Source organism: Rosa chinensis, chromosome 6 (genome assembly GCF_002994745.2).
Source record: "Rosa chinensis cultivar Old Blush chromosome 6, RchiOBHm-V2, whole genome shotgun sequence".
NCBI lineage: Eukaryota > Viridiplantae > Streptophyta > Magnoliopsida > Rosales > Rosaceae > Rosa > Rosa chinensis.
The window spans coordinates 58,497,045-58,548,269 of NC_037093.1; the positions used below are offsets into that span (position 1 = coordinate 58,497,045).

The following is a 51,225-nucleotide window of genomic DNA, read 5'->3' on the forward strand; positions in this document are numbered from 1 at the left end:
AGTAGATAGTAATTGAGCTGTTTTTTTGACTAAAAAGCTTGCACACGTTTTTTGTTTACAAAGAAAATGATCAATCAGTCTCATCGGGTGATGGTTCCCTTAGGCCAATGATCAGACAGTATTCGTCACATGCAATAAAATACTATTTCCTATTCTTAGAATACGTACGCCATCAGTATCATCTTATAAAGAAACACAAACAGCAGCCCTCGATAAACAAATTTCTCGGCCATTTGAAACATGTTCATGAATATGATCAACCTTTTTATACAGTTATACTATTTAAATACTGGAGAAACTGTTTGCTACTTTTACACGTATTTAGAAATTGGCTCAGACTTACTGTACTCCACAAGAAAATGAGCCGTGAAAGTTTACATGTTAATTACTTGAACTGTTCGAAAAGATGAAATAGTTAAATTAGCATAGCTTCATCATACGCGACCCAAAACGAAAAACAGAGAGCAAACAGATGATTATATATACAATCCAACCAAAGGCCAAAAGGAATATTAAAAAGTGATTTAGTACCCTCCAATACCATCACATTCACTGATTTCACTCTACAATAAGTCAATTACCTTATGCTTACGGCCCTACCAATATTAGAGATGCTGCCCCATACGATATATTTATTTTTCTCACGCTTGCCCATGTCACTCACATTTGCATCCCATGTTCATTAACAAACCCATAAATTATCTTTGTAAGGTAGTGTGCTTATAAGTTTTGGAAACATGTATAGATTTTATTTTATATTTTATTTCCTTTCCCTGCACTGGAAGGTATATATTGCCTTTCCCATGAACATCCAAAGCTCAAAATCATGAAAATTTGCATTCTCAAATGAAGGAAGAGGTGCCGCCCCATTCCAATGTGTCCCAGTTTCAACTTTCGCGGCTAACGATTGACAACTTTTGTATCTTAAATATTCACGAAAATTTGAAAAAAAAAAACACAAAATAACTTCATAAACATAATGCCATAACATTGATAATTGTATGTGATAACAATATCAACAACCAATTATATGTTATTTCATAGCAGCAAGTTTATACGAATCAATGCTTATGAAAAGTACAATTCATTAGTTCCTAACCATATACTGATCACAAAAAATGCGACTTTGGAATGAAGTCTTGATCCTGAAGACAAATACGAGCACACAGAACATGATTTTTGAATTAAAGAGTACATACCATTTGTATGCCCCTGTTTTATAGATAAGAATAGTACAAATATGACTATTTTGTTTCAACAATCGTAGCTCAGAGTAGTCTATGCTAACAAAAATACCTTGCCTCGTAGGCAATTTAGACTACTTAACTTCATACGCCAAGCACGCAATTATGATATGATAAAGCCAAACAGTTCTACGTGCAAAGGCTCATACAGACACCCTTACTAGCATAGACATTTATTCAATTCTAAATAAAGCAAAAAAAAAAAAGGATTAATTTCAGTTTACCCCCCTGAGGTTTGGGGGTGTCATCATTTCACCCCCTCTACTTTCAATTTTGAATTTTTACCCCCTAAACTTTTCAATTTCAATCAGTCTTGTCCAATTTTTACTGTTCCGTCCAAATTGGACGTTAAGTTTGACTTTTGAGGGCTAAAATGGTCATTTCAACATAAAAAATTAAAAAAAATAATTTTTTTTTTTCTTTTCTGTTTTTAAGTTTTTTAGATTTTTATTTTATTTTATTTATTTTTTTTTTGTCTTCAACCTATACACCACAAATTATAATAGGTTTATAAAAACAAAAAAATATTCTAGGTGGTTGAAAGCCGCTAACTGGTCTACGATATTTGTAATATATCTCCGATAAAGTGAAGAATTTTAGAATATATCCCCAATAAAGTGAAGAAATATCTGTAAAAAATAATTTTACACTTATCTGTAAATAAATATCTGTATATCCCCAATAAAGTGAAGAAATATCTGTGTAAAATCATTTTTGGTCTGCGATATTTGTGATATATATCCAATATGTGATGCCCCGGAAATTCACAATTATTTTCCGAGGATTTTCCGGAATTAATTTTATAACTATTGGACAGTTTCGTGGCTCGTGGATGGAGCGGAAGTGTTTCGGGCGAATAATTAATTGAAGAATATGGTTTTAGGGGGTTGCCAAAGGTTGACTTTTTATTCGTAGGGATTCTCCGAAAACTTCCTTCACGAAAGTTGTAGAGCGTGTCGATACGAGTTCGTGGATATGTGGAACGCGAGAATCGGAGTTCGTATGAGGAAGTTATGGCTATTGGAAAAAGTTTCCGTTTTAGTATATAAAGGAAAAATCAGATTTTTTTTCATTATTCCTCATTTCCTTTTCCAGAAACCGCATTCCCTCTCTCTCTTCTCTCTCGTCCGCTCCCTCAGTATCGAAGAAAACCGCCTGACCCGACCCGAACCCGGCCGATCCGACCCGGCTTTTCCGGCCAACTGCGGCGGTCTCCGGCCGTGAAACTTGGCCAGCAGGGTCGTCTCCTCCGTCTGGTCGTCCCTCTGGTGTTCTCTTACGGCGATTCTCCGTCTCGGTGGCAGTTCAAGGCGGTGCAGCCTTGTGTTTTCGGACCCGGCCGGAAAACACAACTCCGGCGACCTCATGACTTCAGGCTTCTAGGGTTGAGTTCAGAACAAGCTCGCTGATCGATCCATGGTGTTTGTTTTGATTGGTTGACGTGGAAATCGGTTCAACTCAGTTGGGATTACTGTTCACGGCTTGTGAGGTAGTTTTCGATCCCTTAAGCTTGTTTTCTGACTTCGAGCTAGTTATGAGAATTCACAAGCATGCTTAGATGAAGAACTTTGATGTTGGGAGTTTTGTGAAATAATGTGTTTTGGCCGGCGGCGGTGCACCACCGTCTGTGGTGGCGTTCCGGCGGTGTTCCGGCCACTTAAGGAACTGTTTTTGGTATTATATATGTTCTACTCGTTGATACGAGCGTTTCGATATATAATATGCAAATTTTGGAGTTCGTATGGAATTGTTATGATTTTTGCAATTTCATACCGATCGATTATTCTATCCGTGAGGATTTGAGCGTCCGATCGACTTGTGGTTTGGTCACATCGATCGTGGACGTATTCCAGAGACTTCGGGAGGTCTCGGATGTGGTTTTGCCTCGATTGGCGCCACTTTGGGGGATTTTAGTTCAAAACAGGGGTTTCGGACTTAAAATTGGTTATGAATCGTTACTGATTTGAGATCATTGGTGAATAGGTGCTTCTAGAAGGTGAATTGGACGAGTTGTTGGTGATAGTGTACTAGTTCGGTTCTGTATAGAAGACGCAGCGGGATTCTGAGGTGAGTAATCTCACGAAGTTCATATCACGAACGGGTTCACCATACTGTTTTGAGAGTTATTTAGTTAACTGCAAACTATAGATGGTATTAGTGGCTTTTCTGAGTAGATGATTACGTGTGTATATATGTATATTATGGGATGTATATATATACATACGTATTCATGTATTAGTAGATATATGTTTACGTGAAATATATATGTTTTGGGTGGTTTGTGGATTTGTGAAAACAATACGCATGAAATGATGCTTTTTATTGTTTTGGGGTGTGGCTTTTGGAAAACAAATGATTTGTGGAAATGATTGATTTCGATTTGTTTTGAAAAGCGTTGAGATTTGAGAAAAGTGTTGAGATTTGGGTATGAAAACAATGGGCATGAATTGATGCTTTTTATTGTTTTGTGTTATGGCTTTTTCGGAAAACAATGATTATGGAAATGTTGATTTCGATTGTTTTCAAAAGCGTTGCGATTTGTGTAACATTTTGGGTCAGATGCGACTCCTTTAATGTTTTGCTCCAAGGGACATTGCGGCCCGAGGATCGAAGGTCTAAGACCTTGGGCAGAATCTCAGGTGACCACGTCTTTGGCCGGACGAGTGGTTACGTTTTTCAGTTAGAGCTCTAATCTGTCTGCCATATAGGTAATTCATGGGGTAACGGGAATTGGTTATTTACAACTCATGACATTACGTATTTTTAGGGAACAAGGTGTGAGTTGCTTCCTTATTAATGGTTTTTAAGGGGACAAAGTGTGAGTTGTTTTCCTTATTAACGTTTTGATAGAAATCAAGGTGTGAGTTGCTTTCTATGGTACGATTATGGTACATTTGATAAGAAACAAGGTGTGAGTTGTTTTCTATGTTTTACTGATAGAAATCAAGGTGTGAGTTGCTTTCTATGGTACGATTATGGTACATTTGATAGGAAACAAGGTGTGAGTTGTTTTCTATGTTTTACTGATAGAAATCAAGGAGTGAGTTGTTTTCTATGTTTTACTGATAGAAATCAAGGAGTGAGTTGCTTTCTATGTTTTACTGATAGAAATCAAGGGGTGAGTTGCTTTCTATGTTTTACTGATAGAAATCAAGGAGTGAGTTGCTTTCTATGTTTTATTGATAGAATTCAAGTGTGGGTTGTTTTCTATGTTTCGATTTAAAAGGAAACAAGGTGTGAGTTGCTTTCTTTTATTTCGATTTGAAAGGAAATTAAAGTGTGAGTTATTCTCCTTTATTTCGTGTTTTAAGGAATCAAAGCGTGAGTTGTTTTCCTTATTTTTGGCGTGAGTTGTGTGTGGTTTGAGTTACTCATACGGGCTTGCAAAAGCTTACCGGGGTGTTGTGTGGCAACCCAGTGCACCATTCCAACGGTGTAGGGGTTAATCCTGCAGGTTAGGATAATCGAGGTTGAGGCAGCAAGCTAGCAGCTTTACGGTAGGAAGCCAATTTTGTGACTTTACCGTTATTTGGACTTCCGTTGTAGTGAGCTCTGAGGAGCATTACGTTTATCTTGTTGTTGACAATTTAATTCGTAAGCTTGTGTAATATATAACTCTTTGGAGTGAGTGTATATTAACTTTGAGGGTTCAGGGCATCAATAAGTGTGTAAGTTTAAGGGAAAAAGATTTCAGGTATTTTGTATTGATGACTGGACGTTCACGCATATATAATTATGGGGTTATATATATCGATTTTCATGTGTGTAAAATCAGGGGCGTGACACAATATTTATCTATAAAAAATGATTTTACACAGATATTTCTTCACTTTATTGGGGATATACAGATATTTACTGGATAAAGTGTAAAATCATTTTTTACAGATATTTCTTCACTTTATTGGGGATATATCCTAAAATTCTTCAATTTATTGGATATATATCACAAATATCGTAGACCAAAAATAATTTTACACAGATATTTCTTTACTTTATTGGGGATATACAGATATTTATTTACAGATAAAGTATAAAATTATTTTTTACAAATATTTGGGATATATCCTAAATTCTTCACTTTATCGGAGATATGTCACAAATATCGTAGACCAGCGAGCGTCTTTCAACTACCTAGAGTATTTTTTTGTTTTTATAAACCTATTATAACTTGTGGTGTATAGGTTGGAGACAAAAAAAAAAATTAAAAAAAAAATGAAGAAACGGAACAAAAAAAAAAAACAAAGAAACAGAAAAAAATTAAAATTAAAATTAAAATAAAAAACAGAATTTTTTTTTTTTAATTTTAATTTTTTAATTTTTTATGTTGAAATGACCATTTTAGCCCTCAAAAGTCAAACTTAACGTCCAATTTGGACGGAACAGTAAAAATTGCACAAGACTGATTGAAATTGAAAAGTTTAGGGGGTAAAAATTCAAAATTGAAAGTAGAGGGGGTGAAATTTCACCCCCAAACTTCAGGGGGGTAAACTGAAATTAATCCAAAAAAAAAAAAAAGAGGCAACTATGAGCTCTTTTCCCTTAGAAGGGTTAGAGCTATCCACAACAGCAGATAAAGTAAATTCCGGTAACCCATAAATCAGCTTTTCCATTTTTCTTGGAGCTTTGACTTGCTTCCCCGGTAAGCACTTCATTGGCGATGTTTGAATAGCTTTAACCTCTGTCTTACTCTTATTCTTTGCGCCTTTTGGCCTACCCTCTTTCTGGGATCCTCATATACTAGCTTCACAGCAAACAAACCCATAGACACATCATAAAGATTGGTCATACCAACAGCAAGGCTAAGCCTCAGCTTATTCGGTGACACCCCATCCTCCTCTGTTATGTTCCTGCGTACCTCACAGCTCTGCATAACTGTCGGGGCCGCCACTGCCTTCTCCACTTGTCCACCAGCCTCATCCACCACGATTAGACCAGTTGTAGTCTCCATCTTTCTCAACTGGCTCATTTCCATCCTTAACCTCCATCGCCATTGGTCCATTCCCACTGGCCTTACGTCCTGCCTCATTCCTCACCGTCGTTGTCGGTTGGAGATTTATCTCCATCTGGTGTTTAGGTTTTGCAGTAGGCAAAACCCTATCCAAACCAGTCGCCACTGATGAAGACGACTGTTCCCCAAAAACCAGGGATGCACATGCAGTTGGTGTCGCATCTACCCTGGTCAAAACACGCTCCAAATTCCTTCACACATGGATCATCTCAACTCTCAGAACTTCTGACAATTGTGGCCTAAAGCACGGCATACCGACATGGGTTAGGAGGCCATAATCCCTACACCTTCCATAGAGATTTTCAAAGAACAAGTCCAGGTCCACATCACTACTGTCTTCCATCGTGAAGCTTTGGTGAAATATCACCGGTTGCATCAAATCCACTTCAACCCGGATTCAGATTCGACCTGCGTCGAACTCCATCTTATCCTTTTGAATGTAATGTCCCATCGCACTCCTCACTCGCCGTATGCACTGATCTAGTGTGGGAATCAGGTGGAAGTCCACGTACCTTGATCCAGAAAGCTAAAGAAGATAGGGGAACACCATTGATAGGTCCGACTCCATCATAGGGTGCGAGCACTACAGGGGCACGATTCGAAGGATCCGGTTACTATTTGATGGGTCTTACAAGGTAAACAAAAGCCGATCATCATGTTCCTGCACAGTATAGCGACCATTGAGTCACCAGGCCTACCGAAACATTACCATGAACGAGTGCTTGTTAAAAGCTCGAGCAGTCAACAACTTTCCTACCAAATACGTATATGACCTTCATAGCCCCTTATCCTCCGATGGTTGAAGATCCACTAGCTTCCCTGCATCTGCCAGTCCAAGTGATGCGGCCAGACGCATTACCATCTCATCTACATATTCCATCTCTATCATACTCACAAGAAAAATTAGAGTTTTGTAAGCTAGAATTTTCCTCTCTCACAATTGTTCTGTCTACGCTCTCGCAGCTAGGGCTTCGATGTTATTATATCACACAAAACATGATGTTAAAGATTAGAACAATATATTAAATATCAAAGAACAATATATTATACCTGAAGCCTTAAATATTATTTCTATCCTGAAGTCTTTCATTAGCATAATGTTCGACGTCTCAATATATTAAGGGTTCTTGACCCAAAGCACCAAAATAAGCCAAAATTATCCCACTCACCCCAGTAACAGATTTTTGTTCCCACCTACCCAATTTAATAGTAAATGACCATTTTGCCCTTAACTTAATCAAGAAATTAAATCATGCCACACACACTCTCTCTCTCTCTCTCTCTCTCTCTCTCTCTCTCTCTCTCTCTCTCTCTCTCTCTCTCTCTCTCTCTCTCTCTCTCTCTCTCTCATCCCTCTGGCAGATCGATCCCTCTATTGTCGTCGTCCTCGAGAAGCCGGAGTGGAGGAGGTCGGGGTATGTTGCTTTCTCACTGTGAGGGGAAGGCCGAGACCTGTTTTGGAGTGACGAAAGACTCGACCAATCTCCCATATTTGGATGCGGAGTGGCGATTGACCACCGGCGTTGGAACCGGCTCGACGTCATCGACGTCTCTGTGGTGTTGGTTTTCCATGAAAAGCTACGGTGATGGAGAATCGAAGGAGAGAAGGTGACGACTCTTCGGCTTTTCCGATTCATGCCGTTTCCCGGCATTTCACCGGTAGCCGAAGCTTCCTTTTGACGTCGTGGACCTCCCTGTGCTCTTCTTTTGTTCAAACAACGACCGACGACGTAGGAATGAAGCTCGAACGCTGCAATGGTTTTCCGACAATTTCTGGGTAATTTCCGGCTACGTTTAGTTTCAATCGTATAATAGTTGCTCTATTTGTTGAGTTGCATATGATGATATACATGAATTCGAGTTTTAGTCAAGATTGAAGAACTGAAATTTTAGGGTCTGCTGACTATTTCAGGTTGGTTCTGCTTGGCTGCAATTTTGAGGGCAATGGTAGGATTATTGGAATTTACATGCAAACAAAGATGAAACGCAAACCTCTGCTTTTGGGTTTTTTTTTTTTTTTTTTTTTTTTTTTTTTTTTTTCCGATGGCAAACATTAGCTTTTGGTTGGATATTGATTTGGACATTTTGGACTACCGACATAGAGAAAATGGGGCTTTAGTCAACATTTTGGTTGAATGCTGTTACAACTTACAAATTTATCTTTTTGTAACAAAAAGAAGAAGAAAAGAAAATGAGGGCAGAAGGCTAGAAAGAAAGAAAAAATAAAAAAAATTTGTTCTATTGGGGGGCAATAGACGTTTTGAATTGATGTAATTTTTTTTTCTTTCTTTAATCAAATTTTTTTTTGTCTAATTTTAGGAAGATTAGTTCCTATTCCTGTGACCGAAAGTTCTATTGGGGGGCAATAAACATTTCCGGCGACCTATAAGATCTCCGAAAACTTCTTTGGGGACCTCCGGTGAGGTTTTCAGAAAAGTCCGTGGGCGGCGGCCGATGACTGGAATCTTGCGGCAGATGACTGGATTCGGGCGAAAGTTGGTCGGAATCCGACGATCGATGATCAGAATCCGGCGGCAGGTGACAGAGCTCCGGCGAAGTCTCCTCTGGTTTCTCTCTCTCTCTCTCTCTCTAAATAACAAAGGGGTGAGGGTAAAATTCTTAATGGGGTATTAGGAAGTCTGTTTTGGGTAAGGGATAATTAAAAAAACCAAATGGAGTAAGTGAGAAAAAAATCCCTAGAAATTGGATAAATGGATAAAAACCCATATATTAAAGAAGAATATTGTATGTACCAAACTTATTAATTACATAGCAAATTAAATCTCTCATTAAGATTAAATCCCAATTATTTCGGTGAGACTCATGAATGAAGTTCTTCTACCTATATGAAACTATAACTTCTTCTAAAAAAAAAAAAAAAAAAAAAACTATAACTTTATATCACGCATACAATACATGTGCGTTCATAGGATTAAGTTAGGTATAGTGGGACTCAGACAGAGAAAAAGAAATTTGTGTTCATGCAATTACTAATTTATCAAATGCCGTATGGAAAGAGTAAAGAATCTTAAGATACGAATACTAGTCTGCATACGTAAAACTCATCGATCCCATTCCCATCCATGTGCGTTGCAGGGTGGGCCAACTCTCCAATCTCCAAACCTCACCTTAAATCCTGAATCACTTGTTTAAAAAGCCACTTATAACTACTACTTTGGCTGCCAGTTGAAACAGCTCGATCACCAAAAAGTGAGGTAAAATAAATGTGCGGAGCTTGAGTTGTATACTTGTATTGCGGTTAAAAGTAGGACCAACTCTCTGCGAGTCTTTAACTTAAATTGCTACGCTTTCCCTTTCTTGCACTGGTATTACTGGTGTGCGATCAACTCTCTGCAAACCAAAGCAAACCCAACAAAACGAACCCAGATAAATACCGGAGTGTCCCTTGTAAGCTTTCCTTACATGGGAAATTTGAAACCGACGCGGAGAAGCCATTAGACCCGGCCTGTAAAAAGCACAATGCTTCAAGTTGGGTGTGGTGGGGGAGAAGCTGAGATGGATAAGGGACGTTCTGTTGTCGTGGGAGTCAAGCTGGACTCCAAGAGCAGAGAGCTGCTGACGTGGGCTCTCGTCAAGGTGGCTGAGCCCGGTGACTCTGTTATTGCTATTCACGTTCTTGGTAAAAATGGTGAGTGAAGTTTTGGCCTTTTGTTTACATTTGTGTTTTTTTTTTTCTGGGTTTAAGTAGGAACTGACTGGTTTTGGTGAGATGGGTTTTGTGTGTAGAAATTGTGGATCGAGATGGGAAGTCGTCGCTTCTATCACTCGTCAAAGCTTTTGACTCTGTTCTTGCTGTGTATGAAGGCTTCTGTAATTTGAAGCAGGTTCGTTTTCCATCAGATTCTTGTTGTGGAAATTTGGGATTTAGCTGTCATTTTATGGTGTTTTGTCATATTCTCTGGTTCTTTGCTGAAAAAATGAACGGTTCAACCAGAGCTAAGTTTTTTTTTTTTTTTTTTTTTTTAAAACTTATTTTGTTTTTTTTCACAAATTGATAAGTTGAGACCTTTTAAGGCCTGTTCTTGACATTTAGTATTGGTCTCATTGCATTGGAGAGTTTGATGGTCAAGCTTAATTGTTTCAAAAGTTTTAGTCTTTCCTAAGTTTTGTTTCTAGTCTTTCCTAAGTTATGTTCATGTTATACAGGTGGATCTCAAGCTTAAAATTTGCAGAGGAACATCAATAAAGAAGATTCTAGTCCGGGAAGCGAAATCTTATAATGCATGCAAATTTATAGTGGGAACTGCTCAGAGCCACCATAAAATCCGGTCATCCACCACCGTGGCCAAGTACTGTGCTAAGAAACTGTCAAAGGATTGTGGGATACTTGCTGTAAATAATGGGAAAGTTGTGTTTAACAGGGAGGGCTCTCAATCAAGTTGTGACTCTCAAGGTAATTTAATTTCTCCAATTGATTTTTGGTTTTTTTTTTTTTTTTTTTGAAACGGATTTTTGGTGCTTTCTTTAATTCTTCTTGATTTTTAGTTATGGTGTGATCTTAATGTAGTATTTGTTTGCAGGAAGTGGAGAGCATCACCGAAATAGTATGCTCAGTGCATTTCACAGATCACTGCATAAGTCTTCGAAAGTACTAAATGAAGGCAGTGACAATCTGGCCTCAAAGAATGCAAATGATCAGGTCAATTGTAAGAAAATGGAGCAGACATTAGCTAAAATCTTTTTCGAATGTACAGACACGGTTGAGAAACAGAAATGCTCGGCTTGTTCACGGCCCTCTGTGGATAATTCTAGTCACCAATCTGCTGAAGACTCTTCTGCTGAGGATGGTGAAGATAAATCCATGGCTATAGTGCCTGTACAAAGAGAAGAGGCAAAAAAAGCAGGTTCACTTACTATGTTGATCAAAGAATTACCTGAAGCAAGACCTGGTTGGCCACTGCTTCGTCGTGCTGTGTTACCAGACCATTCGGAGAGGTCTATGGTTCGGAAGATCTCGGTGGTTCAGTGGGCAATGCAATTGCCTAGTCGGCGTCATAGACAAAATAGTTGTGATCCAGGGGAAGATCAACCTTCTAGTTTGGATGGAGAAACTGGTGCAATTGTTCCAGTGGATAGTGAGGCAATGACTGCCCCATCTTCACCTGATCACTATTCGAAAGGCTTGCCTAGAGAATTGGAGGGTCTGCATGAGAAGTACTCATCTACTTGCAGATTGTTCAATTACCAGGAACTTCAGTCAGCAACATCATATTTCTTGGCTGGTATGTTGTCCACACAATTTTATATCTCTAAAGTCAAACGTCCTATTTTTTTTTCTTCATGTTTTGTTTACTGAAAAAATATTTTCTTCTTCAATACCAGAAAATCTGATTGGGAGAGGCGGCAGTAGTCAAGTTTATAAAGGCTGCCTTCCTGATGCCAAGGAACTTGCTGTTAAAATCTTAAAACCATCTGAAGATGTATTGAAGGAGTTTGTTCTGGAAATAGAGATTATCGCTACCTTAAATCACAAGAACATTATTTCCCTTCTGGGGTTCTGTTTTGAGGATAACAATCTTCTCTTGGTTTATGATTTCTTATCAAGAGGAAGCCTCGAGGAGAATCTCCATGGTACGTAACTATATCTTTTTCTGGTTGAGGAGTTGTGTTTATGTCTGAACTCTAGCCTAATTTTGATTTTTTTTTAACACCTTTTTAGGAAGTAAGAAAGATCCAAATGCATTTGGTTGGAATGAGAGATATAAGGTGGCTGTGGGTGTAGCTGAGGCCTTGGATTATCTGCACAGTGGCAGTGCTCAACCAGTAATCCACAGGGATGTTAAATCATCCAATATACTGTTATCTGATGATTTTGAGCCACAGGTAGCATGCTAATTAACTTTTGTTGTTTTGAAGTAGCTTTGTTTTTTTACTTTGAAGTTGTCAGTGTTCATGCTAATTCTACATGGCTTTTTCAGCTCTCTGATTTTGGACTGGCTAAGTGGGCACCAACCTCCTCATCACATATAACATGCACTGATGTTGCAGGCACATTTGGGTTTGTACCTTTCAAAGCTGTAGCTTTTATCATCTCATATCCATAGCTTGTTGGTTTTTAACAAAGTGAACAGTGATTATGATATACTGATAACTAATAGCATTGCTTGTTGCTGCAGATACTTGGCTCCTGAGTACTTTATGTATGGCAAAGTAAACGAGAAGATTGACGTGTATGCATTTGGTGTTGTACTCCTTGAACTTCTTTCAGGAAGAAAACCTATAAGCAGTGACTATCTGAAGGGCCATGAGAGCCTAGTCATGTGGGTATGTCTTCTTTTTCCCTAAGGTTTTACTTCATTTACCTCTTCATGTCGTCTCATGAAGGAAGATTAATTGAATAATTGGAACTTGCATCTTGTCCAGGCTAAGCCAATTTTAAATGGTGGGAAGGTGGCCCAACTATTAGATCCGAGCTTGGGAAAGTACGATCAAGTCCAAGTGGAGAGAATGGTTTTAGCAGCTACTCTTTGTATCAGACATGCCCCAAGAGCAAGGCCCCAAATGAGTTCTGTAAGTTGGATGTTATCTTTTAAGTAGCTTCCCTCAGTATATAGCATACAACTTCCAATTCTTGATAGCATAAAATCCCACATCTGTAACTAACTTGAACAAAACTGTTTGTCATTCTATTGAACACAGGTTGTGAAGCTCCTTCAAGGTGATGCAGAAATGATTAAGTGGGCAAGGCTACAAGTCCATGCTTGGGAGGAATCTGATATCCATGACGATGAGCCTTGTCCACGTTCGAATCTGCAGTCTCACCTTAACCTTGCACTGCTTGATGTGGAGGATGACTCGCTCTCCGTGAGCAGCATTGAGCAAACCGTCTCCTTAGAGGACTACCTCAAAGGCCGGTGGAGCCGCTCATCAAGCTTTGACTAACAATTTCACCCGCATAATGCTATTATGCTAGCGATGGCACTTCCTTGTTGTGTGATTAATCTGTATAGTAAACCCCTCCAAGAAAAAGAAAAAAAGAAAAACAGTGGCTTTCTTTCACATATCGCATTAGAGGTTGGCGTATAGAAGGGTTTAGGATGAGAGGTTGTTTTGTGTGTGCCCTCCTCCTTCTCTCAGTCATAAACTGGTCCTTACTTATTGGGCTGGTTTTCTTCCACCCCTCTTTTTGTTCTGTCTAATTGGTGTCAGTTTTCTTCTTGGTCTCAATTAGACCAAGAGCTCGATTGTAATGTTGAAAAGAAGAATGTGTTGTAATTCTTGACGGTTTTACCAGAGTGATTCTTGATGGTTTTACCAGAGTGAGCACAAGTTTAATTATAAAACTAATAAGAGAAACTCCAGTCGTTCAATTGTTTTGGATTCAAAGTTTGACGACATAATTCTACCGGTGGCTGAAATGGTTTTGCAAGAACATGTCAATTCACAATGCAAAGTCATTATTCTCCATCCAATGGGTTGTTCTATAATGTTCCGGAGCTGAGCTATTGGATTAGCTTAATGTATGTGGCGCACTGAAAACAACGACTCGTTTAACAGTTCTGAAACTCTACATAATTTTCACTACCCAACAACTCAAGAACTCTAAAATATTGGCCATTCAACTAGCTAATAAACAAATCCCGTGGAAATTTGCTTTATAAGTTTGGTTTATCCCCCAAATCTTTTGTTTGGTTAGATTCTTTTCCTGAATGGCCATCAACATCTTTGAACGGACTACTCACATGGTGCTAAGTACCTTTGTGTCTCTAAAAGTCTAAAGTCATGAGGGTACCGGTGGACCACCTCAAAAGCTAAGGTACCGCCCAGCGGCCACCACCATCTACAAAGACTCAAAAAATAGTGGTCAATATTAATTGCAAGTCATTACTCAGCCGGTCTAATTCACCGACACTAAACACCCACTTTGGTCATTTTCATTGCCATCTCAAAAATATCACAGCCATGTCTCCCATGCTCACAGGAGGCTCAGAGAGTCACAGGCCAACTACGTCAGATATTCAGATCTCGTGGACCTCTTTGAGATTTTGTGACTGAAATTAATGTAGACTTGCCCCAAGGTTGTTCATTTAAGGACAGAGGTCATTTGGCCCGTTTCTAATTTCACTCTCAAAATAAAAACAAGTCTTCTCCTCTTCCCTGACGAACTGGATCGAATTGAACCAAACCGAATCATTTTTAATTGAGGCAATTCGGCCAGATTCGTAAGTTTACGAGGTAGAGTCCTCAGATTAGGGGAAATAAATCTAAAAGTAAGGCCATGTTTGGTTGGTGGAAACTTGGGGAAAGTGTTTCCGGAGGGAGGGGGGAGGGAACCAATTTCCTCCACATTTTCCTTTCTTTTGGGAAAGTGTTTCCCTTCCTTGGCTGTCCCAAACACAGGAAAGGAAAGTATTTTCTTTCCCAATGCTCACTTTCCGGGAAACAAACATGGCCTAAGTGATCATCATTGTTCAAAGGTATTCAAAAAGCGAATAAACAAATTTTTTTTTACTGGAAAAAAAGAAGCCTGAGATATTGTTTCATTAGGAAAATTACACGTGATGGTCCGAGTATATAACATGTATTTATCCGTGATTGCAAGGATTCCACCAAATTTCAGTAAATATTATTAACCCAAATCATTGTCTAATTTTCCGAGACCATAGAATAATCACTGATTTCGTTAAGGTTTTATTCTCTGAATTATTAAACGTTACCAAAACAAATAATAAATGGTGGTTGAAATTGACCTTTCCTTTCTTGATCATGAAAAATTGACAGTCTACCCTGTACACCACGGTTACTTTTTTTTTTACGCCAAATAGAACGGCATGTCGTCTCTTGTCGGACACCGTAAACCAAACTAGGGTCTCCGCTGGGAAAGTGAAACTGCCGGCCAAGATAAAACCAAACTTCGCAAGCTTCGCACAAAAACGAAGAAGAAGATTAGAAGAAGAAGAAGAAGGAAGAAGACGAAGAAGAGCAGAGAGCCCAACCAACCAGAGATTCCAGATCTCTCTCTCTCTTCATGGACCTCCCTCAGTACCTTCACCACCATCCAAGGTACGCTCCTTCCTCCTCCTCCTCTGACCCTAATTTCCCAAACTACCCTCACCGCACCACCAACCACTACCACCACCGCCACACTCCGCCTCCTCCTCCCCCAACCCAGCCCCCACAGCTCCGCCCACAATCCCCCTCCTCCTTCAAATCCCTACCCCCTCCTCCGCCGCCACCACATCCCCAAAGGACCACCTTCTCCCCCACCCCATCGATTCCGATCATTCCAGAACCTTCTCCCTCGCACCACTCACCGCCCGCTGCCTCTCGATTCCGACCGGCCACGTCATCGCCTCTACCTCGAGTCCGGTCCGGATTACCGGGACCGGTCCAGGAACTATTCGCCGCGCGATTACGACCGCGAATTGCATAAACCCTATAGGCGCGATCCGGACGGCGGCGGCGCTAGGTTTAGATCGGAGTACGAAGAACAACGGGATCGTCGAGTTGATGACGGTTATCGGCGTCGCTCGAGCAATCACGAAACGACGACGTTTCGCGAAGTAGAGCTCCAGGATTCGGGTTCGGGTTGCTACGACGAGAGCGCGTATGAGGAGCTGTTGAAGAGTGGGAGGAGATATGAGGCGTATGAGATTCAAAGGTGGGGTCTTGAGAGGGCCCAATCGGAGGAGGATTTGTACGATCCTTTCGAATTGGATGAGCACGATGAGGAGGATCGGATTGTTTCGGACAAGAGGGATTATTATGGTTCCGAATCAGGAAGAAATAGTAGTACTAGTAGATGGAAGCAGATACAAAAGAAGAGTGCTTTGCTTAGGCTTCAAACGCCGAAGGCCCGGGACCGGAATTACTCTGCTTATTATGATAGTTCCGGCTCCGGTGGATCTTTCAGAGGGAAAGAACAGTATGAGTATGAGTATTCAGGTCATGGGAGGAAGGATGCAGTAGAAGAAGAGAGGCGTGGTGGTGGAGGAGAAGAGAGAGGCCAACAACAGAGAGGTGGGAGTAGTCCTCTGGACCTTGATGTTTCGTTTAAGTCGAATTCGCTGGTAGCCAAGCCGGTTAGAACTAGGGATGAGAAGAGAGGTTCAGTTTCGGATATGGATTGTTCAGAGTCACCACCTGCTAAGCCTTTTTGTGCGGATGTTGTAAATTTGGATAGTTTGGCACTTGTTTCGAATAAGACATCGAGTCCTGGCAAGGAGGCCATGAAGTTGAAAGGACAAGTTACTACTTCTGGCATGAATTCACAGCCTTGTTCTGTTGTGACTGATGATGCGTTTGTAAAGAGTGAAGTGGAAACAGCACCCAAGGGCAAGATTTTACATAAAGATGGCAAGGATGTTGGTTCCAGTCAGAAGTCTTCTCCCAACGTTTCTAAGAAGACAAAAGTAGTGAAGAAAATAGTGGCCAAGAAGACAGTGAAAAAGGTCACAAACCCCCCCACTTCACAGCCAGAAAGTAAGATTGATGAGCCGGGGACGAGTACTGTTCACAGTCTATTTGCAGGCACTGGCAAAGGTGAAACCTCTTCCATTTCTGATCCTTGTCCAAATGATTTGCATGTGTTGCCTGTAGATAAGGAAGTAGAAGGTTCTCAGCCAAATGTTCTATCAGATGAATATGGCACTGTTCTCAACTCTTGTAGTAAGAATATTGGGAACAACTCAAGTGCAAATTTGGGCTCTTTGAGTCCTGCAGAGATTAATACTGATCAGAAGCACCCTCTGAATGTAGATACTCCGGTCAAGGGCTTGCTTACCATTTCAAATTTTAACAGCAATGCAACTGACTCAATCAAGGTGGCTTCTTGTCCTGAAACTGGCGGTGTTGTGGATGTCAGCAAATCGATCTGTCAGAGTGGAAACATTTTATTGGTTGATAAAGTTGTACAAAAAGAATCATCACAGGCCATGTTGGCTGTAGAAGGCAATTTGAGCTCTGGTTTTTTAAATTCAGATAAGATGCATGAACTCACGAATGTAAAGGGTTCTGAACATGGGGCTGAAACCTTGGAGAAACTGTCACATCAGGAAATCATTGTTCCTGATGTTGGCACTGTGGATGCAGTTAGCGAACAACCTTGTAGATATCAGCTCCCCACATCACTTCAAAATGGTGGTGTTGTGGAAGAACTTCCTAAGGCTATATCTTCAGCAGAAAATAATATGGCGGTTGGTTTATCGAGTTCAGGGGAGACCAAAGCTGTCCGCTCCAAGATTGGTAGACGTACAAGGTGGGATTCTGATGAAGTTTATGTTAAGAAAGATAAGAGCATTACAGTTTCCAATGGTGGGAATACTAATTCTTTTGGCAAGCAGTCATCACCTGATTGTGACTCTAGATCTTTTGAAATTTGTGCCACAGAAAGATCTCCAAATATACCAAAATCAGGTGGAGATACTCATAGTGTTACACCTATGATTCAAAAGAAGAGAAAAGTTAAAACGCAGTTAGACTTCTCAAGGATATCCGACACTTGTGTAGACCCTGTAAATGTTTCTCCCCGCAAAGATGCACCGGATACAACAGTAAGTTCTTTCCTGAAGGATCCTAGTCATGCAGAAGTTTCTGTTTCTGGTGTTCAAAAGTTAGATATGGGATCACAGCCTGGTAATGATTGGGTCAGCGTTCTGAATGGGAAAAGTTCAGTAAATGGGTTTTCTGACACTAAGCTTTCAGCTACAATTGATGCTAACTATGATACAAATGAGACTTCACCCGAGTATTTAAAGAGGAGAAAAGTGTCTGGCACTCATCTGGTATTGACTTCAGCTCAAACCAATGGAGGACCTGCAAATAAATCTACATCTTATATACAGGAATCTTCAACTCATAATGATGTTCCAACATATCAAGCGGACAAAGGTGCTTCTTCTAGCATAGGTTCTCAGTGTGCTACTTCTAATTTAATTCCATCTCCTGAGGAAATCAATGTCTATCTTGAGGACATTATGGCTGCAGTATCATCTGATACTGTAGCTGCAGCTAGGGACTCCTTTACTAATGATGATATGAAGATTAAGCACCAAGGTATTGACTCTTCTTCAGTTTCTGAAGGGTCAGGTATTCCACATATGCAAATCCTTTGTCCTTTACAATCACAGAATGAGGATAAAGAGGATGGTACTGAAGTTATGGTTGTAAATAATCATCACCTTGACATTTTGGATATAGATGGTAGTCATGAAAAAGACTTTGATGTTTGTGCAACAAATGAGCACATTATGGTTCAAGGTGAGACTGCTCCATGTACAATTCATTCAGAGCTTCAGCCTGCTGATTTGGGTATTAATTCTTTCAGTACAAATATACAATCAGATTACCTCTGTGTTAAGGATAAACTGCCTTTTGTGCCAAGTTGTCTGCTTTCAATTGCTAATGGCAATGAAGTAACTTCTACCAACTCTATTGATGAAGGCATGAAGTCTGTGTCTGATACGCTGTCAGATACAGGTACTCCAGAAACTTCAACTAGTATCACTGACGTGCATATGCTGATTTGTAATCCTTCGGTTATTAAAAGTTTTGACGAAAAAGTTTGTGCGGATGACCAGAAATTTGAGGTGAAGTCTGAGGTTGCATCCGCTGGGAATTTATTCTCAGAGACCAAAACTAATTTAACATTAGATAATGCAACTGAAGGTCACCAATCAGTCACAGAGAAGGCAGTACCTTTGAAATTGCAGGATTCCAAAAAGACATCTCATGGTCTGCATCTCATAAGTGCTGAATCTGCATTGAAGAACCAGCTGGGTCAAGCTACTCATAGGATTGTTCCAGGTCGTCCATTTTCTGCCTTTACTACCTCACAGAAGGCTACCTCTTCAACACATATATCAAAGCCTCGGACTTGGCATCGAAATGCTAATTCATCTGTATCTCCTCTTCCTGTGAGTACTCTTCCACCTCAAAGGCAGTTGCCACAAAGAAATGGAAAACTTGAAAGTAATTCTTATGTTCGTAAAGGTAACACCCTTGTTAGAAGACGTGCTACAATTGCTGCTGTACCACAAATCTCTCAAGGTCTCAGTTCATCTGTTCATCAGTTGAACTTTTCAGGTATAGATGGATTGAAGAAGAATGCAGGATCCGACAGTAGGGTTGACATTAAAAACCCTCCAAGAACAGGAGGACTCAATGCTTCTTCAGATAGGCCCCCAGCCCCACTACCCAGTGGAGTCAAAATGTCTGCATCTGCTGCCGTCTCTTCCGGGATTCCTACATCATCCCCACTAGCTGAGCCTCTTCTTAGTGATATCTCTGGAACTAAATCAGATCCTATGAATTGTTCGGAGACGAAAGATGCAGAAGGATCAGTCAAGGACTCGCTGGCAACTTCTGATACTCAGGAATACCATAGTGGTCCAGTCAACAATCTACATGATGGGAATCTGGCATCTTCAAATATGAAGAAGGTTATATATGTAAAGCGAAAATTAAATCAGTTGGTTGCATCATCTTCAAATCCGTCAGACCTTTCTGTCCACAATGCTGATAAGAACCAACCCTCAGATGGCTACTACAAGAGGCGCAAACATCAGCTAATTAGGTCTTCTTTGGAATGTAATGGCAAAGATACTGTTCTCCTGCCCACTGACAATATAAACTCAGGGGAGCAAAAGGCTCGTAAGGTTATCCCCAGTAGAACATTTAACAAGAAGCGATCACTTAAGGGTATGCTATTTGAACTTGTCCAATTAGTCGTTGGTAAGCAATATTATCTTTTATATAGATGAAAGATGCAATCAACAAAAGTTCTGACATGCATTTGCTGCATCAGGGAATAAGTTTCTTGAATCAATTTCATTTGTTGATTTCTGCTAAAATGTTAAGCATCAGAGTGTTTCTCTTTCTTCTTTATTGTCATTTCTGCCATTGTTAAATGTATGTAGCTCCTATCTGCAACTTTTCCAACTGAATTTTGTTCTTGGAGAAGTTCATCATGTTCATTTCATATTTCATGTTTAAGGAGGGATGGTGGAGTTTTACAAGTTTATAACCTCTTATGGGGCAGTCCTCTGTGCCAGAATGTGTTATTATTTTTTGGAGTCTGTAATTGTTGATGTACTGGTATTTCTTCGTCTTTCTTTGGCATGACAAAATTAAGTAATATTTCTATTTGCAGCTGTTGCGAGGATGAGTAAAAAGAATTCCTTGGTCTGGACACCAAGTGGTTCACAGTCATCAAATAATAATGGTAGTTCATATGACCATCAGAAGGTTCTGCCTCAGCTGTTTCCGTGGAAAAGAGCAAGATACTGGAGAACTGTCATGCAAAGTCAGGCTTCCAATTTCAATTATAGTTCCTCATCAACAATCAGGTAACTGATTTTCTTGCTTCTGGAATTATATTTAACAAGTCAGTTTTGGTTGTTGCCTAAACAAATCAATGTTCATCTCATCTTTCAGTAAAAAGTTGCTGCTCTCAAGGATGAGGGATACTGTATACACTAGGTCAACCCATGGATTTTCACTTAGAAAGTACAAGGTATTAAGTGTTGGTGGATCTAGTTTAAAATGGTCAAAATCCATTGAAAGTCGCTCAAAGAAAGTTAATGAGGTTAGTTGGCTGTAGCATACAGGCAGGCCATTATTTTTCCCTTGAAAATCATTCATGTTATCTAAGTGAAGTAATGATTTTCAAGTCAAGATTAGCCATTTCTTTGTCCACCTTATCTTTTTTATACACTTCGTGCAGGAAGCTACACGGGCTGTTGCTGAAGTAGAGAAGAAGAAAAGAGAACACAATGGTGCTGCCTGCACTAGTTCTGGTTCTAAAATCAGAAACTCACCGGGTAAGTCAATTCATAGTACTGTTGAGAACATGTAGACCCATATAATAGTTCTGGTGTCTCCGATGCATGAGCAGTTTTTGCTTGCATGTATTGCATAGAGTGCACCTTGAACATGTGGTGTTACAAAATGGCAGGAAAATGAATATCCTGTGTGATCTTTTACTTTTATGGCAGGAAAACGAATATTCCGCATTGGCTCTGTTCGTTACAAAATGGATCCTTCAAGGCGGACACTTAAGAGGATTTCAGGTGGTCTGCTCTTTTCAATTTTTCTGCATATTTGATGTATTCTTGTCAATGAGCTCTAGTATATTCTACATTTATATATATATATATATATATATATATATTTTTTTTTTTTTTCTACATAGGAGCAGATGGGTCAGATATAGTTTCAGAATGTACCACTGCTTTCTCATTGATTTTTTTTTCTTTTCACAATTTCTGAACATGTTCTTACACTCTATGCAGTATTTCTTATTCTTGTTGGAATTGTGTTTCTCCTTGTATGTTTGTTTTGGAGAAATGTGTCCAATGTGATTGATGACCTTTAAGTGTTTCTCTTTTGAGCCTCCCCCTAGTTTGGCGTATTCTGATTTATTTTGTTTACTTGGTAATAAATATTTACTCAATCTCAGTGAATATAATTTTCCCATCTTGTTTTGTGTAGATGACGAATCCTCAAAGTCTGTTGTGCTGAATCCAGAAACGAATGCCAAGAGATCATATGTTCCAAGGAGGTTGGTGATTGGGAATGACGAGTAAGATTCTTTATGTTATGCCTTAAAACCCCAAACATTAATGTTGTCCATTGAGGGTGATAACAAAGTAGATCTCCAAGTTATAGTTTATTCTCAACTTTATAAGTTGTTAGATATAAATGCATTCCCATATTGGCAGATATGTGCGGATTGGAAATGGTAATCAGCTTATTAGAGATCCAAAGAAACGAACTCGCATATTGGCAAGTGAAAGAGTTAGATGGAGTTTGCACACTGCCAGACAGCGGTTGGCAAAAAAACGGAAATACTGCCAGTTTTTCACACGATTTGGGAAGTGTAACAAGGATGATGGAAAATGTCCCTATATTCATGACTCCTCCAAAATTGCAGTCTGCACAAAGTATCTGAACGGTTTATGTTCCAACCCCAACTGCAGATTAACCCACAAGGTTTACCATGTGATGGAACTTCACGTGATCTACAACAGAACTTTGTACTCGTTTCCAGACATTCTTTCCTTTCTTGTCTCTTCCTTTATCAAACTTTTTTTGTCATGCAGGTCATTCCAGAAAGAATGCCAGACTGTTCTTTCTTTCTGCAAGGTACTTTCTGCTAATATATTTCTAATTCAAGGTATTAGTGAATATATAGAACTCTGACACGTTTCCTGCAGGTTTATGCACCAATAAAAATTGTTCTTACAGACATGTAAATGTAAATCCGAAGGCATCTACTTGTGAAGGATTTCTTAAAGGTTATTGTGCGGACGGAAATGAGGTACTGTCTTCTCATATAGAACCAAGTCTTCTTTCCCCGCTTTTCTTTTTTCATTTTTTACTTCATTCATTTCTTGTTCGTCTTGCTACATACTGAAGCCAATATGTTAGTTTATATTATGTATGCGCATGCATTTGGATTTTGAAGGAAAGGGGTTTTCAAACATTCATTTGGACGTACCATACATGGGGAGGGCTGACCTGCCAGGTGAGCTATGTGGTACTAGTTAGGGTGAGATTACAGAGGCTTGGGTGTATGGGAAGATAGTGGGGTGGTTGACAGATGAAAGATGAGAGAAATCCTATTGGGCTTTAACAAAAGTACCGGAAGTAGCATCTGATAATTTTATTATCTGGTGGGTAATTGGGCATTTCATAGATGATTTATTTTTCTAATCGTATAGATTATTATCAGGAAACTAAGCATGACACCTTTAAGGACTCATTATCAAAAAAAAAATCCGAAACCCTTGACCCCTACCATAATAACTCTCAACAATTTAAGAGATAATTTTGCGATGTTTTGGGAATATGCTAGGGTGCATAGAGTATAGATTCTCATTATTGTTTTAGTTTTCTATTTTTCTTGGTGTACATTTTAGATTTCTGTTTAACACTTGATAATCTCCTGCTTGTCAACAAACAACATACACTAATGTTGGAGCAAGTAAATTCGAATGTATATATCTTCCTCACAGTGCCGGAAGAAGCACAGCTATGTCTGCCAGACTTTTGAAGAAACAGGAACGTGTCCTCAAGGGCCCAAATGCAAGCTTCACCACCCCAAAAAGCGTATGAAGGGAAAGATAAAGAAACGATCAAGAGAACATAGAAATGGTTGGGGACGTTACTTTGTTTCCAAGGATGTTGGTGTTTCTGAGCCCGTAACAGCGTCTGCAAAGCACTGTGCACAAAATGGTGATGACATATTTGGTAATGATTTCGTTAGCATCAATGTTAGTGACGAGGAGGCTGGAGAAAGTAACAATCCACCTGAGCAAACCACATTTTATGACAGTGATCCCTCTGAATTAGACTTGGATGATCTTGATGAACTAATTAAACCGGTTCGTTTGTTGAATAAGATGAAGACAAACATTTATTGACAGTGGCAGCCAAAGAGATACATGTGATCTATACCATGGAGTAATTTCTGCAAACTACTCTCCGATCGTATGCTTGTGCAAAATGATTTGGGAGTATAGGCCCCCCTCTTTTTTTGGTGAGGTGGAGGTCCTAAGGCCAAGGGAGGACCCTAACCAGGAACAGGTATAAGCTTGTGTACCAGCTGAAGCAGGAGTTCACTGATTTGGAATGCTAAGTGGATGCATAAGCGAGGTGCAAAAGCAAGCGGGAACAAGTGGACCGGGCATAAAGATTTATTTGATCATCAAGCTGAGTAAACCCAGACTATCAGCGTCGGAGAGGGTCACAAAGAGAAGTTTATGGAAGACCTGGCAGCTAATACCACTCCTATGTCCCATCTGAGAGAGTCGGCAGCCAGATTTGCTTAGCATGCACCAAGTCAGAGAAGTTTATGGAAGACCTGGCAGCTAATACCACTCCTGTGCCCCATCTGAGAGCGTCGGCAGCCAGATTTGCTTAGCTGGCACCAAGTCAACACTAACCATAGTTTTTTCTCTTGCTAGGAATAGTGATTTCTTTCTTTTTGTTTTGTTTGTTTTCCTTTTTCTCAATTCTTTTGTTTCCCTTATACATGTTGTACAAGATCAAGATAGTTGAAATGAATAATAAAGCATGAAATGCGCTTGAATAATCAGAATGTTGCGTCTACTTTTTTTCTTGAGCTCTCCCTCTGAGCCTGTGTTTTGCTTTGAATTTTGATGACATGGACTATATTATCAGATTAAACAAGGCTATTTACCTTGAGGGCATGATTTTTTTGTAAATATGTAAAATGGGAAGAAAAAGATAAAAACAAAGGGCTTCTTCACAAGGGGAGAGAGAGGAGAAATCACCACACAAGTCTCCCAGTATAATACAAGAAATCTTATCCTCATATATATGTGGACCAATTTCTATAGGCCTTCCACAAATTTCCCAAAAATTTTGGTACCTAAGAGCAATATTATTTCGACCCAAAAAAAAAGAGAGAGCAATATTATTCACTGAACTGCATAAAAAGATTGATAAGTTTGGTCCATAAACTATAATGCTACTACATTCAGCCATGGCAGCGACTTCTTCTTATATGGCTTGTGCAAAATTCTCTATGTTGGGTTATGCTGGAAGAAGAATCCAACTGAGAAGCAGAAGAGACTTCTTTATAAGAGCTCAGCAGCAACCTGGTGAAGTCCAAGAACCACAAGAACTGAAAATACAAGAACCACAAGTACAGAGAGAAAAAGGAGAGCCAAAAGGAACAGTGCCAAGGCCAGTGGAGACACAATTGAATGTGAAGAGTAGGAACATGGCGAGAGAATATGGTGGGGATTGGCTTAGCTGTGCCACAAGGCATGTGAGGATTTATGCTGCTTATATAGACCCAGAAACCTGTGCATTTGATCAGACACAGATGGATAAGCTCACCATTATACTTGATCCAACCAATGAGTTTGTGTGGACTCCAGAGACTACCAACAAGGTCTACTCCTACTTCCAAGAGCTTGTGGATCACTATGAGGTAATCTTGTTTATGATCATAATTGCGGACTTTACATTCTTTGTGATGTATGTTAGTGTTCCTATATTTTGGCTAAGTTCACATGCACGAAGGTATTGATGTTTTTGCTCACCGTTTCATATTTAGTTTGTTAGACAATCATTAGACGTAAAAACTTCCACGGTTAGAGAATTGTACAATAATGTATATCAAGTTAACGCTTCTCTCAATACGGTATTAAAAAAGGCATCACCTTGCAGCTTGCAGATCAATAATTAAGTGAAAGTGAGGTCACTGTGAGGATTAGATTCTAAAATCTAAACTAAGATGCAAGCAGAACTCTAATGCCTCCATTTAAGAGGTCTTCGTGGAGACACCATGGGGATCCAATGAAATATAAGTGAATTATATCCCTCTTGGCCTTGCCTTCTGATCTATTACACTAAATATATATTTCTCTGAAATTTTCTGTAGTTGAGATGTAGTTCCTTACTGAGACATCTACATTTGGTGTGAAAATCAGGGTGCAGATTTGACAGAATACACTCTGCGTCTGATTGGTTCAGACATAGAGCACTACATAAGGAAGCTTCTCTATGACGGAGAAATCAAATACAACATGGATGCAAGAGTCCTTAACTTCAGCATGGGTAAGCCTCGCGTTATGTTCAATAACAACGAATTTCAACCTCAGGATGTATGATGATAAGATTGAGAGTCATCAAACAGAAAAGCTGGAGAAAGAAGATGAACATATTAGGTTTGATGAAGGAGTAATGTCTTCCCTTCCATCTATTCCTACTCATTGAAGGTCAATATGTGATTATGTAGAGAGAGATATACATCTGAATTTGTTTCTCTAGAAGTAAACTGCTCCGAAATGAAGAGCGAAAAGATTATCAAGAAATTTGATTCAATTGATGGGATTAAAGGCTGATCGAGGAAATGAGGATACCAATAGATCAGCTCTTTCTTATACACCCTACTAATCTTCCATTCTCTAAAACAAAACCACAGTTTTAGTAAGAAATATCACATGTCATTTCTCTAACAATCCGTTGCATATATTACACATACTCCATAACAGAACCGCTGTTGTCTGCATTCAGAGATCAAAAGCTACATCATGCATAAAAAGGTACCAAGCCACAGCCTACTTGCAATGTATGATACATATAGCCTTCAAAATACGCAACTTCGAATTACTATTAATCTTCTCAGTGGTAGCTAATACGCTACACCTAATTACTACAGCTGCACTCAAAAGACATGCTCCATTGCATTTTGGAGTTGATGCAAGGACTCCCATTTGTAGCTGGGGTGACCCCTATTTTTTCTCAGGCTGCAGCATCGTCTTCAAGCATCTTTTGTCCTTCCATGGAATAAAGCTTCCTTCCTGGGACTTGTTCTGACCAAATTTTACAATAATTATACTATCAGAAGGTGCTATAACATCAATACTCATCAATTCGGTAACGCAATTGCAAATGTACACACACATACACATACACAGACCCTATGCAAAGAATCACAGAGAAAATCATGCACCTATAATAATCAACAATAATCTAAAAACAGAACATAGCCTACTTATCACCAGATTGAACTTTAACTAGCAACTGCCAAGTTACACCAATCATTTTCATAAATGGCTGGTATGTTCTACAAACAGACAAGCTAACAAGATAACCCGTTATACCAATCACATGAAACCAAAAAAAAGTCAAAGAAAACTTACTTTCAGCCAGTAAAACAATCCCCGGTAGAGATTTATAGTTCTAGAGCGATCGCCATTGGCTGCATAAATCTTTTCACCCAGATCTGCAAGATTAGAAAACATACTGACAAACTAAAACCAAGAAAATTTTAAACAAAATTTCAAGGATGCAAAGCCGGTAATTTGTACAAACCAAGTAATACATTAAGTTCTAAAGAAACCATGGCTACAGAACCAGCTAGCCAGTATAATTAAAAGCAGAAATTACTTCGACTCCAAAGGAGCCGCCTCCTAAGTCGGCAGTCCCCGTGAAATGCGAAAACAAAGAAGCAGAGATTTGCATGCAGGCAATGGCATTATACAGACAACAAGGCCTTACACCACAAATCAATTTTATAGCAAATCAACCTTGCACATTTTCTGAATATACATTATATTTTGTTTCTAAGCACAGGCAATGCATTGGAAGAATAAGTTAAGAGATGAAATGGATCAGGAGTAACCCACAATGAGCGTAGTCCACTCTCTGACCTAAATCCAATAGGGCTTCCTTTCACCATTTCCAAAGTTCCTGGCTAAGCATCCCCTTAATAGGTTGCAAGCAGAGGCATATAAAATTTTACTAGAGACAACAAATCTGAGTTTCATATAATCTGAAACTGAATTATAGTGTAAGAAGCATTCAGGTCATGGTAATTCTGGATAAACAAGGAAATAATATTAGAATCTATGATTTAAAAGGAATGGATCAGACAGAATTAGATTCACCAGCTCCAGTTCAGTTCATTAACATAAAGACAGGCAGAGGAACATACTAAATCCTAGACCTACCAAGATAGAAGCAAATCTGTAATTAAAAAAATAAATTTAGACTTGAACAAAACCAGTAATAGAGAGCACTTGAAGAAAACTAACCTTTGTACACCTGTAGGTATGTTTTTCCATATTCTCTTGGCGTTTGACCTGATTCAATGCTATTAAACAGATCTGTCTCATGGTCACTTGGCCCTTTGCTACATGCATCTACCAAGAGCTTGAGATGCTCTTCTTGGTCGTACGGCCTTCCAAGATCCTTCATAAGCCCCTCCCTAAACTGGTTATGACTCTCAATGCTGTGCCCACCGTTTGTGTCCATCTTTTATTTGCACAACATTAACAGTAGACACAACCAGATATTAACAAATTTAGAAGCCCCAAACCAATGTATGTTATGTCTGCATGCACATGTCTCTGTGTGTGTCCTGTGATAGCACCAAGGCAGAAAGCAAAAAAAAAAAAAAGGATAAAATGAAGAAGGGGCATACTATATGAAAACTATCAAGTGAATCCCTGTGCATTGCATCTGATGTAGCCTCCTGCTCCTCATATATCTTTCGTCCACCATTGCTTGGTGTATACACCAAATTTTTACCATCCACCTCAACGACACTTATGAATTCTTCATAACTCTCATCTACTAAATCACATTCAGCTGCACAGTGGCACCCACGCTCAGAAAATTGAATAGCCTCTAAGCAAGGTGTTTTAGGGGGGCAACCATTTGACTTACCACTAACAGTATTCAGAGTTTCTTTTATATTCTTCTTCTTTGCCACTGAACTCTTTTTTGCTCGGAGGACCTCTAAATTTCCGGTGGGAGTCTTCCTGTTTTTACTCTGCAGAGTACTCCTACGAGCTCTTGGGCTCACAGTTTTTCTCATAGTTCTATTAATTGCAGTATTATTTTTCACCTGAGAATTTTTCAAAGCCTTAGCACACGCTTAAACACAAACGTACGTATTTACAGATCATGAAATGCGCTCATAGGTGTGTGATAACATAGCATATAAAATGTAAATCAAAGCTTAAACAGGAGAGAACATACAAATGAGGCACGACATCCATCATTTTGATGACTGTCCTGTTCATTTAGATCCGAATCTGAGGAAGTATCTTCGTAGTTCTTAGGGCAGCTCATCTTTTTCTTCATCACACCCCTCCTCAAAGTTCTGTCAGTTGCGGCCTTGGTTTTCACCTGAAAAATTCTCAAGGGCTTACAATGAAATCTGATACATCTAAACAGATACACATGTATTTACGCTTGCATGAAAATATGTGTGTGAGTGCTAGCAGAAACTAGTAAAGATAAACAAAATCTTAAAGGAGAGAAGATAAATACATATGAGGGATGATATGCATCATGTCGATTGTTGTCTAGTACAGTTTCTTCTGAATCTGATGAACTCTCCATATCCTCCTCATAAATATTTCTTGTACCATTTCTGGGTGTATATATCATTATGTCACCAGACATCACAGCAAGGTTGAGAAAATTTTCATAGGTCTCATCAATATGAATAGATAAAGCTCTATGGTTACACCTACGCGGAGCAGATTGTAGGATCCGGGAACCTTTTTGTTTGCTAGAGAGCACATTTGACCTACCAGAAACAGCATGTGCAGCTTCCACATTAACCTTTTTCTTCACCCCAGTCTTTTTTTCAGGCAAAAGACTAGCAGACTTGTTAGGAATATTTATCTTCATCTTTCCTTTCTTCAAAAATCTCCTTGAAGTTCTGTTAATTTTGTTTTTCTTTTTCACCCGAGAACTTTTCAGCGTCTTTGGAGTGTCAGAAGCCTCTAAACAAGGTCTTTTACTGCAACGCTCATTTATCCCACGGTTCCAACCAGAATCAGAATCCGGAGCTTCCACTTTTACATTCTCCACTGCACTTTTCAAAGATTTTTGAGTGTTAAAAGCTTCTAAGTGAGTTCTTTTATTGGAACACTGATTCATCCCACCAGAATCAAAATCTAGAGGTTCCAATTTTACATTCTCCATCACAAATAAACTCTTGTTCACTCGGAGATCCTCTTTTTCCACAGTGGCCCTGTTTTCCTTCAGAGCATACCTAACATTACTTGGGCCCTCATTAACTTCTGTGGTCAGAAGAACAGCAGATTTCTCAAGGCCATTCATCTCTCCCCTAATCATACCCTTCCTCAAATTCTTCTCAGTCACCTGAGATTTTTTCGAAGTTTCTGGAACATCTAAATTGGGCTCATAATGCAAAGAAGTAGCTTGATCCACAGAAAAATTGTCCAAATTTTCATCACCAACCTGAACTAACCCCAAGAACTTCTCATAATTCGTATCCAACAACAATTGATCCTCAAAATGTGAATATTCCTCAGCAAGCCTGACCCTCTTTCTCACAGAAAAGGTCCCCATTCGGCAACAATGAAACTGAAACAAACCCTGTTATGTTTTTCTCCCACACTTCACGGTAAACCCCGCTGTTCCTAGCTTCTGTCTTTACAGATCAAAGGGAACAAAAAACAAAACCCAACAAAAACAAAGCAAAAAATCAGAGCATGCACTGTGGTCTTAAATAAAGACTCAATCTTTACACTTCTTTGAACAAAATAGCAAAAACCCACCATGAGTTAAACGAAAACAAGCCTTAAGACACGACATTGCGGTCCAAAAACATAAATTTACTGCACTTTCTCTGAAACCAAAAGGGAGACTTAGGCTTCTTACCTGGTTTGAAGAGCTGGAACAAGTAAAAGAAGAAGAAATAGGGTTCACTTTCTTCTTCTGATCACACTGATCTGAGCTTTGGACCCAATTTCTTAATTCAAAAAGAGCTTCATTTACTATAGAGTCTGAAACTGAAAAGAAATTGGTGAAGAAAGAAAAGTTGCATTTATTAGACCTACTTGTATCTGTGTACTAAAACGAAAATGGCCGTAAACATTATTATTATTATTTTTTTTTTAAAGTAAATTTTTGAAGAACAACAACGTTAAACCATCAACAAAACCAACAGAAGAAAAAACAGTCTTTGTCGGAAAAAAAAAAAAAACAGCACAACTAATTTAACCACTTAGGAGTGTGACCGTAAGAACTTATGCAAAGAATGTATAGTTGACATTTGACAAGGTAATTTTGTGGAAAATCTGCAATTCAATAAAATTCAAATTTTTAAATTTTTCGAGCCAACAATTAAGAAGGATACCTTTTCCTTTGTACAATATAACATGTGTAACATGAGCCAAAAGATGCAGAAGTCAATGTTACGGTTGAGTTTATTGTAATTTGCAAGTTTATTATAACTGTTCGTACATTTATGAGAAGATAGGAGAAAAGTTCTATCTATAAAAAAAAAAAAAAAAAAAAAAGTAGTCTAGGCAAGCACATATTTTGTTTTGTCTTCGAAAAATAAAAGGAACACAAATTTGCCGATGAATTGTTCATTAGTAAATATTTTCAATCACACCTTAGCCATCAAATCATTTGTTGGTGAAATCTCCCATTAAAAGAAAAAAAGAACAAAATGCACGCTTGTAGACAAAATTTTCGTAATTAATAATCTCCCATAAACAATTAAAATAAAATGACGAATTCTTGCCATGTAGGTCACAAACTCACAACGCTTCGCTTAACAGCACAATGCTTGCAGTGCTCTCCCACAATCCTATTTTCACAGTTTAGATGGCTCTCATTTTCACTCGGCTAAAAGACAAAAATTTAAAAATGGAAGAGAATGATTAGCCTAACTTCAATTTCATGGCATGTGACGTGCCGTGCCAAGTCATGGCATATTCTTTATTTCTTAAAATTTCCTTTGCGATAACCTCACCATCGACCGAATTGGCCCTCTTTCACAAAAAAAAAAAAAAAAAAAAACTCACCATCAATAAAACATAATTTTAGAACACGGTCCAAGCGACAGAATTCAACAATTACTTTTTATTTTTACGATTTTCCTAATTTTCCGACTTTTGCAAATTGTAAAAAAAAAAAAAAAAAAAAAAAAACAAGGGTCAAATTTTGTGAGTTTCTTATGTTCTAAAGTTGCTTAAAACTCATGATTTAGTAGTGAGACGATTTTGGTGAAAAATAAAAACAAGCAAAAATCGTGTAGTCCACAATTTTTGTGAAAATTCATGGTCTCGAATGGATTTTTTATTTTTTGGGAGAAAGTTCCGGGGATGCTTTTCATGAAGTTGAAAAAACATATGACATCTTTCGATGTGTTTAATCTCACTTAAAAAGATACCGTTAACCTCACGATAAAACCAATATGATATGATTACTTGGTCAGTGATACTGAAAAACTACAGTCACTGCTCCATTGATTTCTCAAGCCAACAAGAAAAGACTGCAGTCATGGTTCTCATTACCTAGCTACTGAGATCAAAAGGCTACATCTTCCCCAAACTTCCAAAACCACTTAAAGTGTGTGATTAAGCAGCATATGCACAACTAGGAATTACTACCAAATTTCACATTTGACCCCATACAGCTTGACACCCGATTTTGCGGAGATGCAGTGATCAGATTCTTTCATTGCCAAATGAAGATTATGCAAGAAACTCCTCATGTTTACAGTTGCTGCACTACATTCAAACATTCTACATCACTCCAAGGCTCAAAGCTTCCTTCCTGGGCCACATTCTGATACAATTGACAAGGATTAAACAAATCAGAAGCTGCTATTACACTATTGCCAAAAAAAAGAACGAAAACGAAGCTGCTATTACACCTCCATGTGCATGAATGCACCGATGACAATCTTTTGAACTTTAGTTTATTTCAAAGTGGGTAGTGAAGACGTGAAAATTGGACAAAAATCGCACTTTCCTAGTGCCTGGATAAACATACGATATAACAATCACATACCACTTGCACTAAAAATAATCCATAAAAGAAATTTACCTTCAACCAGTAGAAGAATCCCCGCAAGAGATTCAAACTTCCAGGGCGATCGCTCGCTTTGATCATTTCAGCCAGATCTGCAAGATCAGGAAATAAATTATTAAAATCTTATGCAGAAGTAAATGATAGCTGCAAGCATGGAAAACCAAAGCATGCAAATAACTTACAACTTGACTGAACATATAAAGAAAACATACCTTTGTACACCTCCAGATATGGTTTTCCATATTCCCCTTTCAGTGCATATGTTTTTATTACTCCACTACGAAGATTTTTAGCATGACCTGTTGCAGGCCTCTGGCAACTCCAGTCTTCTAAGAGCTTGAGATGCTCTTGTGGGTCATAAGGACGTTTAAGATCCTTCATAAGCCCCTCCTTAAATTTGGTGTGACTTTCCAGATCATTGTCTGAATCCTTCTTCTGTTTACAACAAATTAACATCAGCTACAACCAGAAATGATCAAATTCTAGAAGCCACAAACCAATGAAATCACACAAACACCAAGATGTACATATTTATGCATGCAAATGTATGTGTGCATGTCTGCACATGGGTGTGACAGCTTAAAATAGGACAAACAAACCAAAGATGAAAGGGAATTGAAGAAGATACATACAATTGGGGTACGACATGTATCAACTGGATCCCTCTCGAGTACAATTAAATCTGAATCTGATGAACTCTCCGCATGCTCATCTTTTATGTCCACATCATATATCTCTGGTCTACCATTTTGTGGTGCACATGTCATGTTTTCATCGTTTATCTCAAGCAAACTTAGAAAGGCTTGATAGCTCTCATCTGTTTGATAAGATTCAGTCTCATCATCACCATTGCGGTCACACTTGGCAAAATCATTGCCCCCACAATTTGCAAAATGAAGAACCTCTGAACCAGGTCTTTTGTTAGGAAGTTCGTTCTTCCTATAGGAATAAGGATATTTAGCTTCCCCCTTCACATTCTTCTTCACCCTAGAACTTTTTTTCTCTTGAAGATCCTCTAAACTCTGCAGAGATTCACTTCTTTTATTTCTTAAAGTCTTTGGTCCCTTGGTCTCTTCTTCATTTAAAAGATGAGCAGACTTCTTAGGTCTATTTATCTTTACCTTTTCCTTTTTCATAAGCCTCAAAGTTCTTTTAGTTTCCATTTTCTCTCTCAACGGCAAACTTATGAAGCTTTCTGGAGCATTATGAGCCTCTAAATGAGGCCTTTTACTTGAATGCCCTCTTGTCCTTCTAGAAACAGGATTCAGAATTTCCAATTTTGCATTTTTCTTCACCACTGAACTCCTTTTCTCTCGGAATTTCTCAATAAGTTTCAGAATATCCCTGTTTTCTATTACAGGCTTCTCTGTGACCCGAGGACTTTTCATAGTTTCTGGAGTATCTGAATTGAGCTCTTCTGGATTGTTGGGAACCTCCAGACAAGGTCTTTTACTGGCAAGTGTGGAAACCCCGTTTGCCATACCGAAAGCAGGATCTAGAGCTGCCAATTCTGCATTCTCCTTCAACACTGAACTCTTTCTCTTTGGGCGATCCTTTAAACTTTCCAGAGTGAACCTGTTTTCAATTTGAGTCTTATCTTTCATCAAAGAATTCTTCATAGGTTCAGTGGCTGCTAAACTAGGCTCATCTGGTAATCCATTGTTTTGGTGATGCTTTATGTGTTCCAAAATCCCAGTTTCTTGAACAATCTCCTGTGCATTCATATTTTCATCCTCCCTCAAATTTTCCAAAAATAACTTGGACTTGGGTTCCATAACATCATCACCCAAGGACTTGACATGAACATTGTCATCATTAGACTGTTCATTCCAATTATCACCATCATGCACAGACTTAAAATCAATATCATCATCACTAGAGTGATCAGTCCCATTATCACCATCATCTACAGACCTGTCATCACAATCATCACCCGTAAATCTATGCCCATTATAACTATCATCCACAGACCTGATAACACTATTGTCATCACCAGAGTGTTCATCCTCATCATTGCCATGCTTAACTGAACTCAAGGTATTCTCACAATTATCAACCAACATTAGGTTTTCCAACTTTTTATTACAAACAGATGTTCTCTTCACCCGCCTCCCCAAGCCATTGTGTTGGTGATAGCTTATCAATTCTGAAATCCCACCCTCACGAACAACTTCCAGTGCATATGAATTTCCATCTTCCCTCAAACTTTCCAAGAACAACGCATATTGAGGATCCACATCTTCTTTAGAAATGCACCTTCTCATGATCCGCCTCGCATATCCACCCTCTTGGTGATACCTTATCAGTTCCGAAACCCCATTCTCTTGAACAACTTCAAATGCATATGAGTTTCCATCTTCCCTCAAATTTTCCAAGAATAACTTATACTGAGGATCCACGTCTTCTTTAGAAATGCATCTTCTCATGATCCGCCTCGCATATCCACCCTCTTGGTGATACCTTATCAATTCCGAAACCCCATTCTCTTGAACAACTTCAAATGCATATGAGTTTCCATCTTCCCTCAAGTTTTCCAAGAACAACTTATACTGAGGATCCTCAACTTCACTAGAAATGCATCTTCTCTTGATCCGCCTCGGCAAACCATCTCCCCTCAAATGTTCCAAGAGCAACTTAGACCGAGGGTCCACATCATCATGAAGACCATAATCCAGACACCTAACATCAACATTATTATCATGACCAGAATCCTCACCATGCTGAACTAAACTCACCAACTCATCACACTTGTTATCCACTCTCGAATCATCCTCAATCAGCCTGACCCTTTTCCTCTCCAGAGTGGACCCCATTTTGCAACAAATCAAACACAAAACACAAACCCCTTATCTCTATCAGTGACTGACTCGGACACTTTTGCAAGGTGCAGTCTTTACTGTCTTTCTAAAACATGGAAACAAAACCAAAAACAAAAAGGCCAAACAAAGAAAAATTAGAGCATGTACAATATGGGCAATGACGTTAAATTAGAACAACAAAAACATGGAAATTTCTGGGCTTTCTCAGCAAGATTTACAGTTTTCGTTCTTACCTGGATGTAAAATATCAATGTTTGAATTTGGGTGAGAACCCAGATGGTACCTTGTGGTGTACGGATGTGGAGAAGAAAGTGAAGTCTGAAGATGAAAGCGGAGCGGGCCAAAGAAGAAAGTGGCTTCCTTTGGTCTCAAAGCTCTCGTCTTTTCTTTTTCCCAACTGAGGCTGAAGCATTGATGATATACTTTACTCACTACACCCACTTTTCTGACCCAAAACAAGTAAAAATAAAAATAATTGAAAAGAAAATGAAGGAGTTAACCACTATTTATGATTTTTACTAGTACAAATTAAGGATCTTGTACTAATATTTTTGTGCTGTTACGTGCGCATGGTTTCTTGGTTCTAAAATTAAAGCATTGTGTGGGTATTTTTTTTCTCTTCTTTTTCATACGAGAAATCCCCAAACCATTTCTTGGACCATAGGCTTGAATATAGGGCCTCCTGTCAAACCGTACAATCTATAGGAAGGGAAATGACTAGCAAATAGCTATGGAAGTACCTTGAGGGGTTCAAGCGTAGACCACATGGGAGCAAAGCATGGGCACAACCATTCCTGCTAACCCCTGGTTGGTAAAAGCACTAGGCCAGTATGTACATTGCACCCAGTGTGATTCGGTAGGGGGTAGAGTGTTACAACTCTTGACCTCTTTTATGCAAGGGCCCTAACTTGAGCATGGAAAGCCATGAGATTATATTTAGATGTGCAGTCATAACTCATAAGATACAAATAGAGAAGCTGATATTTATGATAAATGCTTCTGTTACACGAAGGTTTCTAACTGTGTACATAAATATCTACATCTCATTTTGTTTCTGTAACGGCCGCATCTAGTGGGTATACCACGATGTAATATAACCAAAATATACAAAACAAAGTGGCCGTGAGGAGAAACAATGGGAGGGAGGAACATAATTTTCATAATACTTCCATTTTAATTAGAACATAATGCTCAAGAAGTCCTCCTATTTAATGTCTGCGGCACCACCTTCAAACATGCTTTGTCATTCCAAGGTTTAAAGCTTCCTTCCTGGGAAATATTCTGAAAAATTTACAGCAATTATACATGTCAGAAGAAACCATAACATGGGTATGCAATAATCATCCCTGTGAATAACACATCCAAATGTTTAAAATCATCAACTACTATGAAAGCCACAATGTAAAGGCACATGTATTATGTGACATCAATCCTTAAAAAGACAAGTACTGAACATGTGAACATTGCACAAAAAGCGCAATGAACCCCAACAAAATCATGTACTCAACAAATTACTAGATTGAACTTTAACTACCAATTAAAACAAACACTTTTCTGAATGGCCAGTTACAATAACAATTAGATAAGCTAACAAGAAACCCTTCTTCCAGCCACATCCAATAATTAATAAATCAATTACTTACCTTCAACCAGTAGAAAAATCCACGCAAAAGATTTAACTTTCTAGGGCGATCATCGCCTGTCACTGCATCAATCTTTCCTGCCAGATCTGCAAGATTAGGCAACAAATTAGTGATAAAATAGTGATATTTTTGATACTTGGAATTCTTATTTGCACTATGAAGAATAAAAGTTTCATACCATCGACTGTAACCAAAATACAGATCTGTACAGCATACTTGATATGTAAAGATAACTAATAGTTGCAAGCATGAAAAACGAGAACAAAAATAAACTTACAACTTGAAAAGAAAAGACAATAACAGATAGAAAAAGAAGAGCAGTAACCTTTGTACGTCTCTTGATATGATTTCCCAAATTCCCCCGGCAGTGCATATGATTTTACATTTCCATTTCGTAGATTTCTATCATGACCTGTGGCTGGCCTTTGGCGAGACCAGTCTTCCAAGAGATTGATATACTCTTCTAGGTGGTAAGGCCTTTTAAGATCCTGCATAATCCCTTGCCTAAACTGGGAATGACTTTCAGTGGACCGCCGACTGTCTACATCAATCTTCTGTTTGCAAGACATAAAAGTACACACAACGACAAATGAACAAATTTCAGAAGCAACAACCAAAATGAAATTCTCTCACATGTATTTATACATGCATGCACATATGGGTGGGGGTGTGATGGAAAAAATAAAACAAAGCTGAAAGGGGACAAGATGCATACAATTGGTGTATGGTATCCCTCATGTGGATCCCTGTCGAGCACGATCACATCTGAATCCGATGAACTTTCTTCATCTGAATCATATATTAATGGTCCAAAAATTCTGGATGTAAATACCATAACTTTCCCATCATCCTTAGTACAACTTAAGAACTCTTGATAGCTGTCATCTGTTAGATTAGAATCAGATTCAGCTTCACTATTGCACCCACCCTCTGAGAACCGAAGATATTTTGAACCAGCCTGTTTATGAGAACGCCCATTTGTTCTACCAGAAAGAGGATCTGCACCTGCTTCCTTCACATTCTTCTTCAACATTGAACTCTTTTTCTCAAGACCATTCTTTTTCTCTGGACGATCCTCTAAATTTCTCTTCTTAATGACACTCCTTGAATTTTTTCTAGTTTCAGTCTTGTCTTTCTGCAGAGAACTTCCTAAACTTTTTGGAGTGTTTGGAACCTCTAAACGAGGTCGTTTACTAGAACACACATTTGTTCCATCTGAAACAGGTTCCAGAACTTCCAATTTTACATTCTTCTTCTTCACTGAAAACCTTTTCTCTGGGGCATCCTCTAAATTTTCCATAGTCTCCCTGTTTTTAAATTCAGTCTTCTGTTTCCCCTGAGAATGCGTGGCATCTAGATCAAGCTCATCAGGTAAACCATCACCTTGGTGATACCTTATCTGTTTCACACGTCCATCCTCTTGAACCATCTCCAGAACGTATGAATTTCCATCTTCCTTCAAATTGTCCCAGAATATCTTATACTGAGGATCAATATCATCATCATCAACGGCATGATTCAAAGAATTAACATGAATGTTGCCATCACCAAAATGAGCACTCCCACCATCACCATCATCCACGCCACATCGTCCATTCCTACCACCACCGTGATCCACAGACTTCAAGTTGACAGTATCATCAACACAATGTTCGCTCCCACTACCATCCACAACCCTGGCATCATTATTGTCATCAACAGAATGCTTGTTTCCATCACCGTCCACAGACCTAATATCATTATTTTCACCAGTACGATGTTCATTCCCATCATCATTATGTTCATTCTCACAATCCCCATTAATACCGTGATCACTAGAATGTTCATTCAAGTCCCGACCCCGCTGAATCAAACTCAGGTATTTCTCATAATCCTTATCCAACATTAGGTTCTCCACTTGTGCATTACACTTTCTGCTTTTCTTCGGGGTACTGCGACGCAAATTGGGGTTGTAAATTCCATTAGCTATACCCCTTCTCCTCAAACGCCTCTCAGTCCTCTCATCGAATTCACCATCACCTCCCTCTAAATTCATCTTTCTCCCCGAACCCGGCCCCATTTAGCCAAACACTCACCCAAAAATAAAAATCGACCCTTGTTTTCTCTCTCTCACACAATACTTGTTTTGTGACTCAGTGAACTAAAATTCAGAACTATCTTTGCCAAACCTCTGTTTTTATAAACAAAAGAAGCACACAAAAATCAGAACATGCATGATGATCTAACAATAGTCTAAATGGCAACAAAGATTTTACAGGATCAGAAATCTTGCATTAGTGAGCCTAAATCGAGCAATAAAATATCGACATTACAGTAGAGAAATCATAAAGTTGGGGTCTTTTTCAGAAACCAAGAAGAAGTTTAGGGTTTGTACTTTCTTACCTCACCAGAAGCGCAGGAGCTCAGTAAAATCCAAAGGAGGACGGACACATTAAACCCTAGAAAAAACACACCACGGGTAAAGTTAGCAGCTGAGGCGTTGACTGGGAAGGACGAATTTATACCTGGGGGATCACCAGCATGTCCTTTTTGGGAATTTTACCTTGCCTACGCCTTTCAGCTTACCAAGTACTAATTACACTGTTACCTTTAATTTTTCTTTTCTGCCGAAAAAGAAAAGAGAGAATCGAATAAACCCACTTTTAGCTCTTCTTTCACCCCGTTTGCAATCTTGAACAGTAGCGATACGAAATCTGAGGGATATGATCGAGGAGCAAAGCCATGCCCATGGTTGGTAGCAAGGCATAATCATGAGTTAGGGATTCATTAAATTCCCAAGAGGGCTGTTGTTCAGATTAAGAGGAAGAAAATGATCATCAAGCAGAGGTTGAGCTTTGAATCAGTTCACTACTAAGACCCTCCTCGCTACAGATGCTTTTGAAGTACGGGCCTCGCCTGAGGACAAAGTAAACTACTGTCTTTTGAACTTTTCATATAGGGGTAGACTTGGAAATTTATGGATAAAAAGCGGGTGTGTTTAGATTTTTGCATATAAAAACCACCCCTTTGCCTCACTCGCCAACCTTAGAATTCTCATTTCAATCACAAAACCGCTAGCTCATCTCCGCCTTCACTTGTTTTCAAATCCACCAACAATGGCTTCCGCCGAGCCTAATCTCCAGAGAAACCTCCACCTCCTCTCCGCCGAACAGGTACACACTGATGATGATGTGGATTTTTGCGCTTGAATTTCGATTTGTGTTTGTGAAAATTATGGTTTTGATTGGATGTGCGGTGTGAGTGTCAGGTGGAGCTGGCGAAGGTGCTGGTGGAGATGGGGCAGGCTCATCTGTTCGAGCATTGGGCCGAGCCGGCCGTCGAGGATGACGAAAAGAAAGCCTTTTTTGATCAGGTTTGGTTTTTCTTTTTTCGCCTCTAGATTTTGCTTTTTTGGTGGTTGGGATCTGAGATTGGATTTTGGTGCCAACAAGTGGAGGCTTTGGATCTAACCTGATAGTTTTTTTGGTGTTTGTTTTGATGGAGTTGGACTTTCATTTTAGTTGAATAGGAATCCACATAAAACAATGCATCTGTCAAAGTAAACAGCAACTTTGACTAGTACTCTATTGTTGTGGATTTATTGCAGTTATGATTGGTAGAACACAAAGATACTAACAGTCACCTTTAGACCCAATTTGGTTGAATATTAAGTTTTGGCATTTACTGGTTATTTCGAGGCAGTTTTCTTTTCTTGTATGAAAGAAAGTAACAAGTCAAAGAGCCATACATTTGTTCATAATTCAAAACCATGTTGGTGGCACCATTTTTTTTCCCTTTTTTACTTTTTTGACCATAGTGTCTTGAAACCTAGTAAGTGCGAGTTCATTTTGGTTCTGTAAAACATCTCTCTTAATGCACTCATAAACGACATCCATGCTAGATAACAGCACTGTCTTTAAAGGGGCGTGTTTCTAGAAAATATTTTCACACATTGGGTTTGTTAGGCATTGTTTTTTTTTTGTATGCAATCTTCTTCTGATTGAAAATTCATTGCAGGTGATTCGGCTCAATTCAAGCTATCCAGGGGGTTTGGCATCATATATCAAAACTGCTAGAGAACTGTTAGCGGATTCAAAAGCCGGAAAGAATCCATTTGATGGCTTTACACCTTCCGTAAGTCGATAAAGGCCTCATATGTAATATTATATCAATTATATGTGCTTTAAAGCTAGCTTAACACCTTATGTATGTGTTCGCATTGTATCAAGTTGATATTTTTGGGATAAAATCATCCGTACCCATGATTTCATTTATTCAATAACTTACCATAGGCTGACTTATCCACTATTCAATCAAAGCGGTAATGGAGGACAACAATGCAACATTTCTGTTTCATGTTCCCTGAGAATGAAACTTGATAGTTTAGCAATCACTTTTCAGGTTCCAACAGGTGAAACCTTGAATTTTGGTGATGATAGCTTTATGAGTTTTGAGGAGACTGGTGTCAAAGAAGTTCGGAAAGCTGCATTTGTTCTCGTTGCTGGAGGACTTGGGGAACGTCTGGGATACAACGGAATTAAGGTATATAATCTACTGACTATTTCAATACTTAGTTTCCCCCATGAATGTCCGTGTTTTCTTCTGCATGTCATCAATCAAGAGAACTTGATATACTCGTTATGCTAATTATATCTGATGGGAGTGACGGCTTTATCTGTCCTATCCTAATTGGCTTACGTCATTCTCATCTCCTTTCTGTAGCTCCAAATTTTTTCTTCTTGACTTGCATGTTTTGATTCTTTTCCATCTAGCATCTTCCTTCTGAACCAAATGTCTTGTTAGTCAAGAAGACTGAACCCCTGGTTTCATTGAACATGGTCAGATTAGGTTTCTGAATCAGTTGCTTGTTGGGGCTGGATTAAGCTGTTTGATGATGCTTTTTTTTTTCTGTCATCAATTTCTTTTTTTTGAGATGTGCTATGTTCTCATATGGACATATTTGTTGATCATATATTCCCTGAAGACTGTTGGTCTTGGTCAAACTTGTACACAATTTCCATGATTATATCAGGTATCAGTCTAATAAGTAGCTTGCAATGGGTCTATTCCTGGGGTGAAATAGATGTCAGTGGCTTTATGTGAAAACTTTTACATATCAGTTGGGCTGATATGGATTAAAAGTGGTCCCAACATATTTTACCTATCATTTTATTTTTTGCAGGTTGCTCTTCCCAGAGAGACGACCACAGGAGCGTGTTTTTTACAACATTATATCGAGACAATATTGGCTCTTCAAGACGCTAGCTGTAAACTTGCAGAAGGTTTGTGACTAGCTCAGTATCATAATTCTGTGACTAGAGATTGTAGGATCTACCTTAGAAACATTTCCCCATTTCTACTTTATAGCACATCATGAATCTGAAATACAAGTTAGTTAAAAGCCAATGTCCACCCAGAACTGGTATGGAGCAGCGTTCTGGGTCAGGTGGTAGCTCTGGTTTTGACTATTAAAAAGCTCATTTCTGTTCTCTTAATATATTGGGAATTTTACTACATTTGATAATGACTCCTAAATACTAGATAATCTCAGAAAAAGAAAAGGATTATATGTTAGAAAGGCAGAGAAGCAAACATGGTGCTGTTTGTTTTCTTTTTCCTGATATGATGTAAGGAATGAGAAAAAGCTAATCCTCTAATTTTCTACCTTTCTGCCTTTCTTTTGGCATGTATTTGGATATCCAACAGTAGAACGGTAACTTCTGTTATGGAGCCAATTTTTCTCCTTGCTTGAAATTTTTTATCTTTATTTTTTGCTCAAGATGGTTCATAGTTCTCAATGCATCTCTCTTTGCTACGATGACCTGACTCTTTGCACTGGACAGACATAGCATTAAGAAAATGTCAAATACATGATGTTTTTTAAAGTGATTGAGTTTTCTTTAGGAGATGCAGTTGATTAGTGTCAGCCACTCTAAAGAATTATTCACCATAAAGGGTGACTGTGGTTTTATATTGCTTGAATTGACGTATCAATATTTCTTTTCAAATTTGTAGGTGAATGCCAAACAAAAATTCCTCTGGTTATAATGACATCAGATGACACACATTCTCATACAGTAGAGCTTTTAAAGTCAAATTCTTATTTTGGAATGGAACCTAATCAAGTAAAGCTTTTAAAGCAGGTACATAATGATCATCATGTCCTTGTTTAGAGAGTTCTTGGTAGATGTTATATGAATTCTTTAGAATGTGAAAATGTTTCCCTTCCTTACAGGAAAAAGTTGCATGCTTAGATGATAATGATGCAAGGCTTGCAGTAGACCCACGTAACAAGTACAGGATTCAGGTACAATTACTCATATTTGTAATCAATCATTATATTTTTAGTTTTGATAGATTTGAGAAATTGTGTATTCGCTCTCCATAAATAGTCATTTGGTTATATTCTATTTCCCTTCTCTGTGTCAGACCAAACCTCATGGACACGGTGATGTGCATTCACTACTCTACTCTAGTGGCCTCCTCACTGAATGGTATGTCATGAGTCAAAAATGCATTGTATGAAATCTGTTCATTAGTATAGGAAATCATCTCTATGCCTTTAACTTAATATCTACTGTCAACCATATTGACATCCTACGTTATGAAATTTAATAAATACGTGTGATAATCAAGTTTGTACTAACATGCATGGCAGGAGTGGTTAAAACTTGAAACTCTTACAGACATTCTGATCTTTAGCACATATAAAGTTGCATATGTTCTGTGAATTATGACTTCCTGACGAGGTGGTGATTATTCTTGTCTTCTAAAATATTAACTCTCTTTTATATGCTTCAAATCTTACAAATAATTAATAAAATGTTGGTCCAGAGCAGTGACATTGCTGTAACACTATTTTTAAATTTTATTCTGAAATTCTACAGGCTGAATGCATGAAACTAATGTGACATAAGGCTTGGAAATTTTAAGTAGCATGAAATGTGATTGTTTTTTAATTCTTTACAGGCGTGACACTGGTTTGAGATGGGTTCTGTTCTTCCAAGATACAAATGGACTTCTGTTCAATGTTAGTTTCTTTTATCACTTCGTGGACATTTTCCTACTTATTTGAGGATTTGTGGTTGAATGCACATTAAAAAAATCTATGTTCTTATACCTCTTTGTTTTATAGGGAATTCCAGCATCATTGGGTGTTAGTGCTACAAGACAGTACCATGTTAACTCCCTAGCTGTTCCACGCAAAGCAAAAGAAGCAATTGGAGGAATTACCCGACTTACTCATGCTGATGGTATGACACGAATCTACTCATATGTTTGCTGGGTAACGTTAAGTGGTTGTGAAAGTCGTTTTTATCTCAAATAGCCTGTTCTTTCCACTTTTTTTTTTTTTTTTTGCCTTTGATCTTTTCTAAGTTGATCAGCCAAAAGTCTGGCTGTGAAATCAATAGCAATTGCATCTCTTGAACTTTTATTTTCCATTGTTTAGTATATTCCTGCCTATGGTGAAATCTGAACTTGATTTCACAGCTGCCTTCAATACTCAGGAAGATTCAATACTCAGGAAGATAAAGAGATACTATATCTTTAAAGATTTAGGTTTTGTTGATTGTCATTCAGTTGCCCTTCTCTGGTGTCATAATTTCTCGAATTTCTGTTTATCTTATATATTAGGCCAGTATCCTTTGTCTAAAAAGTAAGAACCATATAAAATTCGTTTGTAGCTAACATTTATGTCTTCATCAACTGCAAAACTTCAGGGAGATCAATGGTGATCAATGTGGAGTACAACCAGCTTGATCCACTGCTTAGAGCAACTGGATTTCCTGACGGTGATGTCAACTGTGAGACTGGCTATTCTCCTTTCCCTGGGAATATCAACCAAGTAATCTTCTGCCACAGATTTTCATTCTCTTCTCACCTCTCACCTCTGCCCCTTTTTATTTTGTTTTGTTTTTCTTTGGAAAGGCCTTTTAATGTAATTATCAATGGATTTATGAAATGTCCTGCCATTAGCTTAGACTGAGGCTTATTATCAATTCAGATCATGTTGGATTTCTTTATATATTTCTCTCTGAAGGAATCAAGGATCATATGTAGTTGTATATGGAGGGACTAGATGCTACAGAGTACGTTGATAAATGATAGAAATGTCAATGGAGCTTAAAGATATGGGTTCTTAGAGATAATTCATGTTTGACGACACCACATCTCATATTCTAATGCAATTTTCCTGGAGTTCCTGGACATATTTTAGATATCATCACCATTGAACTTTCCATATGCAGTTAATCTTGGAACTTGGTCCGTACATTGAGGAGCTCACAAAAACAGGAGGTGCCATACAGGAGTTTGTTAACCCAAAGTAAATCTTCTCTTTATTAAAACCTTGAATATTTTCAGCTGTTGGGGAATGTATTCTAGTTTATTAAATTCAGTGCATGAATCAAGTTTTCAAGAGATTAGAGATTCCATATAACTTTCAAAATTCCTTATTTCAGTTTGTTCACGTTTTCTTCTCCAAATCATTTAGTCATTTTAGTGTAAAATGTTGACTCAGAGTACATGTGCTATCTAATCTTCATTCTCGTATTCTTTAAGTGCATGCTAGACTGGTGGTAGATGAGATAATGGGCTTGGGAAATCCTTTGCTTGTCAGTATACATCACCTGATCTAGTATTTCCCATCTTACTGCAGATACAAAGATGCTAGTAAGACTTCATTTAAGTCCTCAACTCGGTTGGAGTGTATGATGCAAGACTATCCAAAAACTCTACCTCCATCTGCTAGGGTGGGATTCACGGTAATTTTCTTCCTGACCTGAGATTGTGCAGTAAGGTGTTATTATGGATGTGGTCCTTTCTGTGGTGCAAGATGGATGCAATCATTTATAATATCTTCTCCCCTGTCAAAGAAAACTAGGAAAAACTTCTTCCTGTAGTACTACAACTGCATCTTCAATTTCTATTTTTGTTAACAAGATGTTATCACTGATTAGGTAATGGAGCCATGGCTTGCTTATGCACCTGTTAAGAACAACCCTGAGGATGCTGCTAAGGTATGGATATCGAGTAGTTGTTTGCAGTGGCACATTTTATTCTGTTAGACCAGATCCAGCCAAATTTCTCAAGATCTTTTATTAAAAAAAGTTAGAACTCTGGCTGAATAAAATTGTCCTTTATTTTCTTTTCCTGATAGCCAGTTGGTATATGGGGGAGGTAGATTGGTCTTGTCTGTAACTTTATCCTTGAATCTAATTGTGAAGGTACCAAAGGGAAATCCATATCATAGTGCAACTTCTGGAGAAATGTTGGTTTATCGTGCAAACAGTCTCATTCTCAGAAAGGTATTATTATGCAAATGACTTAAATACCCTCACATATCTGAAATATTAGTATTCTACAGTTCACTGTAGTTGGAAGATGGTATATTCACTAATTTATTCTAGTATATTGCGGGTAAAGGACAATTATTGCCTCAATAAATCTAAACCACAGATCTAGACTGCTTTAGATCCGGTTGATTCTCTCTACTTCTCTCTCCAAGTTGTTTAAATTCAGGTTTTTACTTTCATGCATTCCAGGCTGGAGTCCAAGTAGCTGATCCAGTACAACAGGTTTTCAACGGTCAAGAAATTGAAGTGTGGCCTCGTGTCACATGGAAACCAAAATGGGCGGTCACTTTTAAGGAAGTAAAAAATAAAGTCAGTGGAAGTAGCTCAATTTCTCAGAGGTCTACATTGGTTATTAAGGGCCGTAATATATTTGTCAAGGATCTCTGCTTGGATGGGGCACTTGTTATCGATGTTGCTGATGATAAAGAGGTATTGAAGACATGGCAAATTTGGATTATAAGACAGCTAACAGATAAAGGCTGGTTAATATGGAAATCTTAAGTTTTTCATTTTAGAATGAATACTACTCTTTTAACTATAGATAAACATGAACAATTTTTGTGTTAAATTCTAATCGATAAATGATGTTAAAGAATATGTTTTAATGATCTGACATTTTAACAGGTAAAAGTGGAAGGTTCGGTACAGAATAAAGGCTGGATCCTTGAAAATGTCGATTACAATGATACTTCAGTACCTGAGGAACTGAGGATAAGGGGTTTCAGAATCAACAAGATTGAACAATTGGTAAAGTCTGAGCCTTGAGTTCTGCTTGGAGTCTTGAAGGTGAAACCTCTTCCATATTGTTTATTAAAAAAAAAAAGATTTCTCAAGTCAGATAGATTTCTTTGGCCTTTTCTTCCCCTTTGTAAGTTGTTTGGTAAATATATATTTTCTTTTTGGAAATAATAAGTTTGAGCTGTTAGCCATCTCATATTTGTCTCGTCTCATTTAGGAAAAGAAATATATATAATAATGGCACTGTGTGCTTTAGGCTTTGAAGTAAAGCTTATCAAATCAATTTAAGTTCTTTTAATCTGTGTCGGTCCAGAGAACATGCAAAAGTTAAATTTTGGTTTTTGTTCGTGTGAAACAATAAATATCTTTGATCCTGTGAAGACTGCTGGTTGTGCCGTGTTTTGGACTGTAAACCTTTGCCAATTGGCAATTGTCTCACGCATCGTTGGCGATTCCATGGTATACCAAAAGACAAAAATATAGAGCTACCTGATACATGACGTTGGCTTTTTAAAACTATTGGCATGCTTCCCTCCTGCCGATCTAGAAATTGTCTCCACTCATTCTCAACGACTCTTCAATTGTTTAAGTCTTTTTCTTTCTTTACATTCGGGTCGTCTTGTGGAATTCTAGAAAAGTCGGTCGCCCACTTTGATAAGACGCGCAAATAGTTACATGACCGGGAATCTTCCCATTTCTTGGGACAATATAAACAGAATATGAACTCACCTCCTTCTATGCCATAGATTTCAAAGTCAGGCCTCCATATATCACCAAACTGGAGCTTTTACGATGTTTTGGAGTACGACATTCTATAATTGCTCATGATTCACTGATGGAGAAGCATATTGGATTCGTTCCAAATGGTAAGGCAAAACCTGTAAGCATATTGGATTCTATAATTATTGGTTGAGTAAGACTCGCCCGCGTGTCCCGCGATGACGCCCACCGAAAGCATGATACACGAGTACAGCCACAACTGAAATTTGTTTTATTGGATCAATTATAGATTCGTCGGTCCCTTTTGTTCACATAGAAAACAATTGGGTCAATTCCAAAGTTCAACACCAAAAACCAAGCAATTTCATTATAGGTCTTTCTACGGGACCCATGGAAATCCTCATCTTCCATGCATGATCACTCATAACAGTACACAAAATGACTAGTAATTTCCAGATTTTGCTGGAATAGTCCCATCTTCTGGAAGCTACGGCAGGACATAATATCACAAGCAAAGGAATCTCTGGTTGCTCTCTGTTTCAAATAATCACCACGAAGCTTCGCGCCCAGTTCCCCTGACCATTCTCAGCCACATTATTCAGTTCGTACCTAATACGAACACGTACATCCGTACAAGAAACTGGACCTGCGACCCACTCCCCTCGAGTATATATATATATATATTATGTATACCACAGTACCACACAACCCCTCGACATCATATATAACCATAACCTAATCAAACCAGCCTACACCTAACGTGCTTTCCCAACTCTATTTTATGTCCATGTTGTTCAACTAGTCTCTTTAACTTCAAACTGAGCCTAGTATGTCTCCCCTGAGCAGCAATGATCTAGAGCGAATTTTCGAGAAGCTTGACAAGAACGGAGATGGCCAAGTGAGTCTCGAGGAGCTCAACTGGCTCCTCGAGAGAATTGGGGTCGAGTTCAGCCTGCAGGAGCTCGAGTCCCTGGTGGGCAAACCGAGCCTCGACTGGAATGAGTTCTTGTTCTTCTACAAGTCCATATCTACGCCGGATAGTAATGACGGCGACGATGGCCATGGAGATGGTAGTGCCAATGATCATGACGATGAGAGTGATCTTGTGAAGGCGTTCAATGTGTTCGACATAAACGGCGACGGCTTCATTTCTTGTGAGGAGCTTGAGAACGTTCTGAGGAGATTAGGAGTAATGGAAGAGAATAGTTGCCGTAACTGCAGATCCATGATTCACGTGTACGACACCAATTTGGACGGCCTACTTGATTTCCAGGAATTCAAACACATGATGTTGCATAATACCATTTCTTAGTTAATATTTAGTTTGATTTCCAGGAATTCAAACATATATTTTTCAATTTATGTATTGTTAGAGCAATTTTTTGGCTTAAAATAAGTAACTGGTGCAGGTAGCGCTTACTTACACTAGTTCTCACTATGAGTTTAAAAATTATCTTGGTTGTTGAATTGTGTCTGTCAGCTTTTAATTCGAATATTAATTTAAAGTAATCCACAAGCAGTCATGATTGAAACAAGAAATAAAGGAAATTAGATATTGATGTCTTTATAAAATTAAGAAATAAAAGATTGATAGACACATGTGATGAAAAAAATATTTAAATTTTCTAGATTAAATAGAGAAATTCACATACTCTCGAATTTTAACACGTGTTCTCTTGTTTCTTAAAGAATCCTAGTTACCCCATCAGGCCATGCCATTTTGACGAGAAAAGAAGGTAATAAAATTATAAGGTAACAAAGTAAAATCTCAAAGGAAAATTAATGGGACACTTGAAGTATCAAACTATGATAAATTTTTAGATAGCGCAAACGTGTCACGTGGCGGTACACCCAACCAATAAGTGCCTATGCAGAGGGTGTTTTTTTTTAAGTCGAAAGGAAAATTCAATTAAAAGCTAGAATTTGTTACATCCATAGCTAAGGCAATAGCAACCCCATCAGGGGGATTATCAACCCAGCGACATGCCCTATTACAACCGACTGCAGGAGTAGCTAGTAGACGGGCTACTTCATTATTCCTACGAGGGATATAAGAGAACCGTACCACTTCAAACTCAGATGCCAAAGCCATTATGTCAAATAGAATAGCCTCTATAGAGGCGTCAGGTTCTATTATGTTGTTCAAGTAATCAAGCACTCAGTTTCAATCACCACTTTCTTCCAACCACCCTCAAGGCACCCCTCCAAATTAAAGTCCAAACCATCACGCACAGCCACTGCCTCCCACTGCAGCCACCACGGAGGAAATGACCTTCATGATCTCGAACCACCCAACCTGCACCGCTCCACCTAGTTTTACTCCTCCAAGCACCATCAGAATTACATTTGATCCATCCCAGGTCACATCTGCTCCACCCCACTTCTGAGCTCGGTCCACTACTCACCACCCCTATATTCGATTCAAGTTACATTGTTTAGCAGCCAAGTATTCCAATCTCTGTTTCCAGAGTACCTCCAATGCTTGTTAGGGTTCAATAATTTCTCCCCCATACCGTGCATGGTTCCGACATTTCCACAACCTCCACACTCCAAATGCTGCCCAAGCTAAAGCCTCATCTCCATCATCATTTCTTCTCTTCAACATCTTACACAAGCACCGCCAACAAGAGACAAAGTCATCCCCAGCCACCTTTGCAACATCCAACTGAAGTGGACTCCCAAACCAGAAGCTTCTAGCATACTCACACAATAGTTTCCTCTATGCAGGGGTGTTTTGAGTATTTCATTTAAAAATTTTAATTAAACATGGGTAGGTTTGAAATAGAAAACAAAAAATAAATAAATTAGGCAATGCAGTAGGCTGTACTATTTTGGACACATATGATATGAATTTCATCAAAACAAAAAGTATCCCAATTTACTTATTTTTATTGTTCAAGTAAATTCAGAATATGTGTTTGGCTCAAACTCTAGGTTACTTGACCTAGTGGTAATAGAGTTAGAATTAGATATAATATCGGAGAATCTTGGAGATATCAAATCAATTGTAATATTACGTTTTCTTGTAGAACTCTGATTCTATGCCTTGTAATTCTCTATATAATTCTCTAGGTTACTTGACCTAGTGGTAATAGAGTTAGAATTAGATATAATATCGGAGAATCTTGGAGATATCAAATCAATTGTAATATTACGTTTTCTTGTAGAACTCTGATTCTATGCCTTGTAATTCTCTATATAAATAGGCCCCTATTATCAATGAAAATACGACTCAATTCTCTCCCAATTTCAGTTTTCCTTAAACATTTATAAGTTTTATACTAGAATTCAAAATGAATTTTAGGCATATTCAGGGTTGTCAAAAGATTTCACTTTTGACAATTCCACCAAGACTATCTATCTATCTCCATCACAAGTTTAGAATTAACTTGATTCCTTAATTATAAGATT

The 51,225-nt window shown here is 38.6% G+C and overlaps 7 protein-coding genes and 1 pseudogene across 15 annotated transcripts; 5 read left to right on the forward strand and 3 right to left on the reverse strand.

Annotated features, from left to right (window-relative positions):
• Window positions 1–9,440: 9,440 nt before the first annotated feature.
• Window positions 9,441–13,527, forward strand: LOC112172901 (annotated as a pseudogene).
• Window positions 13,528–14,945: 1,418 nt separating this feature from the next.
• LOC112171660 lies at window positions 14,946–24,332 on the forward strand. The gene is made up of 11 exons (XM_040508600.1): window positions 14,946–15,002; window positions 15,081–19,944; window positions 20,363–20,558; window positions 20,647–20,797; window positions 20,936–21,032; window positions 21,207–21,281; window positions 21,703–21,793; window positions 21,933–22,203; window positions 22,314–22,356; window positions 22,428–22,531; window positions 23,229–24,332. The coding sequence occupies exons 1-11, from the start codon at window positions 14,946–14,948 to the stop codon at window positions 23,634–23,636; spliced, it is 6,357 nt and encodes a 2,118-aa protein (XP_040364534.1). The 3' UTR covers window positions 23,637–24,332.
• Window positions 24,333–24,644: 312 nt separating this feature from the next.
• Window positions 24,645–26,406, forward strand: LOC112173867 (NAD(P)H-quinone oxidoreductase subunit M, chloroplastic). Of its 2 annotated transcripts, XM_040508972.1 has the most exons (3): window positions 24,645–25,174; window positions 25,677–25,803; window positions 26,241–26,406. In XM_040508972.1, exons 1-3 carry the CDS (start codon window positions 24,704–24,706, stop codon window positions 26,285–26,287), a joined length of 645 nt encoding a protein of 214 aa, XP_040364906.1. In that variant the 5' UTR covers window positions 24,645–24,703; the 3' UTR covers window positions 26,288–26,406. The 2 variants fall into 2 exon arrangements, with proteins under 2 accessions (XP_040364906.1, XP_024167319.1); XM_024311551.2 differs by lacking the exon at window positions 26,241–26,406 and having other exon boundaries at window positions 24,648–25,174; window positions 25,677–26,092.
• Window positions 26,193–30,554, reverse strand: LOC112173866. Of its 2 annotated transcripts, none has more exons than XM_024311548.2 (8): window positions 30,394–30,554; window positions 29,029–30,163; window positions 28,735–28,884; window positions 28,420–28,600; window positions 28,175–28,341; window positions 27,786–28,005; window positions 26,892–26,974; window positions 26,193–26,561 (listed from the first exon to the last, which is right to left on the reverse strand). In XM_024311548.2, the coding sequence occupies exons 2-8, from the start codon at window positions 30,079–30,081 to the stop codon at window positions 26,481–26,483; spliced, it is 1,935 nt and encodes a 644-aa protein (XP_024167316.1). In that variant the 5' UTR covers window positions 30,082–30,163; window positions 30,394–30,554; the 3' UTR covers window positions 26,193–26,480. The 2 variants fall into 2 exon arrangements, with proteins under 2 accessions (XP_024167316.1, XP_024167317.1); XM_024311549.2 differs by having other exon boundaries at window positions 29,029–30,159; window positions 30,394–30,552.
• A 1,375-nt stretch (window positions 30,555–31,929) lies between these two features.
• On the reverse strand, window positions 31,930–35,887 carry LOC112169717. Of its 6 annotated transcripts, XM_024306769.2 has the most exons (6): window positions 35,612–35,886; window positions 33,192–35,463; window positions 32,772–32,994; window positions 32,575–32,651; window positions 32,240–32,313; window positions 31,930–32,172 (listed from the first exon to the last, which is right to left on the reverse strand). In XM_024306769.2, the coding sequence occupies exons 2-5, from the start codon at window positions 35,370–35,372 to the stop codon at window positions 32,242–32,244; spliced, it is 2,553 nt and encodes an 850-aa protein (XP_024162537.1). In that variant the 5' UTR covers window positions 35,373–35,463; window positions 35,612–35,886; the 3' UTR covers window positions 31,930–32,172; window positions 32,240–32,241. The 6 variants fall into 6 exon arrangements, with proteins under 6 accessions (XP_024162537.1, XP_024162536.1, XP_024162535.1 ...); XM_024306768.2 differs by having other exon boundaries at window positions 31,930–32,313; window positions 33,192–35,455; window positions 35,662–35,887; XM_024306767.2 differs by having other exon boundaries at window positions 31,930–32,313; window positions 33,192–35,455; window positions 35,612–35,887.
• Window positions 35,888–36,309: 422 nt separating this feature from the next.
• LOC112172727 (uncharacterized protein DDB_G0290685) lies at window positions 36,310–39,746 on the reverse strand. 2 transcript variants are annotated; one of them, XM_040507803.1, is made up of 6 exons: window positions 39,609–39,746; window positions 39,404–39,459; window positions 37,737–39,191; window positions 37,347–37,575; window positions 37,022–37,107; window positions 36,310–36,659 (listed from the first exon to the last, which is right to left on the reverse strand). In XM_040507803.1, exons 3-6 carry the CDS (start codon window positions 39,078–39,080, stop codon window positions 36,570–36,572), a joined length of 1,749 nt encoding a protein of 582 aa, XP_040363737.1. In that variant the 5' UTR covers window positions 39,081–39,191; window positions 39,404–39,459; window positions 39,609–39,746; the 3' UTR covers window positions 36,310–36,569. The 2 variants fall into 2 exon arrangements, with proteins under 2 accessions (XP_040363737.1, XP_024165960.1); XM_024310192.2 differs by having other exon boundaries at window positions 39,404–39,642.
• Window positions 39,747–40,037: 291 nt separating this feature from the next.
• On the forward strand, window positions 40,038–47,363 carry LOC112172726 (UDP-sugar pyrophosphorylase). Its single transcript, XM_024310191.2, has 17 exons — window positions 40,038–40,173; window positions 40,269–40,373; window positions 41,018–41,134; window positions 41,402–41,542; window positions 42,183–42,282; window positions 43,016–43,143; window positions 43,236–43,307; window positions 43,430–43,494; window positions 43,970–44,030; window positions 44,136–44,253; window positions 44,722–44,846; window positions 45,250–45,326; window positions 45,660–45,765; window positions 45,961–46,020; window positions 46,228–46,308; window positions 46,546–46,785; window positions 46,981–47,363. The coding sequence occupies exons 1-17, from the start codon at window positions 40,117–40,119 to the stop codon at window positions 47,119–47,121; spliced, it is 1,794 nt and encodes a 597-aa protein (XP_024165959.1). The 5' UTR covers window positions 40,038–40,116; the 3' UTR covers window positions 47,122–47,363.
• Window positions 47,364–48,504: 1,141 nt separating this feature from the next.
• Window positions 48,505–49,320, forward strand: LOC112173260 (probable calcium-binding protein CML44). The gene has a single exon (XM_024310857.2). The coding sequence runs from the start codon at window positions 48,644–48,646 to the stop codon at window positions 49,124–49,126; it is 483 nt and encodes a 160-aa protein (XP_024166625.1). The 5' UTR covers window positions 48,505–48,643; the 3' UTR covers window positions 49,127–49,320.
• The last annotated feature ends 1,905 nt before the right edge of the window (window positions 49,321–51,225 follow it).

Excerpts from the sequence above, each read along its gene's own strand:
- LOC112171660 (XM_040508600.1), top strand. The coding sequence starts at position 14,946 with ATGGTGGTTGAAATTGACCTTTCCTTTCTTGATCATGAAAAATTGACA. Across the intron at positions 15,003-15,080 it reads AAAAATTGACAGTCTACCCT|GGTCTCCGCTGGGAAAGTGA; the intron begins GTACACCACGGT and ends AAACCAAACTAG. Across the intron at positions 22,204-22,313 it reads ACTGCAGATTAACCCACAAG|GTCATTCCAGAAAGAATGCC; the intron begins GTTTACCATGTG and ends TTTGTCATGCAG.
- LOC112173867 (XM_024311551.2), top strand. The coding sequence starts at position 24,704 with ATGCTACTACATTCAGCCATGGCAGCGACTTCTTCTTATATGGCTTGT. Across the intron at positions 25,175-25,676 it reads AGCTTGTGGATCACTATGAG|GGTGCAGATTTGACAGAATA; the intron begins GTAATCTTGTTT and ends TGTGAAAATCAG.
- LOC112173866 (XM_024311548.2), bottom strand. The coding sequence starts at position 30,081 with ATGGGGACCTTTTCTGTGAGAAAGAGGGTCAGGCTTGCTGAGGAATAT. Across the intron at positions 28,601-28,734 it reads ATGGATGTCGTGCCTCATTT|GTGAAAAATAATACTGCAAT; the intron begins GTATGTTCTCTC and ends AAAAATTCTCAG. Across the intron at positions 26,562-26,891 it reads GATTGTTTTACTGGCTGAAA|AACAAGTCCCAGGAAGGAAG; the intron begins GTAAGTTTTCTT and ends AAATTTGGTCAG.
- LOC112169717 (XM_024306768.2), bottom strand. The coding sequence starts at position 35,372 with ATGGGGTCCACTCTGGAGAGGAAAAGGGTCAGGCTGATTGAGGATGAT. Across the intron at positions 32,995-33,191 it reads ATACATGTCGTACCCCAATT|AAGAAGGATTCAGACAATGA; the intron begins GTATGTATCTTC and ends TGTTGTAAACAG. Across the intron at positions 32,652-32,771 it reads ATATCTGGAGGTGTACAAAG|ATCTGGCTGAAATGATCAAA; the intron begins GTATGTTTTCTT and ends CTGATCTTGCAG.
- LOC112172727 (XM_040507803.1), bottom strand. The coding sequence starts at position 39,080 with ATGGGGCCGGGTTCGGGGAGAAAGATGAATTTAGAGGGAGGTGATGGT. Across the intron at positions 37,576-37,736 it reads AGGGATACCATACACCAATT|AAGATTGATGTAGACAGTCG; the intron begins GTATGCATCTTG and ends TCTTGCAAACAG. Across the intron at positions 37,108-37,346 it reads ATATCAAGAGACGTACAAAG|ATCTGGCAGGAAAGATTGAT; the intron begins GTTACTGCTCTT and ends CTAATCTTGCAG.
- LOC112172726 (XM_024310191.2), top strand. The coding sequence starts at position 40,117 with ATGGCTTCCGCCGAGCCTAATCTCCAGAGAAACCTCCACCTCCTCTCC. Across the intron at positions 41,135-41,401 it reads TTGATGGCTTTACACCTTCC|GTTCCAACAGGTGAAACCTT; the intron begins GTAAGTCGATAA and ends ATCACTTTTCAG. Across the intron at positions 44,031-44,135 it reads CAAATGGACTTCTGTTCAAT|GGAATTCCAGCATCATTGGG; the intron begins GTTAGTTTCTTT and ends TTTGTTTTATAG.
- LOC112173260 (XM_024310857.2), top strand. The coding sequence starts at position 48,644 with ATGTCTCCCCTGAGCAGCAATGATCTAGAGCGAATTTTCGAGAAGCTT.